The 71,675-nt window shown below is 46.1% G+C and overlaps 1 protein-coding gene and 1 pseudogene across 1 annotated transcript; both read right to left on the bottom strand.

The window, feature by feature from the left end:
• Positions 1-9,316: 9,316 nt before the first annotated feature.
• On the bottom strand, positions 9,317-10,209 carry LOC139179715 (ferritin light chain pseudogene; annotated as a pseudogene).
• A 26,609-nt stretch (positions 10,210-36,818) lies between these two features.
• On the bottom strand, positions 36,819-68,134 carry SCNN1G (sodium channel epithelial 1 subunit gamma). The gene is made up of 13 exons (XM_019988399.2): positions 68,038-68,134; positions 64,240-64,577; positions 62,140-62,449; positions 58,821-59,011; positions 57,728-57,831; positions 54,387-54,550; positions 45,651-45,749; positions 44,006-44,123; positions 42,926-43,004; positions 42,785-42,842; positions 42,534-42,595; positions 38,920-38,995; positions 36,819-38,624 (listed from the first exon to the last, which is right to left on the bottom strand). The coding sequence occupies exons 2-13, from the start codon at positions 64,554-64,556 to the stop codon at positions 38,244-38,246; spliced, it is 1,959 nt and encodes a 652-aa protein (XP_019843958.1). The 5' UTR covers positions 64,557-64,577; positions 68,038-68,134; the 3' UTR covers positions 36,819-38,243.
• Positions 68,135-71,675: the final 3,541 nt, after the last annotated feature.

The raw sequence follows: 71,675 nt of genomic DNA, 5'->3' as shown, positions 1-71,675 counted from the left end.
TTTTCTGGAAGACTACCTAATGAGTCACTTTCTCCAAAATCCTGGTCTCAGGTCCTCAGATTGGCTTCTGGGGAACCCAGCCTAAGACAGAGTTGATGATTCAGTGAACAGAAGAAGAATAATGGATTCAGAAATCAGCAACTATTAATATTTGTTGGTCACCAATTACAGGGAAGAAACAGGAGCAAGAGAGGACCTTCCTCCTGGGATGTATCTTCTTAAGGAGACAAGGTTTACAAGTGTAGGAAAAGAACTAATATGTGAAATGAAATGTGATGAAGAGTAAGCAGATTTAAAGCTCAAGGAAGGACGGATGACTGTGAACACAGGGTTGTCAAGGTGGAAATGAGCCTTGAAGTGAGGATGAGATGAAGCAGGCCAAGGCCCAGTGAGTGCAGCAGTGTGACTAGAGTAAAACCATGCAAGTTTAAGGCCAGGACATGAAGACTTGGAATCCATTCAAATGAGTTTGGACTTTATCTCATAAGGTAATGAGGAGGGGGGTGGTCAACATTAATTTATTCATTCAACAAACATTTATTGAGTGCCTGTAATGTGTGGCACACCCAGACAGGAACAAGATGTACTCTAGGAGGGGTGTTCCTTAACTTAACTGCTTGTTCTGGCCACCAGAATTTGACTATATGTGTTATTTGGATCCACCTATAATTCCTGGATATATATTTTTTTTTCTTATGTAGTTTTATCATGTGTGTATATGTTTTTCTGATCATAAAGTGAAATACTATCCTCATAAAAATTCAAACATTTGGAGAACTGTGCATGGTAGGAAAAGTAATATCTTCTAGTCAACAGAGAAGACTGGAAATCTTTTCTTTTTTTAATAGAAGTTTATTTATTTTAATTGGAGGCTAATTACTTTACAATATTGTATTGGTTTTGCTATACATCAACATGAAGGCTGTAAATCTTGAATGAGGATTGGGCTGTAGGAATTAGAAAATCCCCAGGGGTCGGGTAGAGCTTGTGATTCCCAGGAACAATTACTTGGAGGAGCAGTGTCAGGCAATTTCTGATTTTCCTCAATCACTCAGTCACATCTGGCTCAACACTCTCATCCTTTGAGGGGAGATTAAAGTCAGGGTTAAGTTTAAGTCTGTGTCTCGGATTGGAATGGAACAGGACCCACAAAATAGAGAGTTCAAGATGAGCTACAAAGTCCTGAGTGGCAGCAGTTCACAACAAGGTGAGCTGGTGGAAATGTCACGGAATGGAACTTCTAAGCCTTCCTTGGAGAGCCAAAAATGGGGGTGGGGAAGCTTGCACTTTCTGCTATCTGGGAAAGTGGGGAATTGTAGTCATCACAGGATAAACATTTAAAAAATGCAGCCTTGTTTGGTAGGCATGTGCTGGTGATGTCTGGGAAGCTTCTTGCCTCGTGTATTTTGTATTTTAATAGAGAACGTGAGGAGCCGTCCACAAGACTGTGCCTATTTACAGACCCAGTAGACAGAGTGTTTGTTCCTTTCCATCCTGTCAAAACTCTTATTACCAAATTTTATCCTTTGACAACTGATAAGGTGAAATTGAGTAAAAAATGTTGTTTAACTTGCATATATTTAATCATTAGTACTTAAGGTTGAGCCTCTTTGATTTTTTTTAGTCATTTTTACTCCTTCTGGAATGGTCTCATTTGTTTATACATTTTTCATTGGTTTGTAAGAACTGTTTGAATACAGACAACATTATCTATTTTGTTTAACTTATCCTGTAAGTACCATTCTCAGTTGAATGTAATTTAAAAAATTATCATAAGGATGTTTCTTTCAATGTTCATAACAACTATTGCACTTCATTTCTTGTAGCTATAGTTATTAGGTCCTGACCTTAATTCTCTCTAGATTGAGTTCTTTGATCATGGGGGTGTAGTACTCACCACCAGGGCTTTCTTCCTAGACCTTCTCCATGCATTTGTTTTTGACTTTGGTTCATCTTTCCTTTGGTTGCATTGTATCCTAAAATTATTTTCCCAGAATGAGTAAATAGTGCTCTAATATTTGAGTTCTTTTATATCTGAGAATGTCTTTAGATTCTCTTTACACATGAACAACATCCCAACTGAATATAAAACTCAGCACTCTGTTGACATTGCCCTTGGCATTCCAGGTAGGAATTGTGTGAATCAGAAATGAATGGAAGACAGATTTGAAGACAGAGGCTGTGATCTTGGAGGCCCTTGAAAGCCAGGATACAGGGCATTGAAGGTATCAAATCAGAGGGAGGATATGCAAACAGCTGGATTTTAGGAGGATTAGCCTGACAAATACAATGGGAAGAACAAGAGGGGGAGAGGGAGGACGGTTTTGTTATGTTAGAAATGAAGTTGGCTACAAGTCACAGAAAACAATGAATAAAGATTCACTTATATCATATACAAAAAGTCCAGAGAGCAAAGGAATATGCGTGTGTTTGTGTCTTTTTGTGTGTTTATTTTTTATCTTGGTTTAGCTGCTCATTGATATTGGGCTAAAGTCATTTCAGTTCTCTTGACCTTTCCTTCATAGTTACAAAATGGCTATTGCAGCTCCAAACATCGTATTTGTATTCCAGGCACAAGATGGAGGGTAATGGAAATACAGTCAGAGTTGACTCATTTTATTAGGAAAGCAAAAACTCTCCAGAACTTTCCACTTCCCAGCAGAGTTTTCTTTCTCTCTATCTAATTGACCAGAGCTGTATCATATCGTTACTGAACCAGATTTGTTTGCCAAACATGCAGCAAGCTAAACCCCTGAGGTCTGCAGCAGAGAAAGAGTTTATTCACAAGGGAGCCAAGTGAGGAAATGGGAGAGCAAATCTCACATCTGCCTCCCAGAATGTAACAGGCTTGAGCTACTTATAGAAAAAGAAGTAAGGTGGTCTATTTTTGTTTGTTAATTTATTTTAATTGGAGAATAATTACTTTACACTTTTGTGATGGTTTTTGCCATACATCAACATGAATTGGCCACAGGCATACATGTGTCCACACCATCCTGAACCCCCATCCCACCTCCCTTTCCACCCTGTTCATCTGGATTGTCCCAGAGCACCGACTTTGGGTCCTCTGCTTCATGCATGGAACTTGCACTGGCCATCTATTTTACATATGGTAATATACATGTTTCAGTGATATTCCTGAAGAAAGAAATGGCAACCCACTCCAGTATTCTTGCCTGGAGAATTCCATGGACAGAGGAGCTTGGCAGGCTACAGCCCATGGGGTTGCAAAGAGTCTGACATGACTGAGCAACTATCACTCAGTTCAGTTCAGTCGCTCAGTCGTGTCCGACTCTTTGTGACCCCATGAATCGTAGCATGCCAGGCCTCCCTGTTCATCACCAACTCCCGGAGTTCACTCAGACTCACATTCATCAAGTCAGTGATGCCATCCAGCCATCTCATCCTCTGTCGTCCCCTTCTCCTCCTGCCCCCAATCCCTCCTAGTATCAGAGTCTTTTCCAGTGAGTCAACTCTTCCCATGAGGTGGCCAAAGTACTGGAGTTTCAGCTTTAGCATCATTCCTTCCAAAGAAATCCCAGGGCTGATCTCCTTCAGAATGGACTGGTTGGATCTCCTTGCAGTCCAAGGGACTCTCAAGAGTCTTCTCCAACACCACAGTTCAAAAGCATCAATTTTTCGGCACTCAGCCTTCTTCACAGTCCAACTCTCACATCCATATATGACCACTGGAAAAACCATAGCCTTGACTAGACCGACCTTTGTTGGCAAAGTAATGTCTCTACTTTTGAACATGCTATCTAGGTTGGTCATAACTTTCCTTCCAAGGAGTAAGCGTCTTTTAATTTCGTGGCTGCAGTCACCATCTGCAGTGATTCTGGAGCCCCCAAAAATAAAGTCTGACACTGTTTCCACTGTCTCCCCATCTATTTCCCATGAAGTGATGGGACCGGATGCCATGATCTTCATTTTCTGAATGTTGAGCTTTAAGCCAACTTTTTCACTCTCCACTTTCACTTTCATCAAGAGGCTCTTTAGCTCCTCTTCACTTCCTGTCATAAGGGTGGTGTCATCTGCATGTCTGAGGTTATTGATATTTCTCCCGGCAATCTTGATTCCAGCTTGTGTTTCTTTCAGCCCAGCGTTTCTCATGATGTACTCTGCATGTAAGTTAAATAAACAGGGTGACAATATACAGCCTTGACGAACTCCTTTTCCTATTTGGAACCAGTCTGTTGTTCCATGTCCAGTTCTAACTGTTGCATCCTGACCTGCATACAGATTTCTCAAGAGGCAGGTCAGGTGGTCTGGTATTCCCATCTCTTTCAGAATTTTCCACAGTTTATTGTGATCCACACAGTCAAAGGCTTTGGCATAGTCAATAATGCAGAAGTAGATGTTTTTCTGGAACTCTCTTGCTTTTTCCATGATCCAGCGGATGTTAGCAATTTGATCTCTGGTTCCTCTGCCTTTTCTAAAACCAGCTTGAACATCAGGCAGTTCACGGTTCACGTAACTATCACTCACTCACTCTCAAATCATCCCACCCTCGCTTTCTTCCACTGAGTCCAAAGGTCTGTTCTTTATACATCTGTGTCTCCTGTGCTGCCCTGCATGTAGGATCGTTGGTACCATCTTTCTAAATTTAATATATATGTATTAACATACTGTATTTGTCTTTCTCTTTCTGACTTACTTCACTCTGTATAATAGGCTCCAGGTTCATCCTGTAAAGTGGTCTTAAGGTGTGGGGAAAGGAGTTTGGAAGCAGGGACATGGTGAGGTAATCGATGTTCTGGGCAGGCCCAGTTTTAGAGTCCATGGTCCTCTCCAGTCTTAGCCAGCCTGAATTGGACAGAAGCCTACTCCAAATTTCTGGAAAATAATTTAAACCCCTGTTACTATAGTGACCCATATGTCAGAGGCATTGTCTATAGGGGTGGTTAATAAGCCTGGTGATATATTACCCAAGCTACGTGAAACTTGGAGCTGGGAGAGTATGCGGTTAGAGAACGGAAGAAAAAAAACAAAACCCTAAAGCAGGCTTAATCAGTAAAGGCAGGTTACAAACAGAGGGGTTTCTAACAAGTTGTTTCCTTATCTACTGTTCCGTAAGACACACTCAAGCATTTCTGTTAAGGTTCCAGCTTCTGTTAACCCTATGGGGCATGGTTTCAAAATGGCCATCTCGTCTGCAAGGGAGGCTGGGAAGGCAAATTATTCAGCTAAGCACATTTCAAGGAAAAAGTAGGGAATCTACATTTACAGACGACTGAAAATGTCTGCCAGAACACCAAAAGTACGACCACCTCCACTGCACACAATACACAAAAGATAAACTGGACATATTGAAATGAAGAAGGTCTGTCTGTTCATCAAATTAACTCCATAAAGAGAGCAAAAAGACAAACAGCACTGGGGCGGGGCAGGGGGAAGATGCGAAAAGGAAATAAGTGCAGAATACACAAAAATGTATTCTGAAGACGAGCACCGAAGAATTGATGCTTTCTAACTGTGGTGTTGTAGAAGACTCTTGAGAGTCCCTTGGACTGCAAGGCGATCAAACCAGTCAATCCTAAAGGAAATCGATTCTGAATATTCATTGGAGGGACTGATGCTGAAACTGAAGCTGAAGCTCCAATACTTTGGCCACCTGATGTGAAGAGCTGACTCATTGGAAAAGACCCTGATGCTGGGAAAGATGGAAGGCGGGAGGAGAAGGGGACGGCAGAGGATGAGCTGATTGGATGGCGTCACCGACTCAATACACGTAAATTTGAGCAAGCTCTGGGAGTTGGTGATGGACGTGGAAGCCTGGTGTGCTGCAGTCCATGGGGTCACAAAGAGTCGGACATGACTGAGCAACTGAACTGAACTGACACAAAGATGTACAAATCAATAAGAAAAAGACAGACAAGCCATTAAAGAAGGAAAAGACAATAGAAAAATAGTGGCTTCACAAAAGACAGTATCCAAATGGTCTATAAACACTTAAAAGTGTACTCACCATCATCAGCGGAATATACATTAAAACCACAATGAGTTATCACACACATCGACCTATTAACAGATGGCTAAAATGGAGGATGGAAAAATGGGCAAGTGTTGAGGATATGGAGCAACTGGAACACTCATACTCTACTGGTAGGAGTGAAGAATTGGTACAGTCACTTTAGAAAACACTTTAGCTTCCTAAAGCTGGAATTATCATACTCTGCATGCACTCGTGCTAAGTCGGTTCAGTCATGTCTGACACGTTGTGACCTTATGGACTGTAACCCGCCGGGATCCTCTGTCCATGGGGATTCTCCAGGTAAGAATACTGGAGTGGGTTGCCATGTCCTCCTCCACGGGATCTTCCCAACCCAGGGATCAAACCCGTGCCTCCTGTGGCTCCTGCATTGTAGGCAGATTCCTTACTGCTGAACCACTGGGGAAGCTAGCAATTCCATACTCAGAAGAAATACCCAATAAAGGAAAAATATACATATAAATATACTTGTGTGTGGTTACTTATTTATTTAACAAGGATATGTACTAGAATGAGGCTTCCCTTGTAGCTCAGCTGGTTAAGAATCCGCCTGCAGTGCAGGAGATCCCAGTTCAATTCCTAGGGAGAAGATCCCCTGGAGAAGAGATAGGCTACCCATTCCAGTATTCATGGCTTCTCTGGTGGCTCAAACAGCAAAGAATCTCCTGCAATGTGGGAGACCTGGGTTCTATCCCTGGGTTGGGAAGATTCTCTGGAGGAGGGCATGGCAACCCACTCCAGTGTTCTGGCCTGGAGAATCCCCATGGACAGAGGAGCCAGGCGGGATCAAAAAGAGTCGACATGACTAAGTGACTAAGCACAGCACAGCACAGAGCATGTACTAGAATATTCACAGCAGCATTATTTGTCATAACTCCAACTGAAAGCTACCAAGTTCCTATCAACAGTAAAATGGACAAATAAATTGTGGTATATTCATCCACGAGAACCCTGTCAACAATGATAATGAACTCCCTAAAAATATATGCAAGAATGTATATAAATTTTAAACCTAATGTTGAGCAAAAGAAACCATGCGGCATACACTGCATGTTTACATTTAAATAAAATACAGAAATGGGAGAAACCAGTCTATGTTGTTAAAAGCCAGGATAGTGGTTGCTCTTTGTGGGGGAAGTGTGAGGAGGAGGCGGTGTTCCTGGCTGAATGGGGACATGAAGCAGACATCTGGGGAGCACTGGTTGTGTTCCCTTTCTTATTTCTTTACATTTATTACTTAATGTCTCATGATTACGTAGAATACAATAGTCATTGTAAAGTTTAAATTCTAAATAAAGGTGTGTGATACAAAACACTGAGTTTAGTTGCCTGTGCTATGCAGTAGGTCTTGTTGGTTATCTAGTTTATATGTAGTGGTGTGTAACTGCTAATCCCAAGCTCCTAATTAGTCTCTCCCCTTACCTCTTTTTCCCCTTTGGTAACCATAAATTTGTTTTCTATGTCTGTGAGTCTCTTCCTGTTTTGTAAATAAGTTTACTTGTACCTTTTTTTTTTTTAGATTTCACAATCAGCGATGTCATATGATTGATATTCTCTTTCTTGGAGGTCACACAGTTGTGTGTGGCCTGTGGCAAGCTGTCACGCTATGTATTTATGTTTTGTGTGCTTTTTCTTTGTCTGTAGGTTGCACCTCAGTGAGGAAAACTACAATTTTTCAAAAGTGACTGCCACACCAGATATGAGATAACGGTGAGAGGCTCTGCCCACTATACAGGGACTATTCAGGTATATGGTTCAGCTGCAGGACACAGCAGAACCACTCACCCCAAGTCACCAAACTGGCTCCTAGATCAACTGAAAGAACAGATGTACATGGCAGTTACCCAATAATTACTATTTCTTGCTGAGGTCCCGCAGTCAAATGCCTCCAGGAGCCCGGTGGGTACATGAATGAGACGCTGGGTTATCACAGTAAGAATGATGGGGGGCTTCCCCAGTGGCTCAGTGGTAAAGAATCTGTCTGCCAATGCAGGAGACATGTGTTCCAGCAGTACGGGAGATCCCACATGCAGCAGAGCAATTAAGCTCCTGTGCCACAACTACTGAGCCTGTGCTCTGGAGCCTGGGAATGCCTGTGAGCTCGTGCTTTGCAACAAGAGAAGTCACCGTTTTGAAAAGCCTGCACACTGCAACTAGAGAGTACCCCCACTTGCTGCAACCAGAAAGCCCACACACAGCAAGGAAAACACAGTGCAGCTGAAAATAAATACACAAAATAAAAAAGACATAAATGAAAGGTGTGTTGTCTGTAGCTCCAGCTAATGAATGCTGGAGAATGTCAGAGAACGCAGGCCAGTGAAGTTTCCAAAATTTTGAAAAAGAAGATGAGAATCCAGTTTACTCCATGAAGCCTCTCAGTTTTCAGATTTTGGTAATTCTTTCAAATGAAATGGGCGCATCAAAACATACCCTGGGGCCAGATTTGGCCAATGGACATCCTATTTGCAACCTCTGGTTTAATGGTTGGTTGAATGAATCACTCTGGAAGTCTAGCAGAGCTACAATAATACAAACAGTATCTATTCTTTATTGGGAACTTAATGGGACGTTTACCTCCCAACACATTTCCTTGCTTCTAAGATGCCTCACACACCAATTATATAGCAATAGCTTTCCAGGAAATGAAGAATTAAAAAAAAAAAAACATAAAAAGGAAACAGTACCATATTAAACTTATTATTAAAAGACACACCTAGATTTCAGAAACATTGCAATGTAAAACAAAAGTATGCTTGAAAAATGAGTGAATATGAGACATTTTCTCATTTTATTCTTACAAAAACTTTATGTGGTGTGTGTGGTTGTTACCCACAGTATGAGGCTCAGTGAGATTAACTAACTGTCCCAAGTTTATGCGTCTAGTAAGCGGCAGGGCCAGAATTTAAATCTAGATTTATTTCACGTCCAACACCATATCCCTGATCATTGCCATACATTGCTTCCTTTTGTGGAATAAGTGTCAGTAAGAGCAAAAGTTGTAGGTTTGGGGGAGTGTTACAATAGTCTAAGTGGCTGTAACAAATGCCCAAACATGTTATGCATTCATGAAATAAAAATGCATTTCATGGGACTTCCCTGGTGGTCCTGGTGGCTAAGACTCCAGGCTCCCAATTCAGGGGAGCTGGGTTTGAGCCCTGATTGGGGAACGAGATCCCATACATTGCAACTAAGAGTTCACATACTGCAACTAAAATATTCCGTGTGATGCAACTAAGACCAGGCACAGCCAAATAAATAATAAAGGAAATAAAAATAAATATTTAAAAATTGCATTCCTGACTCATTTAATAGCCTTTGGTACTCTTTTTTTTTTTTTTTTGCTGCAAAAAGCTTTATTGTTTCCATATGGTCCAAGGCTTGAGAGAGGGCTCCAGGGTGTTAAAAAAGCTGCCTAGTAGCTGCAGAGAGGGGCTTCAGGCAGCCCTGATGTTAGGTGGGTTCTTCAATGGCCACTGGTCTCCAGAAGCTCCTAGTCGTGCTTGAGGGTGAGCCTTTCGAAGAGATACTCGCCCAACCCAGCCTGGGGACCAGCCAGCCTGCGGAGGTTGGTCAGGTGGTCACCCATATTCTTGATGAGTTTCACTTCCTCATCTAGGAAGTGGTTCTCCAGGAAGTCACAGATGTGGGGGTCTCCGCGGGCAGAAGCCAGGCCATGCAGATCCAACAGGGCTTGATTCAGGTTCTTCTCTACGACCAGGGCGGCCTCCATAGCGTCCTGGGTTTTACCCCACTCATCTTGAGATGGCTTCTGCACGTCCAGGAAGAGCGCGCGGCCGCCACGCTGGTTTTGCAGTTTCAAGAGACGCTCCGCGCCCTCGCGCTTCTCCTTGGCCAATTTGCAAAAAAAGTGACCCACACCCTCCAGGGCCACATTGTCGCGGTCGAAATAGAAGCCCAGAGAGAGGTAGGTGTAGGAGGCCCGCAGCTGCATGTTACCCAGGCGGTTGACGGCGGCCTCCACCTCGGTAGAATAATTCTGACGAATCTGGGAGCTCATGATTGGTCGGTAATAATAAGGAGTTAAAAAATGGTGGCTGGTCCCGGTGATCACGGACAGCTGAGTGGCTGACTCCGAAGGTTGCGACTAGAAAAAAGGTTGGAGGGTGGTCGGAGGCTGGAGCAAGGGGCGTCCCTGGGTCTGTTCCGTCCAAGCACTGTTGAAGCAAGAGACAGATCCGCGGGGCCGCCGAGCGCACTTCCCCTTTGGTACTCTTGCATGCAGTCCTCCCCATGGTGACTAGTTCAGTGAACTGGGAGGAGAAAGAACACAGACAAGGCCCCTGCAGTCTTGTTGTTGTTCAGTTGTTAAGTCATGTCCACCTCTTTGTAACCCCATGGACTGCAGCATGCCAGGCTTCCCTGTCCTTCACCATCTCCCAGAGCTTGTTCAAACTCATGACCATTGAGTTGGTGTGCCATCCAACCATCTAATCCTCTGCCATCCCCTTCTCCTTTTGCCTTCAATCTTTCCCTGCAGCAGGGTCTTTTCCAGTGAGTTGGCTCTTCACACCAGGTGACCAAAGTATTGGAGCTTCAGCTTTAGCATCAGTCCTTCCAATGAAATTGCAGGATTGATTTCCTTTAGGATTGACTAATTTGATTTCCCTGCTGTCCAAGGGACTCTCAAGAGTCTTTTCTAGCACAATTAGAAAGCATCAATTCTCTGGTGCTCATTCTTTTTTGCCCAACTCTCACATTCGTACATGACTCATGGGAAAACCATAGCTTTGACTATATGGACCTTTGTCAGCAAAGTGATGTCTCTTGCTTTTTAATATGCTGTCTAGGTTTGTCATAGCTTTTCTTCCTAGGAGCAAGCTTCTTTTAATTTCATGGCTGCAGTCACTGTTCACAGTGATTTTGGAGCCCAAGAAAAGAAAATCTGTCACTGTTTCCATTTTTTTCCCCATCCATTTGCCATGAAGTGATGGGACCAGATACCATGATATTTGTTTTTTGAATGTTGAGTTTTAAGCCAGTTTATTCACTCTCATTTTTCACCTTCATCAAAAGGCTCTTTAGTTCCACTTCACTTTCTGCCTTTTGGGTGGTGTCATCTACATATCTGAGGTTATTGATATTTCTCCTAGCAATCTTGATTCCAGCTTGTGATTCATCCAGCCCAGCATTTTGCATGATGTACTCTGCATATAAGGTAAATAAGCAGAGTGACAATATACAGCCTTGATGCACTACTTTCTCAATTTTGATCCAGTTTTTCCATGTCTGGTTCTAACTGTTGCTTCTTGACCTGCATATAGGTTTCTCAGGAAGCAGGTAAGGTGGTCTGGTATTCCCATCTCTTTAAGAGTTTTCCACAGTTTGTTGTGCTCCACACAGTCAAAGGCTTTAGTATAGTCATTGAGGCAGAAGATGCTTTTCTGGAATTCCCTTGCTTTTTCTATGACCCAGTTGATGTTAGCAATTTGATCTCTGGTTCCTCTGTCTTGGTAGCTAGAGTAGGATGATTCAGGATGAGGAAAGATAAACACTGCCTGAGGCCTGGGCTGGTCCTCAGGGCCTATGAGAACAGCCCGGTTATGAGCCAAATCCGGGCCATGGCCCTGTTCCTGGGCCCCCACTGGCTAGGTCCTCAGGGATAAGCAGGGCTGTGTAGACTCAGCATGGTGCCTGAAGCTCCGGCAGGTAACTTACTGATGTCTGCTTCCCCCATCTTCCCCTTTGCTCCATTGGGCCACCCTCCAGAGGGCAGAATTCTTGGGTGTTTTTTATGGAAGACTCTATACCCTGGCTCACAGCCTGGTTGGCTGCTGCCCCTTCCCGTAGGGGAAGATAGTGGGTAGAGTTGGCTCCCAGGCCTGGAACGGGGTAAGTCCTGACCCCAGTCTGCAGCCTGCATCCTCCCTAGGAATGGCTGGTTGGCTGAGGTGTTTTTAGGTATTTCATCAGGCAGGGGATGGATGACCATGGGAAATTCCTTGGGAAATGAACGTCCACTGGAGTATTCAAACGAGCAGTGTGTTCAGTGTCCCCAAGGACTCTGGCCCCAGGTATATTTCCTGAGTTCCGGAAGAGGGTGGCCAGATAGCAGGAGGCCCTGAGTGGGCGTGGTCATATGTCATCAGGGAAGTGAAGATTAGAACAATGAGAGTCTTGTCACTTCTCAGAGTGACAGCATTAATGACACTGGGCACTTGGGGGTAGGAGAGGAAGTGGTCCTCAAACTCTGCAAGTGGAAGATCATCGAGGGATATTTACTCTGGAGAACAAATTGGCACTCTCCAGAAGAATTTTAGAGTTGGTTGTCTTTCTACAAGGAAGCATGTACAAGTACAAGACCATACTCATCACAGTACGGTTTGTAAGAAAACAACAACAGAAAACAGGGAATTCCCTGGGACCCAGTGGTTAGGACTTTGGGCTTCCATGGCAGGGGACATACGTTCAATCCCTGGTTGGAGAACTGAGATACCACAAGCCGTGGAAAGGCCAGAAAATATCCCCAAACCAAAAGCAACAAACAAACCAGAAACAACTTAAAAAGCTTAGCAATAAGGAAATGGATGGATGCAATGTGGTTGCAGCAACCAAAATAAATAATCTACATGCATCCATGCCTCTAGAGCTAAAAACACAATATTGAATGAACGCATGCTGCACAATGATATGAATGTTAGCTCTCTTTTGTCATAGAACAAGTTATTCCCAAGCTCACTGGCTTTAAACAGCAACACATGCTTATTATCTTCCGAGTTTGTGTGAGTCATGAATTCAAGTGTGGTTTAGCTGGAAGGTTCTAGAGTTTCTCATGATGTTAATGGTCAAGATGTCAGCTGGGACAACAGTCATCTGAAGACGTGGTTAGGGCCTGGAGGATTCATTTCGAAGGCGACTCACTCATATGGCTGTCAAATTTGTGCTGCTTGTTTGTGAGAGGTCTGAGGTCCTCCTCCATTTGGATGTCTCGACAGGACTGCTTGAGGATCCTTACAGCATGACTGACCTCCTCCAGAGCAAGCAGCCCAAGAGAGTGCAAGGTGAAAGGAGCAGTGTCTTTCATAATCTAGGCTTGGCAGTCACATATCATCACTTCTGCCACATTCTATTCATTAAGAAAAAGTCACTAAGTTTGGTCCACATTTAAGGGAAGAATTAAATTGCCCCTTTCAAAGGAAAGAATGTCAAATAACTTGTGAATATATTTTAAGATTAGCTTACATATGATTGACATCATTTACTTAGTTTACACTGATATATTACTCAAATAGTCCTGGCCAGTTGGAGCTCCCTACTACTCTGGCTATAATGATTGCTTCCTGGATGAGTATGTGACACAATGTAGGCCAATCAGAATTTTCCCCAGCACTTGTGTACTAAAAATCTCTCTTCTGGAGTTGCTAAACTTTTAGGATATGAGTCTTGGGCTGCTTGATCCCACTTTGTCCACCAGAATTGAGAGAGTCTTTCTAAAGAACTGAGAGTGAGAGAGAGAGAGAGAGGTCCAAATGAGATCACTTGAGTCCCTGGATCAAGACATGCCTGAAGCCTTCATGATTATCTCTGTCTTTTCACTTATGTAAAACAATAAATTCCCCCTTTCGCTTATGCTGACTTGAATGGGTTTCTGTTCCTTGCCACCACCACACTTTGATGAATATAGTAGCTATGGTGTTTCTGTAACTAGTCAGAGTTCTCCAGAGAAACAGAATGCATGAATATATATTTATGGCTCCCTGATGGCTCAGCGGGTAAAGAATCTGCTTGCCATGTAGGAGATTTGAGAGATGTAGGCTTGATCCCTGGGTCAGGAAGATCCCCTGGAGAAGGAAATGGCAACACACTCCAGTATTCTTGCTTGGAAAAGCCCCATGAACAGAGGATCCTGGTGGGCTACCATTCAAAGAGTTGCAAAGAGCTGGACATGACTGAGTGACTAAGCACATATATAGCCTATAAGAATTGGCTCATGTGACTTTGGAGGCTGAAATGTCCCACCATCTGCTGTCTGCAAGCCAGTGACCTAGGAAAATTAGTAGGGTAGTTCCCATTTGAGTTCAAAGGCCTGAGAACTGGGCAGAACTGATGATGTAGGTTCTAGTTCAAGTCCAAAGGCCCAAGGACCAGAGAGTCAGTGATGTATGTCCCAGTCCAACAGTGAGAGAGGGACAATGTCTCAGCTCAGTCAGGCAGAGAGAACAAATTTTCCCTTCCTCCACCCTTTGTTCTTTGCAGGTCCTCACTGGATTAGATGAGGCCCACCCACACTGGGGAGGTCACTCTGCTTTACTCAGTCTAGTGATTCAAATACTAGCAAGCCACTTGTTTTAAGGTAATTTGTTAAGTGGCAATAGATAATTAATAAAGCTTAGAATCATTATTGGTATTCTCAAAGTGAACTGAGATGTTTAGATCCAAATTGCTTACCTGTCTTTTACTAGGGCTTTTGTTTTTTGCCATTCCTGTCCCTGGGATCTTTACCTGAAATTGTTTCCTAGGCGAGAGAAATTCTTTGAACTTTGTTTTGGAAAATTATATAGGTGGTATCTTTTCTGAACTCTTGCATGCCAGACTTTTTTCTGTTTCACTTGCATGTAAGTAGAGCACAATCTTTCCCACTAAAAATCATACTTGATTCTCTAGTGTTACTGTATTATCTAAATCTTAGAAATCTGCTGCCATAACTAGTTTTTCTGCCTGGGTTTTTGTAGGACTTTTCCTGGATGTTTGACATTTTAAAATGTCAGGGAGTTTTGAGTTTTCATATTAATTTTTGCCAGATTATCAGGGAATTGTTTTACTTCATGAAATTGTTTTACTTCTGTTCAGGGATAATTTCTTCTGTTATTCCTTGGAACCTTTCTTATCTTTTGTTATTCCTTTGTTCTTTTCTTCTGGGAATCTGATTACATTCATGTTTATTCCTTGAATCTTTTCTCCAATTGGCTTATCTCTTTCTTGCTCAGTCCTTTCTCTCTGAGTTTTTAGAACCTTTTAATCTATTCTTCAGATTCACTGACTTGATCAGCTGCAACATATAATCTTCTGTTAACTGCCTCTGTGACTTTTCAAAAGTCAGTAATACAGTTTTCATCTTCAGAATAGATTTACATTCTATGATTATTTTCTTAGCAAGAATCGGTTTAGAAATTCAGTAGCCTCTAAGATTGGTAAGCCTACAAATTAGCAACTTTTCCCCTTAAGTTTTGCCCTTAGGGCCATAAAGGTGATTTATGCATCAACATTTGTTCTAATTCCTCATCTCAGTATCCTTTTGACCTGCTAAATCTTTGTATATGTCCAGTCACCATTCTGTGTTTTCTCATTCTTACAGAAGGATACCTGTGTTTGTTCAACACTGACCATTAACATGAATTAAACAGTCTGTTTAAATATTTTTGGTCCATTCAAAGAGAGGAGGGAAAAGTTTATGTTGACTGTACCTTTTCTTTGTCCTGTTAAAGAGTTAGCAATCTGTGGAGATTTCCTGGGCTTCCCTGTCTTCCCTGGTGGCTCAGACAGTAAAGAATCTATCTGCCTGCAGTGCAGAAGACCTGGGTTTGATCCTGGAGTTGGGAAGACCCCCTGGAGAAGGGAACAGCTACCCACTCCAGTATTCTGAGCTGAAGAGTTCCATGGACAGAGGAGCCTGGTGGGCTACAGTCCAGGGTGTCTCAAAGAGTTGGACATGACTGAACTACCTCACGCTTTTCACTTTTACTTTGTCCTACTAAAGAGTCAGCAATCTGTGAAGATACAGAGGCAGCTTCAGCCCAGAGCAGAAGCCCGAGGGGGTTTTGCCTCTGTTGGGGGTGCCCCTCTTTAATTGAGCGTATCTCCTGGTTTGGGAGACATTGGCAGACAGCTCAGAAGAACCAGGTTTTGCTCCTCTCCATCCCCTTAGCTGCACCCTGTCTACTGTTGTCCCAAGTCCCTGTGTGCTCAGAGCCAGCAAGGGTCATGGGCTTTTTTGTCCCTTCTAACTTCCCCCCTTGAATGGGCTTTTCTTTTGCCTGGTGCCTCAATCTGGCACTTAAGCCCAGTGTATTTTGCAGAAATCCCTGATGTTTCAGCTGTAAGGTACACCCTTCCCTGTTTTTCCTTCTGTGGGTAGAGATTTTCCTCTTATTCTCCCTTTGGCTTGTCCTCCTTCACTTGGCTAACCAAATCATGCCTCCAGCCTCAGCTTAAGCCCTACTTCCTGTAGGAAATGCATCTGGAAGTTGTCTCAAGGAGATGCCCTATGCTGTGCTCTTAGAAATTCTCATATTCTGCCTGTCATAGAACCCACACCTAGAATTCTACTTCTGTTATATTTACTGATCTGTCTTCCCCTGTAGACTGTAGGCCACAGAGCACTGGGAAGTGCCTATTCATTCATTTAAAAATCATTTATGGAAATGAACAAACATTGTAAATCAACTATACTCCAATAAAAAATTTTTAAAATCATTAAAAAAACATTTTTTTAAAATCATTGTGTCAAGTGGAAATGTGCTAGGCACTATTTTTGTCTCCTGCTCAGCTGTTCTTGTTCAGTTGCTCAGTCATGTCTGACTATTTGTGACCCCATGGACTGCAGCATGCCAGGCTTCCCTGTCCTTCACTATCTCTCATAGTTTGTGCAGACTCATGTCTGTTGAATTGGTGATGCTATCCAAACATCTCATCCTGTCACTTCCTTCTCTTCTTGCCCTCAATCTTTCCCAGCATCAAGGTCTTTCTCAAAGAGTCAGCTGCTTGCATCAGGTGGCCAAAGTATTAAAGCTTCAACATCAGTGTTTCCAATGAGTAGTCAGGGTTGATTTCCTTTAGGATTGACTGATTTGATCTCCTTCCTGTCCAACGGACTCCCAAGAGTCTTCTCTAGCACAGTGCCTGCCACAAATTATATATTCCAGGAACTGGGCCTGAGATGGTAGCTGGTGATCAGAAAGAATGTTGGCAGGTTGGTGGGTGGAGTCTTGCCACAGCTCCAGGGAGCAAGATAAGTCCAGGGTAGAGGGAATGGAGCTCTCCTAACCTGGGCTGATGCCCTGAGGTCAGCCTGAAGCACAAACCACCTGACGGCAGCCAACAGGAATTTATTCTACAGGGCTCAGGTGAGGAGTCAGTGGGGCTGGGAACCGGGCAGGCCCTCCAATGTTGTGCTAAGCCATCATGAGTGTCTGTGGCTAATTCCTCCTTGGCTAGAGTTCTGTGCCAACAAGCTACTATGCTGGAGCCTAGTGAAGTCTGTAAATCTAGGGTCTTTGCATCAGAGAAAGTTACTTAAGCTCTCAGAGCCTGTTTCCTTTTCTGTAAAATGGGAATAAGACTGGTATCTATTTTGTAGGCCCTTGCAAGGATTAAATGAGATCATGTGTATAACACATCAGGCTAGGGTCTGGCAAATATTAAAACATGTAACCAGTATTACAGTTATAATCAATGTTACAATGCATTGTTGTCTAGGCTTCCTTTTTAAATTTTATTTTTAAAAACTTAATTTTGTATTGGGGTATGCTGCTAAGTCACTTCAGTCGTGTCCAACTCTGTGCGACCCCATAGACGGCTACCCACCAGGCTCCCCCGTCCCTGGGATTCCCCAGGCAAGAACACTGGAGTGGGTTGCCATTTCCTTCTCCAATGCATGAAAGTGAAAAATGAAAGTGAAGTCGTTCAGTCGTGTCCGACTCAGCGACCCCATGGACTGCAGCCTACCAGGCTCCTCCATCCATGGGATTTTCCAGGCAAGAGTACTGGAGTGGGGTGCCATTGCCTTCTCCAATATTGGGGTATATCTGATTAACAATGTTGTGATAATTTCAGGTGAACAGAAAGGAGACTTGGCTTACATATATATGTATTATACAGTCTCCCCCAAACTGCCCTCCCATCCAAGCTGTCACATAACATTGTAGGCTTACTTTTTAAATTTGCAGTATGTCTAGTGGGGAAATAGGAGGAGCAGGACTTTTGTCCCAGTTTGAAAGTATATTTTTAGCTGTCTCTTAGAGCCATGGGTATATAGCAGCCACAGCAGATGAAAGGCCTCTGCATGGACCGGTGCCTCCCCAGACTTCCCTGTGCCTGGGATATAGCACAGAACAGCTGGGTCTTCCCCTACATGCTGAACCTGCAGATGAGGCCTAAGGCCAGCTCAACAAGGTAAAAAGTCTCAACACGCATTAACCATACCTAACCATGGGGAAAAGTCCAACGATAAAAGGAGTTACTTTGATATCATTGAAAAATCTAGATTTAGCAATAAAACAGCTATCACGGATCAAGCGGAGAAGAATGTAGGCCAAAGGCAGTTTGAAAAGGCCGTACATAGATAAAGTCCTCTGTTTCAAAATGTAGATGTTTAAATTATGGCTCTAGTTCAATGTATTAAGCCTGTCCAACATCTAGGGCTAGTTGGATTCTTTTTAAGCCTGTCCAACATCTAGGGCTAGTTGGATTGACGGTGAAGGCAAAATAACTTCCAACTTTTTTGCCTGACTAACTGCATAGATGGAGATACCACTAGTTGACATTTGGAGAAGATGAACATATTTGGAGAGGGAAGGGGCCAAGTCCAGTTTTGAACAGAGAGACTCTGGAGGTGTTTGAAGGGTAATGAGGTAGATACGTCTAGAAGGCAATTGAAAATGTGGCTCTGGAGGTCACAGAGAGTTATATAAAGATGGAAAATGAAGGAATTCCCTAGTGGTCCATTGATTAAGACACCATGATTTCACTGCTGAGGGCCCAAGTTCAATCCTTGGTCAGGGAACTAAGATTCCACAAGCCACATGGGACAACCAAAAAAAAAAGAAAGATGGAAAATAAGAATTGTAAATAAGGAGATAATGTCCACTGTGGGCAAGAACAAGATATCCCAGAGTATAAAGTAGACCAAGAAAAGGACTAAGGAGAACACCATAGAGAATTGCCATTTGGACAGGAAAAATGGAGGAAAGAAGGCCATCAAAGAAAATGGAGAAGGAAAAAGAAATTGGAGAGTAAGAGGAGAGGTTTATTGACTATGTCAAAGCCTTTGACTATGTGGATCACAATAAACTGTGGAAAATTCTGAAAGAGATGGGAATACCAGACCACCTGACCTGCCTCTTGAGAAATCTGTATGCAGGTCAGGAAGCAACAGTTAGAACTGGACATGGAACAACAGACTGGTTCCAAATAGGAAAAGGAGTAGGTCAAGACTGTATATTGTCACCCTGCTTATTTAACTTATATGCAGAGTACATCATGAGAAATGCTGTACTGAAAGCACAAGCTGGAATCAAGATTGCCAGGAGAAATATCAATAACCTCAGATATGCAGATGACACCACCCTTATGGCAGAAAGTGAAGAGAAACTCAGAAGCCTCTTGATGAAAGTGAAAGTGGAGAGTGAAAAAGTTGGCTTAAAGCTCAACATTCAGAAAACGAAGATCATGGCATCCAGTCCCATCACTTCATGGGAAATAGATGGGGAAACAGTGGAAACAGTGTCAGACTTTATTTTTGGGGGGGCTCCAAAATCACTGCAGATGGTGACTGCAGCCATGAAATTAAAAGACGCTTACTCCTTGGAAGGAAAGTTATGACCAACCTAGATAGCATATTCAAAAGCAGAGACATTACTGTGCCAACAAAGGTCCGTCTAGTCAAGGCTATGGTTTTTCCTGTGGTCATGTATGGATGTGAGAGTTGGACTGTGAAGAAGGCTGAGTGCCGAAAAACTGATGCTTTTGAACTGTGGTGTTGGAGAAGACTCTTGAGAGTCCCTTGGACTGCAAGGAGATCCAACCAGTCCATTCTAAAGGAGATCAGCCCTGGGATTTCTTTGGAAGGAATGATGCTAAAGCTGAAACTCCAGTACTTTGGCCACCTCATGCGAAGAGTTGACTCATTGGAAAAGACTCTGATGCTGGGAGGGATTGGGGGCAGGAGGAGAAGGGGACAACAGAGGATGAGATGGCTGGATGGCATCACTGACTCGATGGACGTGAGTCTAAGTGAACTCTGGGAGTTGGTGATGGACAGGGAGGCCTGGCGTGCTGCGATTCATGGGGTCGCAAAGAGTTGGACATGACTAAGCGACTGAACTGAACTGAACTGAACTCAGGGCCCAGATGTGAGACCACCACACATTTTAAGGAGACTTTGGAATCACAAGAAATGAAGTTGAATTTTAAAGGCATGAAAACACACTCATCTTCACTCATAATGAAAAAGTGCACCATAAAACAGTGGAGAGTGGACTTCCCTGGTGGTCCTGTGGTTAAGAATCCACCTTCCAAAGCAGGGGACGAAACTTCAATCCCTGGTTGGGGAAATAAGATACCATGTGCTGCAGGGCAACTAAGCTGGCATGCCACAACCACCAAGCCCAACTGCTGAGCCCACGAGCCTCAGCTGGAGAGCGGTCCACGTGCCACAATGAAAGATCACATATGCTGCAACAAAGAAGCTGCATGCTGCAATGAAGACCTGGTACAGCCAAAAATAAATAAATAAATAAATATAAAAACTAAATAAAACAATGAAGAGGTAGCACTAAAAAAAAAAAAAAAAAAAATCTACCAGACTGGCAAGAATGGAAAAGTTTAACAACATATTGGAGAGGACGTGGGGATATAGACACTCTAAAATAGTAAAGACGTACACATTTTGGCCCAGTAATTCCATTTCTAGGAATCCACTGGATGGATATGCTTATTTATATGTACGGAGAGGTTTGTACAAGGATATTCACTGCAGCATGATTTGTTGTAGCAAAGGCTTGCAAACAACCTCAATATCCATCAATAGAGGACTTGCAAAATTAATAAGGACACATCGTTTAGTGGAATATATGCATTTCAGTGGAATATATGGGGTTATTAAACACGGAAGATCAATAAGTACTCATTTGGAAGAATATCTAAGATATTTGATGTGAAAAGGTCAGAAGCAGAATAGAACAGGATGTGATATCATTTATGTAAAAGTGGGTAAGGGTGGCTTTGGAGCCAGATGGCCTTGGTATAATTCCCAGCCCCACCCTTGTCTAGCTATGTACCTGAGGGAAGGCGACCTGCGCTTGTTTCCTCACCTGTCTCCACAGCATTATCAGAAATGTAAAGGGGATTGACTTTTCCCTTTTGCACTTTTTGAATTATTTTAAAACCACGGGCATTTGTTACCCTAATTTTCATTTAATTAAAAAATTTTAAGAAAGTACATGAGTAGCAAATGAGCAGGTGGAAAAGAGGCTCCATTCATTAGGGAAATACAATTTAAACCACAATGAGATACGACCTTGAGTCTATGCATACAGCTAGAATTATAAAGACTGAAAATACCAAGCATACCGCCCCAAGCCCACATTGCTTTGGTGTCTCATTTATGTCAAAGAAAATGAGATCCTCCCTATACCAAACTCACTGAGGGATTCTAATTGATCCTGCCTGGGTCACATGTTCAGCTCTGAACCAATCACTGTGGGGCTGTGAATCACCCTAAGTGCTGGTAAAGATGTGTCCAACTGACGTTTTCTTACGCTGCTGGTGGGAATGTAGAATGGGATAGCCACTGGGAAAACAGCAGGGCAGTTTCTTATAAAGATTAAAATACGTCTCACAGTAACTCCGAATTCCACTCAGGGATTTACCGAAGAAACTTTATGTTCACAGAAAGATTTGTACTTGAATAATCTTAGCAACTTGAATCAAAATAGCCCCAAACTGGAAACACCCCAAAAGTCTATCAACTTGGGAATGAATAAACAAACTGTGGTTTATCCATACAGGGAAGTAAAAAGGAAAGAACTAATACTTGCAGAAGTACTGGTGAATCTTAATGGCACTGTGCTAAGTAAAAGAATCCAGAAACAAAACCTCCAGTACCGTATGATTCGGTTTATTTAAGATTCAAGGAAAGGCAAAACTACAGGGATGAAAAGCAGATCAGTGGATGCCAGGGATTGGGGTTGGAGAGGGGTTAACTATATATAAAGAAGCAGAGAGGAATTTTTTGGCCTGATGGAAACATTCTATGGTATGTTCTTGGTGCTGTTTACATGACTGTATATGTTTGTCAAAACTCAAACTAGAGGGCTTCCTTGGGGCTCATTGGTTAAGAATCTGCCTGACAATGCAGGAGACATGGGTTTGACCCCAAATCTGGAAGGATCCCACATGCCTCGGAGCAATTAAGCCTGTGCACCATAACCATTGAGCCTGCACTAGAGAACCCGTGCTCCACAGCAAGAGAAGCCACTGCGATGAGAAGCCCACTTACAACTAGAGTAGCCCTCGCTTGCCGCAACTAGAGAAAAGCCCGTGCCGCAGTGAAGACCTAGTACAGTCAAAAATAAATAAACAAAACTTTAGAAGCTCAAATTAGATACATAAGATTGTGACTTCTATAAACAAAGCTGGATTAAAAAAAAAAAAGACTTAGTCTAACAGCCCTGATTTTTTTTTTTTTTAAGATAGCCTCTTCTGTAATGTTCAGTAACAGAGGGAAATTAAATGGGATGAGGATGGGAAGGGACTGATTGGATGCTTATGTGCCATGCTGTGCTGGAGAATCTTGGTGGGTGGGGGGATGAAGTTGGACCCCAGATTGGCAGGAGTCAATGGGGAAGGAAGAAGTGGGAGTGTTAGCTATCTGAGGACATCTTCCAAGAAATTCATCTGTACACAGATACCAAATAAACATGACTCAACCTTTCTATTTACAAAAGAGATACAGATTAAACCAGCATCACTATGGCCCATCTGATTGGTGTAGTCTGATAGCCTGTGTGAGCGTAGGTGTAGGAAGTGGTGCATAGTCTTTCTAAAAAGCCATTTGAAATCAAAAGGCCCTTCCTCTCTCCCCACAAGTGTCAACTCATTGACCTGGCCACTCCACTAACAATTCACCCAAAGGGGATAATTGGATAGCTGGACAAGGGAGGTAGCAAAAGCTGTTAAATCAAAGTATCTTTATAATGTAAATCAGTGGATTAAGTGTACATTATTACACTTATGTATCTGCTTTTGAATATGCTATCTAGGTTGGTCATAACTTTCCTTCCAAGGAGTAAGCGTCTTTTAATTTCATGGCTGCAGTCACCATCTGCAGTGATTTTGGAGCCCAAAAAAATAAATTCTGACACTGTTTCCACTGTTTCCCCACCTATTTCCCATGAAGTGATGGGACCAGATGCCATGATCTTCGTTTTCTGAATGTTGAGCTTTAAGCCAACTTTTTCACTCTTCACTTTCACTTTCATCAAGAGGCTTTTTAGTTCCTCTTCACTTTCTGCCATAGGGGTGTTGTCATCTGCATATCTGAGGTTATTGATATTTCTCCCGGAAATCTTGATTCCAGCTTGTGTTTCTTCCAGTCCAGCGTTTCTCATGATGTACTCTGCATATAAGTTAAATAAGCAGGGTGACAATATACAACCTTGACGAACTCCTTTTCCTATTTGGAACCAGTCTGTTGTTTCATGTCCAGTTCTAACTGTTACTTCCTGATCTGTATACAGATTTCTCAAGAAGCAGGTCAGGAGGTCTGGTATTCCCATCTCTTTCAGAATTTTCCACAGTTTATTGTGATCCACACAGTCAAAGGCTTTGGCATAGTCAATAAAGCAGAAATAGATGTTTTTCTGGAACTCTCTTGCTTTTTCCATGATCCAGCGGATGTTGGCAATTTGATCTCTGGTTCCTCTGCCTTTTCTAAAACCAGCTTGAACATCAGGAAGTTCACGGTTCATGTATTGCTGAAGCCTGGCTTGGAGAATTTTGAGCATTACTTTACTAGCATGTGAGATGAGTGCAACTGTGTGGTAGTTTGAGCATTCTTTGGCATTGCCTTTCTTTGGGATTGGAATGAAAACTGACCTTTTCCAGTCCTGTGGCCACTGCTGAGTTTTCCAAATTTTCTGGCATAAGTTTAGTTATCTAAAAATGTCACTTTTTCAGGACTTCCCTTATGGTCAGTGGTTAAGAATCACCTGCCAACGCAGGGGACATGGGTTCAATCCCTGGTCTGGGAAGATTCTATATGCCCAGGACCTGTGCTCTGCAACGAAAGAAGCCAGTGCAATGAGCAGCCCGTACACCACAACTAGAGAGAAGCCCCTGCTCTCCACACCTAGAGAAAGCCTGGGAATAGCAACAGAGACCCAAGGCAGTCAAAAAAAAATAAATATATTAAAAAATTAAAATATTATTTTTTCTACTATGATCACATTGTAGAATGTAGACATGACCAAAAAACAAAGCTTGGTGATGAAGGGAGGAGAAAGGTAGAGTATTACAGGAGTGGAATTTTAGGATAGGAGAGTTTTCACAGGCAGAGGAGGGCCCAGGAGACTGCAGAGGTTGAAGATGAGCGTGAAGAGAGCTGTAATTGAACAAGGGGGTCTGAGGAAGGCAGGTGGGACCTTAGGACGAGGTGCCTCTTTCTCCAAGACTGAAGTGAAGTGAAGTGAAAGTCACTCAGTTGTGTCCGACTCTGCGAACCCGTGGGCTATACAGTCCATGGAATTCTCCAGGCCAGAGTACTGGTACGGGTAGCCTTTCCTTTATCCAGGGGATCTTCCCAACCCAGGGATCGAACCCAGGTCTCCCGTATTGCAGGCGGATTCTTTACCAGCTGAGTCACAAGGGCAGCCCAAGAATGCTGAAGTGGGTTTCTTTGGGAGGCAGGGGCCAGCTCACCTGAGGAGGGGTGGGGAAAATGTGAAGCTTGAGGATGACAGAGAAGGTCTGGAAGCCAAAGTGCGTCATGCGACCAAGCAACCATGAGATAGCAGTATTTCCCAAGCATCCTGGGAGATAAGGGTCACTTGGAACGTGCTAGAATCCAAGTCTCTGTGCCTCCAACCCAAACCAGGAAAGAGACTTGAAAACCTTTTCGTTTAACAAGTGACCCCAGGTGGCTCTTCCCTGAAGGGAAGTTGGAGGAACATCGAAGTAAAAGATGACTAAGCTCTGGCTGCTTAAAATATGCTGTGATGACTGGCAGCATCAGCCTCAACTGGGAGCTGGTTAGTACAGCACACCTCACTCCAGACCTAAGAAATTAGCATCTGCATTTTAAATTTGATCCCCAAGTGAATCATTGGCATGTCAGAATTTGAGAAGCATTGTGTTAAGTAACCACTGTTACCATCTGTTCAGTTCAGTTCAGTGGCTCAGTCGTGCCCGACTCTGCAACCCCATGGACTACAGCACATCAGGCTTCCCTGTCCATCACCAACTCCCAGAGCTTACTCAAACTCATGTCCATTGAGTCAGTGATGCCATCCAACCATCTCATCCTCTGTCATCCCCTCCTGCCTTCAATATTTCCCAGCATCGGGGTCTTTTCCAATGAGTCAGTTCTTCACATCAACTTTGCTCAAGGTGCTTGTTCGCTCAGACACCATCCTTTGGGATCCATGTGAGTTTGATGGAACTCGTGCTTTCTGGGGGTGGGTATGTGCACAAATGTGGCCAACTGGAGTGTACCATCCTGTAGCCACAGTGACTGGTTCAGAGGTGGGAATGTTGACCAAAAAAAGCCAATTCTGGCTCCATGTTGGGACCGTTTCTTTGACTTGCTTTTCATTGCTTTTGTTATTATAATCATACAGAATGGCCGGCCTTAGAGAATCCTGCCCCTCTATCGGACTGTTAAAATGCCTTTGTTCAGAACCCTGTCCACCTGTAGATAGCAGGAAGGAAGAGATTATTAACACATCCCTTGCCTGAGGCTTGCCATTCTAGGAGATGTTTGCAAGATTAATGGCCTTTTTACTTTGCTTCAGGGCTTCCCAGGTGGTGCTAGTGGTAAAAAACCTGCTTCCCATTGCAGGGGATGTGAGAGACTCAGGTTCTATCCCTGGGCCAGGAAGATCCCTTGGAGAAGGAAATGGCAACCCGCTCCAGTAGTCTTGCTTGGGAAATCTCATGGACAGAGGAGCCTGGTGGGCTACAGTCCATGGTGTCACAAAGAGTCAGTTTACCTTGCTCTCTCACCTCCCCTCATCCATCTCTCTATAAAAAGAATCTGGCATCCAGACCCTGATAAGATGGTTATTTTGAGGTGCTAACTTGACATCTTCTTGGTCAGCCAGCTCCCTGAATAAAGATGCATTCTCTGCCTCAAACCCTCGTCTCTCAGTTTCATTGGCCTCTCATGTGGCGAGCAGAATGAGCTTGGACTTGGTAATAGGCATGTGGCCCAAGTGGGACCAGAGTCCTTTGGTGAGTTTGGCATATGTATAGCTGGGGAAGGAGGATCTCATTTTCTTTGACATGAATGAGCTGTCAAAGCAATATAGGCTTGGGGTGGTGAGGGTGAGTGTCAGAGGCCATCTTCCCACTGTGTGGAGAGAGGTGGTCTTGACAAGCAGCAAGTTGCTCAGGGAAGTGGGGATGGATGAAGTGGAGAGGGGTGGATGAAGTCCCAAGACTGTTCATGCCCAAAGCTAGATGCATCTGCACGTTTCATTTAAATGAGTCAAGATAGTCCCCCACCCTCTTCTTTGTGGAAGCCTACGTAGCTCTTTGAGCTGGGGTATCTGTCACAAGTGAGAGAGCACAGATTCAAGAAGAAAATGAGGCAGGACTTCCCTGGTGATCCTGTGGCTAAGACTCCATGCTCCCAACACAGGGGGCCCAGGTTCAATTCCTGGTCAGGGAACTAGATCCCATATGCAGCAACTAAAGATCCTGCATGTCTCAACCAAGATCCAGCGCAGCTAAATAAATACATTGAGATAAATACTTTAAAAAAAAAAAAAAGAGGAATAAAACAGGGCATCAGGGGCTGAAGTCTCCTGGGGGATGTGAACAAGAGCTCTGGATGATGGGTGATGGTGTATATCAGGTGCAAGAGCGTCACAGGAAGAAGGCTAGAAGGAGGGTTAGGGAAGTGGCAGAGAGGGTTCAGGGAAAGGTGAGCCCACCTTGAGAAGTGCCTGCAGGCAACGCCTCCATTTAAGCCTGAGAGCAAAGTGAGGTCAGCCGGACCAGGGACCTAGTCGTGGACTGGGCCTGGCCCTCAGCTGATCTGAGCACAGATTGACTCCTGATCCCGACTGTGTGCTGGGCCCTTCTGGGGCCATAGGTTAACTCAATCCTAAGTCCTGATCTTGTTCTTTCTTCTTTTTCTTGGACTCAGTGCAAAAACTCTGGGGCAAGCTGACTCAGGGCAACCAGTCTCCCCTTAGTCTCTGAACTACACCCATCACTCAAGAGGGACTAGATTATTCCAAGATCTCAAACTCTGACCCAGAAATCCAAATCCACTTTTCCACCTGGAGAACCAGCTAGTGATCTCCCCAGTCATCCTCTTTCCTGACATCTCTGCCATGGGGAGAAAGAGTGATGAGGACACCCCCCTGGCTCTGGTTGTGCTCTGGAAGTCTGTGCATTTCCAAAAACTGTTCATCAGGGTTATGAAGGGTGGGTCCCCCAGTTTGCTTGCTCAGTCACTCAGTCATATCTGACTCTTTTCAAGCCCATGGACTGCAGCCTAATGGGCTTCTCTGTCCATGGGAATCTCCAGGCAAGAGTACTGGAGTGGGTTGCCATTTCCTTCTCCAGGCCCCTGCCCCCCGCCCCAAGACCTGCATCTAAATGGAGGTGCCCCAGTGGTCCAGTATAGTGATTTCTCAGGAGCCCAGTCTGATTTCAGAGCTTGAAAGATAATTAGCAGCTAAGTGGATGACGATAAATAGATGGATATATGAGCAGATGGATAACTGGATGAACGAATTGGTGATGGGTGGATAGGTGAGTGGCATTATTGAAGGAGGCAGAAGTTTGTTCCAAGGTTGGTGAGGACCTGGGTATGTACTGGTCATTGGAGGCTGACAGGACCATGGATAACCAACTTCATGGTCTTGCCAAAGCTCCCTTCGCTATTCTTCTCTTTCTCACGTTCTTACTTGGATCAGTGTTATGTTGCTGGGTTGAGGCATCATCCTCAGCTCGACTGAGTTCCCTCTCACATGAAGTGATAACCTGGAGGATCTATGGAGGAAGATTGTCCCATGGTGGGTTAATGGCTGCTCTCTGCTTGCTGTCTGTGCTTTCCTGAAATGATCCAATTTTCCACAGTGTATGAACCAGTGAAGTTGCTCAGTTGTGTCGGACTCTTTGAGATCCCACGGACTGTAGCCTACCAGGCTCCTCCATCCATGGAATTTTCCAGGCAAGAGTACTGGAGTGGGTTGCAATTTCCTTCTCCAGGGGATCTTCCTGATCCGGGGATCGAACCCAGGTCTCCTGCATTGCAGGCAGATGCTTTACCATCTGAGCTACCAGGGAAGCCCTCCACAGTGTATAGCAGGTTTTTATTGCTTGTGCTGAACCAGTATACACTCTTCCTTCTTGTGATAACAGCACCCTAGTGGTTCTTGAGCAACCCCACTCCTTACTCCACTCTCTTTCAATACAGTTTTTGAAGGGAGGCTGCTCCTCTAATATAGAAGTAACACAATCCGGGCCTGGACAGTCATAGTGTTTCATGTCTTTGGTTACAGCGATTGGTTTGAGAAAAGACCCAAGACTCAAGTATGTCCAATGCAAGACCATTAACTAATTTGGGTTGTTTGTTTTTTTTTTTAGAGTTGTAAGAAAGAAGCTTTCTTCCTTTTGCGGGTGTGAGAGATGGAGCATATATTTGGGGCTTCCACTCTGTAGGGGGAGTATGTCTGAGAATGAAGGAAAGGACAAAGAGGCAGGAAGTGAGGATTCTGATCTTATCACTTGAGTTTCTGGATCCACCTGTACCTGAAGCCAGAAACACATTTCCAGTTAGGTGAGCCAAAATTTTCTCAACCCAATGTGAGTTAGGTTTTTAGAACTTGCACCAAATTCCTTACACAATCTTTATTACTTTTGTACAAATACAAATCTGTATTTTTGCTAATGTTATTTTAGAGGAACAAAAGACAACTGTCAGATTCCTGAGTATGTGTAGTTGGTCAACAAGCAGAGCTGTTAAATAGAATTTGTCAAACAAACACCTACAGATCTGGCCAGAGATGTGAGTGGATTTGGCTGGGAAGATTGTTCCGGGAGTTTTCCTGGAGGAAGGGAAGGCCCAGTAACAACTGGCTTCCATTCCACCTCCTCCTCCGGCTCCTTCCAGCTCCAGCTGGGTGTGCGATGAATGAGGCTCCTTCAGCCCTCAGCCTGCAATTAGAGCACCCAGGAATCCTGCTGATAACGCCCTTTTTCCACCCTGGGTTGGTCCTGTCCCTGGAAAGAAGGAGCTGGAACAATTTCCTTGTTTCCTGGGAGGTAGGAGGTAGGCCAGAGCGTGGGCCAGAGCTGGGCCTGGCGGGGGTGCCATTTCAGCACACCCACCCTGGAGGAAGGCTTCCCAGGTGGCACTAGTGGTAAAGAACATGCCTGCCAATGCAGGAGACATAAGAAACCCTGGTTTGATCCCTGGGTATGGAAAATCCCCTGGAGAAGGGCATGGCAACCCACTCCAGTATTCTTGCCTGGAGAATCCCATAGGCAGAGAAACCCCCCGGGTGGGCTACTGTCCATACGGTCGCAAAGAGTTGTACAAGACTGAAGTCACTTAACACACACGACACGCACCTTGGGGATGCCTCGCTGGCAATCTCCCGAGCTGTCTCAGTGGAGGAGGGAGGGGACAGAGACAGATAATTGCCCTTGGGGGCATTTCGTGGAACACCACATAGCGTTGTTACTATTGTTCAATTGCTAAGTCGTGTCCGACTCTGAGTGACCCCATGGACTGCGGCGTGCCAGACAACTCTGTCCTTCACTGTGTCCCGGAGTTTGCTCAAATTCACCTTCATTGAGTTGCTGAGGATATCTAACCATCTCGTCCTCTGCCACCCTCTTCTTTTCCCTTCCATCTTTCCCAGCATTGGGGTCTTTTTTTAATGAGTCAGCTCTTCGCATCAGGTGGCCAAAACATGGGTGCTTCAGCTTCACCATCAGTCCTTCCAATGAATATTCAGAGTTGATTGAGGATGCTATTAACATCCATGTACTACCTTTGCGAGCTGCTGCTGCTGCTGCTGTTAAGTCGCTTCAGTCGTGTCCGACTCTGTGCGACCCCATAGACGGCAGCCCACCAGGCTCCCCCGTCCCTGGGATTCTCCAGGCAAGAACACTGGAGTGGGTTCCCATTTCCTTCTCCAATGCATGAAAGTGAAAAGTGAAAGTGAAGTCGCTCAGTCGTGTCCGACCCTCAGCGACCCCATGGACTGCAGCCTTCCAGACTCCTCGGTCCATGGGATTTTCCAGGCAAGAGTACTGGAGTGGGGTGCCATTGTCTTCTCCGTACCCACTCACTATTTTGTTTTCTGAGATTTTAAAAAATGTGCAGAATCCTGCACTATAATATGCATAGAACACCTATGCGGTTTTTAAAAATAGGAGAGCAAACACCAATTCTGAGCACCCGCTGAAGAGGGGACCACCACCAGCCAGTTCTCCACATGCCCTTAGACCTCTGATCACCTCCACTCCTGCCACCCCCTCCCCAGAAGTTTCTGTTATCCTGATTTCTGTGGCCAGTGCCTCCTGCTTTTCTTTATAGTCTCTCTTACTATTTTCCTTTAAGTCAACTCTTTTATTTGTTTTGGCTGAGTCTTTGTGGCTGAGCTTGGGCTTTCTAGTTGCATCGAGCAGGGACTACGCTTTGTTGCAGTGTGTGGGCTTCTCATTGCAGTGACTTCTCTTGTTTCAGAAGACAGGCTCTAGGGCACACGGGCTCAGCAGTTGCAGCTCAGTATTTGTGGCACACGGGCTTAGTTGCCACGTGGCCTGTGGGATCTTCCTGAACCAGGGATTGAACCTGCCTGCATTGGCAGGTGGATTCTTTACCACTGAGCCACCAGGGAAGCCCCAACTCACTCTTTTAATTCAACTAAATTTTTTTGACTTTTTTTTTTTTTTGAGTTAAATTCACGTAACATGGCATTCAGCATTTTAAAGTGTACCGTTCCGTAGCACTCAACATATTCACTCCTGTCTATCTCCAGACATTTTCTTCACCCCCGAAAGGAGATCCTGGACCCACTGAGCAATCACCTCTCACCCCCCACCTCCCCCCAGCAACCTACTTTGTCTCCATGGATTTACTTATTCTGAGTACTTCACGTAAATGGAATTACACAATGCATGGCTGGCCTCCTTGGATTTCCGTGGTGGTCCAGTGGTTAAGAATCTGCCTTCCAATGCAAGAGACATAGGTTTGATCCCTGGTCATGGAACTAAAATCCCGCATGTCTCAGGGCAATTAAGCCCGCATGCCACAAGGAGAATCCCAAGTGCTGCAAGTAGAGAAGGCCCCATGCACTACAACTAGAAAAGAGCCCGAGCACTGTGACAAAGACCCAGCACAGCCAAAAAGAAACCAAAATCTAGATATTAACTAAATAAACTAAAAGAAAACTGTTCCATCACCTCTGGCTTTTCCCTCTGCCTGAAATGTTTTCTCAGATATGAATGACTCCCCCAAGCTGTTCAGATAATACCCTTGCCCAGAGGTCTCCCCTGAGCACATAACTCCCAGGCTGGCCCCTCTGCCTGCCCCTGGACTCCCAGACCCTCTCTACCCTGCAGTACATTTTCCTCTTTCCGTAGCACTTCTCACCCTCTGACGCACTATCCACTGTACTCACTGCTTACACAGATTGTTTCTGGGTCTGCTCTCCCTCAGGAGGGGGTGAGGTCCACATGGGCAGGGAGCTTTATCTGCTTGCCCCACACATGTGTCCCCAGTTCCTACAGTGCTGCTTGGCAGAGTAAGCAGTTGAGGGAGGCTGAGTAACAGAGCCCCAAGAGGCCCAGGTCCTACTCCTTGGATGTCACCTCTTTGGCACACAGAGCTTTTGCAGATATGATTAAGTTAGGAATCTTGAGATGGGGAGACTATCTTGGGGTCTCCAGGTGATCTGAAATGTAATCACAAGTATCCCTATTAAAAAAAATACAAGGGAAGATTTGGCAGCAACAGAAGAAGATAATGTGATGGGCTTCCCTGTTGGTCCAGTGCTTAAGAATACACCTTGCGATGCAGGGGACCAGCGTTCGTTCCATTCCCGGTCCATGAAGATCCTGCCGCTGCGAGACAACTAAGCCCGTGCACCACAACTACTGAACTCTGGAGCCCTGGAGCAGCAGCTGCTGAAGCCCGCGTGCCCTAGAACCTGTGCTCTGCAAGAAGAGAAGCCACCACAATGAGAAGCCGGTGCACGGCAACTGGAGAGTAGCCCCGACTCACTGTAACTGGAGAAAGCCCTTGCTCTGCAATGAAGAGCCAGCAGAGTCAAAAGTAAATAAGTGAATATTTTAAAAATAAAAGAAAACAAAGTGATAATTAAAGCAGGACACTACTCTGCTGGCTCTGAAGATGGACGAAGGGGCCAGGCATCAAGGAATGCAGTTTCAGAAGCCAGAAAAGGCAAAAGGACAGATTCCCACCTGGAGCCCCTGTGGTGTGCATGGTCCTGCCACGCCTTGATCTTAGCCCTGTAAGACTCTTTTCATAGCCCTGGCCTCCAGAACTGTCAGGGAATACATTTCTGTGGTCGTAAGCCCCTCAGTTTGTGGCGATTTGGTATAGCAACCACAGGAAACTAACACAGCGCTCAGTAAACAGCTGTTAATGAATACACTGCCCAATCAGTAACTAAAGGAAACTCCGGTATTAAGTACAACAAGCAGAAGGTAACTGAGAAAACAAAGGCATTGTAAACAGAATGAGGCAGTTAAATTGGGCTGGACAGCCAGAAATCTGTGGGTTCTGATTTGGCTTTCTCTTTGTTAAAAGAAAGACCTGAGCACCCATCAGAAAGCGTTAGAAATCAATGAGCCCCAAACTCAGACTTGATGTCTCTGCGTGTTGAAGAATGAAATGGCCTTCCACATTCTGTCCATGGTACTTAATGCTCCAGTTTGCTGGGGTAGGGGAGGAGGTCAAGGCAGACTTCACAGAGATGGTGACCTCCGTTCCTGGTCTTGGAGGGTGAGTAGAGAGAGAGTCTCTCTCTCTCTGCACTGTAGAGAGTCTACAGTGCAGAGTTTGGCATTGTAGCTAAGTTTGGGGGCCACCACAAGTCACCACTCTAGGGTAGGTCCTCTGACTTGAGGAATGTAGCTGAGGTAAGGGGGAGTCGCCAGGGGCATGTCAGCAGGACGTCTGTGAGGGGCTTGCCCTGCGGAGACATCCCCCCGGGGCAGAGCCTGGAGACTGGATGGGAGATAGGAGAGCTGGGGGATTCATGAGGAGGGGAGCCTTGTGCCCCTTTTTGTCTGGGCTCCGTCTCAGGCTCCAGCTGCATCTTTAGTGTACAGGTCTGAGTCCATCACTGACTCTCTTCCTGTTTGATCTGCTTTTCTTCCATGGTGACCTCATCCCCTCCCCTGTTGACCCCCACAAGTCTCTGTCTGGCCCAGACCTCTTGCCTGAGTCTTCAACCCCAGGAGAGGCTGGAGTCTATCTGATACCACCCCATGGGGTGCAGGCTTAGGGGGGACATGTTGAGTCTGAGGCAGCTCTGTCATCAGGGAGACATTCTACGGGCCATGGGATGCTTGAGGCTGGGACTCAGGGGCCTGGAAGGGAGGTCAGAAGAGCAGTGAGGTCAGGAGCTCAGTTTGAGAAGAACAAGGGTGCATCAAGAACAAACATTTCCACGACCTGCTTGTAGAGCCATTGCCCCTTGGAGTTGGTAATGTTGCATCCTGCCCACAGGCCATAGGTGTGAGGCCTTGCACCGAGGCCACAGCAGCGGAGCCCAGAACCAAGGTCACCTCCGAAGCTAATTGAGCCCCTTAGTAACCATTGCCAAAAGCCCCCGATCATCACTAACAAGCTTCCTGACTCCCAATTAGGCAAAGATGCCCACTCCAATAAACACCCTATGGCACCCCAACCAATCACCTAATGCCAACCTTTCAGCAGGAATTTTGTCTTGAGACTATAAAACTTGTCTATTAACTCAGTGAAAACTGTTGACTTGCCCTGGTCTGTCAGGATTTGTCGGTCTGCTGCACTTGCAGTGCCTACTTTAGCTCTGCTCTTTGTTCTTAATAAACTCACTCCTCTCTGCAATACTCTGTGTCTGAAAATTCTGCTCCAACCTGCGCTCAACTCCTGGTACGTGGCTGCTCATCCGAGGGGTCTGGGAATGAAGCAGTCCTCCCCCATCCCCACCTCTGTCTTTGCACAGGAGGGCCCTTCAGCTGAGCAGGCTGGACCTGAAGCCAGAGGATATCGGAGGGGAAATCCTCAGGGGCAGATGGACTTGAAAGGCAGGGTGCACAGTGGTTAAACACACGAGCTCTGAGACAAGCCAGGGTCCACCCATCACTAGGGATTGGGGTCACAAGAATGGGGCCCATAGAGATGGTGTCCTGGGCCTCTGTTTCCTTATCTACACCTGTACTGTGAGAATCCCACAAACCGGTGTGTGTGGAGTGCTCAGCAGATTCCCTGGCCAACAATAAATGCTTAATGAATATTAGCCATTGTTATGGTTGTTATTGTTTTTATTAGCTCCATAAACTTTTCCTAAACACCATCACTATTCTCAGTCTTACTCCAGTTTGGGGACAAAGAGATAAGACACAATTCCTGCCCTCAAAGCATCCACTGTTTAATGAGAAAGGAAAGGAAAGTGAAGTCGTTCAGTTGTGTCTGACTCTTTGAGACCCCATGGACTGTAGCCTGCCAAGCTCCTCTGTCCATGGGATTTTCTGGACAAGAATACTGGAGTGGGATGCCATTTCCTTCTCCAGGGGATCTTCCCAACCCGGGGATTGAATCTGGGGCTCCCACATTGTGGCAGACTCTTTACCATCTGAGCCACCAGGGAATTGTTTAATGAGAGAGACAGACAAATGGATAAGAAATTGTATGAAGGAATGGAAACTAAAGGGCTTCCCAGGTGGTGCTAGTAGTGAAGAACCCGCCTGCTGTTACAGGAGACACAGGAGATGCTGGTTGGATCCCTGGGTCGGGAAGATCCCCTGGAGGAGGGCATGGCAACCCACTCCAGTATTCTTGCCTGGAGAATCCCATGGACAGAGGAGCCTGGTGGGCTACAGTCCATAGGTTTGCAAAGTCAGACATGACTGAAATGACTTAGCATGCTCACTTGGAAACTCTCTTATAGAGGAAGCTAGAAAGGGAAGGGATGGGAAGACTCTGCTGAAGTGGTGATATCTGTACCTAGGAGGATGAGTGGAGGAGGAGAGAGGGCAGCATTTGGCACCATAGGTTGGCTAAGGCTGGGAGCCGGGCAGGAAGGAGGTGACTGAGCCATGGGGTGTCACCTGTGTGCTGGGGGAGATGTGGGTGGCTATGCCTCCAGATGCTCTTGACCTCCCCTTTGACAAAGCCAGGCTTCCCTGGTGGCTCAGACGGTAAAGAATTGGCCTGCAATGCAAGAGACCAAGGTTCAATCCCTGGGTTGGGAAGATCCCTTGGAGAAGGGAATGGCGACCCACTCCAGTATTCTTGTCTGGAGAATCCATGGACGGAGGAGCCTGGTGGGCTACAGTCCATGGGGTCGCAAAGAGTCAACACGACTGAATGACTAACACTCACTTTGACAAATCCAGCAAATCCTGAGCCTTGCTGCGAACGTTCTGCTTGTGACATCATGCTGAGGCAGGTTGGTTCCACAAATCTGAGGCCGGGCCCCCACCCCTCCTACTTCAGGGGAGGAGGAGGAAGCTCCCTCTGTGCAATGCCCAGGCAGGCATCCGTGGCAAGTTCCCTGTCGGCACTGGCTGCAGCCACCCCAGCCCAGCATGGACAGGAGCCAGGCTCTCGCCTTCTGTAACCTGATGCCTGCCTGCATCAGCCCTGACTTCTGAGCCCACTCCTCAGGCAGCTCCTGCCAGAGGTCACGGTGACCTTCTCCCTGTGTGCTGCCATGCCTCCTAGCAGTGTCCCACCTGCAAGGACCAGGGGAACCACTGCACGAGGCAGAGACGGCTGTGGCTGCCACAAGTCTGAGGTGGGGTTGGACCAGGCAAGGTTCCCCGTGCCTTCCTCTTTGTTTTTTTGACTGAGCTGGGCCTTAGCTGCTTTGTGCGGGCTTTTTCTGGTTGTGGTGAGCGGGGTCTATTGCTGTGCACTGGCTTCTCATTTTGGTGGTTTGTCTTGTTGCAGAGCACAGGCTCTAGGGCACACGGGCTTCAGGGATTGTGGCACGTGGACTCTAGAGCTAGGTCTCAGTAGTTGCGGTGCTTGGGATCAGTGGCTCACAGCTTGTGGAATCTTCCCAGACCAGGGATCGAACCCATGTCCCCCACATTGGCAGGAAGTTCTTATCCTCTGCGCCACCAGGGAAGTCCCCCCTTGCTCTTTCACTGAGTCTCCTGCCTCCATCTAGCAGCCATCCTTGGGCAGAAGGCAGTCCTGAAATGCAGGCCTGTCCACATTCACAGATGAGGGACTTCCTTCTGCCCTACAGCTGGGTGTGGAGCCTTTCCCTCTTCCCACCTGGACTGACAGGAGCCTCATCCTTAAAAGGCACAGACACTGATTGGATGCAAAAATGGTACTGATAAAGTGCATGGGCTCTGGAGTCACGCTGCCTAGGTTGGAAACCCAGCTCTGCAACTTCCTAGCTGGATCACCCTGGGCTAGTCACTCAACCTTTCTTTGTCTCAGTTTCTTCATCCACACAGTGGGATAACCATACCTACTTACTGTGCTAATCCCAGGGTTGGTAGATTTCTTTTTCTGTACAAGGCCAGGGAATAAATACTGTAGTCTTCCGGGGGGCTGCAACAGCAGCTACTCACCTCTGCCTGCTGTGGTAATCCAGCCATACACAATTAGTGAACAAAGGGGCATGACCGTGTTCCAATAAAACTTTATTATGGACACTGAAATTTGAATTGCATATAGTTTTCATGTCACAAACGGTCCTTCTTTTGATATTTTTAACAGTATTAAAAAAAAAAAAAAAAAACACCAAAATCACTCTTAGGTCACAGGCAAAAACAGGATTTGGCTTGTGGGTTGAAGAGTGCAGTCCCCTATGCCAATCTTTGGAAGTGCTGAGTGCAGCAGCCAGCACATGGTTCTTGAGCTGATAGTAGGCACCTACTGTGTGCTTAATACACGTCAGCTTCTATCATCATGGAAGGTGTGGATATGGCAGGAGGCAGCTGTCCACGTGGCTGACTTGCTGCTTAGGGGCAGGCCGTCAGTGGGGGAAGGTGGTCTGCCTTGGAGAAAAAGCAGCTGAGATGGGTTATCAGGAAGTCATGCCTTGGGCTACCACCGGACAGGAGTGGCCAACAGAGTCCTTTAACTGGCCCTTCTCTGCTAAGGGCCCAGAGTATTGGCTTAGCTGTCCAGAATGTGTCCCCCTCCCTGCCCCAGCTCAGAGTGAGGGCCTCCTGTCACACCCCTAGGTGCCCCCATAGAGCCCCCTTCCCCTCTAACACTCCAAGGACCCTGTGCCAGCTCCCTTCTGAGGGCTCAGAGCAGACCTTGCCCCCATGTCAGCGACTGTTGCTGCTGCTAAGTCACGTCAGTCGTGTTTGACTCTCTGCGACCCCATAGACGGCAGCCCACCAGGCTCCGCCGTCCCTGGGATTCTCCAGGCAAAAATACTGGAGTGGGTTGCCATTTCCTTCTCCAATACATGAAAGTGAAAAGTGAAAGTGAAATTGCTCAGTCCTGTCTGACTCTTCGCGACCCCATGGACTGCAACCTACCAGGCTCCTCCATCCATGGGATTTTCCAGGCAAGAGTACTGGAGTGGGTTGCCATTGCCTTCTCTGAAGTCAGTGACTAGGAATGGTTTATTCACAAACAGCTCCAGCTCCAGGCCCAGAGCTTCCTCCTATCTTTGGCACCAGGCAGTGAATGTCAGGCCTCAACACGTAAAGTCACATCCTTGGGTCCCAGCCCAGGCTGGAGGAGTGGCTGAAACCCCCAACTTGGGGCTTTGGAGGAATCTCTTGCTCTCTCTTTCTCTCAAGATCTGGCCAAGAACTCTGTCAGGCTTCACTCCTGGCCTTTGTCCAGGCCGGCCCCATCTCCTTGGCCCCATCTCTCTCTGTAGCAGGTGTGCTAAGGGGTTTGGCCTGCAGGATCTAGCTTGTCCTAGGCGGCCGTGAGTACGGCTGGGAGGGGTCCGACGGTCCCCTGCACATGCCCAGGCCCACCTTGTTCAAAGCAGACTCGTAGTCAATGTCTCTGAAAAGCCCAGCGAGGGGAGGACACCCCCTGTGTGCTGGAGACTCTAAGTTCTCAACCGTGGCTGGTGGTCTTGGCTCCATCTTTCTTCCCCGCCCTGCCTCAGGACTCAGCAGGCACCTGAGTGTCTGTGAGCTGACTGGAGAAGGCCCTCTCCAAGCGCAGGGTGTTGTATCTGGGGGGTGGTGTGCCAGGCACCTGGGACCCTGGGGCTGGAGGCAGACTCAAGGCAGAGGTGAAAGTGGGCAGGTCATCGTCTATGTCAAGGCTGGGGTTATCCCGGCCCTGCGGGGCACGGGGAGCCTCAGGGCAGGCGGGTGCTCGTCTCCGGGCCCACCACCCCTTGGCTTTGTGCCACTGGTGGCGGGCAATGATGGAGAGGGAGTCAATGAAGAAGACCTCGATGATCTCAATGACGCAGACGACGGAGCAGCTCATCCACAGGCCCAGCTGGCCACCGATGTTGGACAGAAGCTGTTCGATCTGCAAGGGAGGCCAAAGCACACGATCAAGGGGGAATCCCCACCAAGCTGGCTTCATGCAAAGACCCTGAGGCCCAAGGGAGCCACTGGTTAGCCCTGGCCCTGAACAGGTTTGGGGAAGACAAGGGCAGGCTGTCTGTCCCCTCCTACCCTGCCCATTCTGATCTGAGGCCTGGTTGGCCTTTGGTGGCCCTACTAGCTTGGGCTGGACCCCCCACAGTCTGACTCTGCTCCCTGAGGCCAGGCAGATGGGCAAAGTCGCAGACCCAGGACAGTCTCAGAAGGGAGCCACTCACGCTGTTGGCAGGGTTCTCCATGATGGATCTCTGGTTCAGGTCTTTGTAGAATATCAAGAGTTTGGCCAAGTCTGTCCTGTAAGAATTCCAATAGGCAGGGCCAAGGTGAGTTGGAGGCTTTTGTGCTCTAGCAAATAGCCAGCCCCTCAGCATGGCTGTGTATCTCCGGCCCAGCCCCCAGCAAGGCCCAGGCTCTGAGCTCCATAGGGTGTCTTAGAACCTGGTTTATGGGGTTCCTTGTGCACCACAGAGCACATCTCCAGCCGGGACCTAGTCACTCAAGCCATCCCTTCACTCAAAAACCATTTCTCCAGCTCTAGACTAAGTCAGTCCCCACAGCTGCCCTCCCACAACTAAACCCTGCAATCGTGATTGTCTGATGGCAATCTAAAACACGTCTGGGAGACAGGTAAGTGATGTAAACGAACCAGAGGGGAAAAATGATAATAACCATAATAATAGCTAGCACTTATTGACCACTTCCTGTGTTGCCAAGCATTCTTCCAAGAACCTTGTGTGAATTAACTCATTTAATTCGCACAACAGTCCTATAAGGCAGGTATCTCCATTTTACAGACATGGAAACTGAGACACAGATTGGTTGAGTAACTTGCCCAAGACTACACAGCTCATGACTGGTAGAGTTGATATTCAAACCTAGCTACATCTGACTTTAAAGTTCGTGCTCTTAACCACTCACTGGACTAAATTCCCTCCTGTTAGGACTGTGGCAAGCTAGAAAATTCATGCTTATCCCAGAAAGGTAGCCAGTACTCAGTACTCTTCAGTGCTTTGCAAAAATGGAAGTTGAATGTTGCCAGAATTTTTGATCTCTCAGGAAAAGTTGGAAATAACAGGTTATATTGGTGGAATCATATTTGGCTCAGGGGTCATCACTTTGCAATACTTGGTTTAACAGTTTTCAATGATTTCATCAAAGTCTATCTTTATTATTAGACTCTAAGGAGAGATAAGAAAGCCTTCCTCAGAGATCAATGCAAAGAAATAGAGGAAAACAACAGAACGGGAAAGACTAGAGATCTCTTTAAGAAAATCAGAGATACCAAGGAAACATTTCAGGCAAAGATGGGCTCGATAAAGGACAGAAATGGTATGGACCTAACAGAAGCAGAAGATATTAAGACAAGGTGGCAAGAATACACAGAAGAACTGTACAAAAAAGATCTTCATGACCAAGATAATCACGATGGTGTGATCACTCACCTAGAGCCAGACATCCTGGAATGTGAAGTCAAGTGGGCCTTAGAAAGCATCACTACGAACAAAGCTAGTGGAGGTGATGGAATTCCAGTGGAGCTATTTCAAATCCTGAAAGATGATACTGTGAAAGTGCTACACTCAATATGCCAGCAAATTTGGAAAACTCAGCAGTGGCCACAGGACTGGAAAAGGTCAGTTTTCATTCCACTTTCAAAGAAAGGCAATGCCAAAGAATGCTCAAACTACCACACAATTGCACTCATCTCACATGCTAGTGAAGTAACACTAAAAATTCTCCAGTCCAGGCTTCAGCAATATGTGAACTGTGAACTTCCAGATGTTCAAGCTGGTTTTAGAAAAGGCAGAGGAACCAGAGATCAAATTGTCAACATCCGCTGGATCATGGAAAAAGCAAGAGAGTTCCAGAAAAACATCTATTTCTGCTTTATTGACTATGCCAAAGCCTTTGACTGTGTGGATCACAATAAACTGTGGAAAATTCTGGAAGAGATGAGAATACCAGACCACCTGACCTGTCTCTTGAGAAATCTGAGGTCAGGAAGTAACAGTTAGAACTGGACATGAAACAACAGACTGGTTCCAAATAGGAAAAGGAGTACGTCAAGGGTATATATTTAACTTGGCTTATTTAAACAAGGCTGCTTATTTAACTGAGTACAGATGCAGAAACGCTGGGCTGGAAGAAGCACAGGCTGGAATCAAGATTGCCGGGAGAAATATCAATAACCTCATATATGCAGATGACACCACCCTTATGGCAGAAAGTGACGAAGAACTAAAAAGCCTCTTGATGACAGTGAAAGTGGAGAGTGAAAAAGTTGGCTTAAAGCTCAACATTCAGAAAACTAAGATTGTGGCATCTGGTCCCATCGCTTCATGGCAAATATATGGGGAAACAGTGGAAACAGTGTCAGACTTTATTTTTCTGGGCTCCAAAATCACTGCACATGGTGATTGCAGCCATGAAATTAAAAGACGCTTGCTCCTTGGAAGGAAAGTTATGACCAACCTAGATGGCATTTTTCAAAAGCAGGGACATTACTTTACCAACAAAGGTCCGTCTAGTCAAGGCTATGGTTTTTCCTGTGGTCATGTATGGATGTGAGAGTTGGACTATGAAGAAAGCTGAGCGCTGAAGAATTGATGCTTTTGAACTGTGGTGTTGGAGAAGACTCTTGAGAGTCCCTTGGACTGCAAGGAGATCCAACCAGTCCATGCTAAAGGAGATCAGTCCTGGGTGTTCTTTGGAAGGACTGATGCTGAAGCTGAAACTCCAATACTTTGGCCACCTCACTCGAAGAGTTGACTCATTGGAAAAGACTCTGATGCTGGGAGGGACTGGGGGCAGGAGGAGAAGGGGACGACAGAGGATGAGATGGCTGGATGGCATCACCGACTCGATGGACGTGAGTCTGAGTGAACTCTGGGAGTTGGTGATGGACAGGGAGGCCTGGCGTGCTGCGATTCATGGGGTCGCAAAGAGTTGGACACGACTGAGCGATTGAACTGAACTGAACTGAAGTACCTTGGAGGCAAGGATCATGTCTGCTTGGTCATCATGGCACCCCCCAGCACCTCACACCTTGCCTAGTGGACATTAAATAAGATGCTGGAGACCAAACTGGGGTAGGGAACCGTGTAAACAGTAATGACCCAGAGAAATGTGAGTTTACATGGCAATCCCCCACCCACCCTCTCCACCTTTGTCTCCATCTGTTGAGATCCTTGAACTCTGGCCTGGCTGATTTTTGCTAAAAGTCTCTTGGAAGTGAATTTTGATAAGGAAAATCAAGTGCGATTAGAAGCTGCAAGGTTTAAAAGAGTATTTTTCCAAGTGGGTCAAGATACATTAGGAAATCATGAAATAAATGTACTGAGCTTACTAGTACCTTTTACAAAGTGAAATATAAAAGATCAGGTTGCATGCACAGAGAGATTCGAAATCTTTATCAACTGATATAGGCACTAAGCATTTGGAACTATGCTGTGACCCGTCAGACGGTTGTAAACAATTGGTACACAAGTCGGATGGTTTGGTACACAAGTGTGCAACATCTGACAAGCAGCCTGAATGCCCTGTACATCATAAAAGAGTACTGTTTCATGATAGTTTTATTCTGGCGGTGTATTCAATGCACCACAATAGGATAAGTATCAATATTTTCATGCTGTGCGTTGTGGTCAACAGTTGAGAGCCCTTAGCCTAGAGCAGGGCCTACCTCATGATAAGACTCAAGAAATAACTGTTGAATAAAGGAATGAGTGAAGGGATGAACAAATGAAAAGGAGAGGGTTTAGCACAGAGGAATCAAGTAAGGAGGCTGGAACCAGGGTGGGCAGGAGCAGAGGGAGCAGGGCGGAGATCAGCTTACTTGTTGAGTTTCTTCTTTATTTGCTGGCTTTGGTCCCAGGTGAGAATAGACAGCAACCATTTCTGTGGTGGAGAAAGAAGTGGCCTAGGGATGCCTGGAGAGGCCAGAGCCAGCCTGTCTGCTCTCTCCTCTCAGCCCCAGCTCCTGACATGGACCTCCCATGTGGATCACCTCTGAGGCCAGAGGACTCAGCCAGGACCTCAGGCTACAGGCTGAAGGTTCCAGGGGGGAAGAGTGGGCAGAGTACTTACCTCGGAGACCTCCGATGGCCACTGTGCCAGGCTGGTGGTCAGTGTCCACTCCTTAAAGCTAAGCGGAGAAGGGCATGGAGTGAGTGTGGGTGGCCTGGCCCAGCCCAGCCGTGTTCGTCCCACCCCTTTGGGTCCACTCACCTGCAGGCTTCCTTGCACACCGACTGGCAGCCCAGCTCTTCCCGGACGAAAGCCTGGTGCAGCTGGTAGTAGCAGTACACTGAGGAACGGGGTGCAGGGAGATATGAACTTTGGGGCCACAGGGCCCTTTCTAGGGTTTCCCAGTGATGCCCCCATGCATGCATGCTTAGTTGCTTCAGTCGTGTCTGCCTCTTTGTGACCCCATGGCCCATAGCCCGCCAGGCTCCTCTGTCCGTGGGATTCTCCAGGCAAGAAGACTGGAGTGGGTTTCCACGCCTTCCTCTAGGGGATCTTCCTGACCCAGGGATCGAACCTGCATCTGCCTGCATCTCTTGCATTGCAGGCGTATTCTTTACCCAGGCTACTTGGGAAGCCTGATAACCCCACAGTCTCCTTTTAGTGATTTCACCTTCCACTTTCTACAAATACTAGTTCTCTGGAAACAATTGCTACCTTGTGATTTTGAGAGACAGAAAATTGCCACAGTTAAGAACATTAGCTGGAGGTGGGATGGGTTGGCAGTCCTTGCCTTGGGTCTAGCTTTGTTAGACCCTGGCTGTGTGACCTTGGGCAAGTTGCTTAACCTTTCTGAGCCTCAGTTACCTGTTCTGTGAAAGGACACTATCAATAGTCCCTACCTCCTCAAGCTGACAGAGGGGGTTAGGGACTTCGCAGAAGCTGGGTTGTAGCATTTGGTCATTAATCAGAAAGTGGAATTCAACCCAGGCTTCACAACAAGAGTGAAACTGGTTAATATCTCTCTGTCTCCCTCAGGTCAAAAGCCATCAGGGCAGGGTCCTGGGAGGGCCTTAGCTATTGCCAGGATGGGGCTGATGCTGCTCCTGGGGTGTGCAAGGTGGGGGGTGTGCAAGGTGGGGGTGTGCAAGGTGGGGAGTGTGCAAGGTGGGGGTGTGCAAGGTGGGGTGTGCAAGGTGGGGAGTGTGCAAGGTCGGGGTGTGCAACGTGGGGGTGTGCAAGGTGGGGGTGTGCAAGGTGGGGGAGTGTGCAAGGTGGGGTGTGCAAGGTGGGGGTGTGCAAGGTGGGGGTGTGCAAGGTGGGGGGTGTTGGTGTCTCACTCACTCCAGTTGGGGTGCTGCTGGTAGTTGCAGTAGTCAGCTCCCCGAGGTAGAGGCTGACTGTACTGGGCACATCCGCAGTTCTCTACCATCTTTGCCTGGAAGCACGAGTGAAGGCAGATCTGAAAGACAAGACCCAGGAGTTCCCTTAACCTCCTTGCTTGCGGCTGCCAGAGATCTCCCCTCCCTACATCCCCCAGTCAGAGAGGGTCAGCCTCCCACAGCCTCGGCAGACAGCATAAATGTACCCCTCATGTCCTGGCTGATAGGGTCAAAGGGACAAAGCTAGAAAACGTATTGGGAATTTGAGCTGTGGAGGCCAGGATGAGCTAGAGAGGGGCTGGGGTGGTCATTTGCCACCATGTGAGTGCTGACCCAGAGGTTAGTGGGGAACTTGGAGCAGGTGCCAAGAAACAGAGAAACAAACACAGTCTCCAACTTTCCAGTTTTCAGCTGCACGCACTCCACGCAGGATCCCTGGGGATCTTAAGGTACCATGATATCCACAAAGCTTAGAGCCATAAAAGCTAACAATGGGGGCTTGGAACTCAGGCTACTTGAGTTCATATACCAGCTTTGCCACCTCCCAGTTGTGTGACCTCAGGTGAGTTACTTAAACTCTCTGATGCTTTGTTGTCTTCATTTGTGAAATCAGTATAACAGCACCTACTTCATGAGGTTGTTGTGATATGAATAGAAAGATGTAAAGTGTTTGTAAATGCTAGCTTCTCACTAAATATTGTCCCGAGTGTCTTTCCACTGAGCTGACTTTTCTTCTGTCTTAATGTCAGTGTGATTGCATCTCTATTTCTTACAAGCAGACCTTGTCTGACCACTAGTCTCTTTTCATTCAGTGTCTCCACCACCTCTCAGCTCAGCTCTAATAGAAGCTAGAGGATTCAGGGCAGAGGGCGCCTGGTTCTTTTGCTCTGCTGGGTGATTCTCATTTGACTCTCTAGGTGTCCTGGTGGGAGGCAAAGGGCAGACTCGCAAAACAGAAGACAAGGTGTAACAGGTGATCGCACCCAAGGGTCAATGTAGGTAGTAACTAATGGGTGGTGGAGAATGCAGGGAACCAAAGAACGTGTCTCATTTGATAAGGCCACTCTACCCACTGTTTATCCTGTAGGAATACGGGCCCATTGTTACCAGATCTTGTTTTTCAAGAGAAGCTAGAAATCTGGGTTTTCTTATGAAATTCCCCGACTTTTAAACCGGGTGAAAAACCAGGTGGGCAGGTTGGTAGAGGCCTTGGAAACCACCGATTAGCAGTTCCTGATCCAATGCAAACTCCCCTGGTGGCTACTGAGGAGCACACAACTTGTCTAAGGCTGTCAGTGGATAAAAGGCACCCCTTAGCCAGCCCCTCCCAGACTGCCTCCTCCTCCTGTCTCTCATTCCCCAAGGCTGATTTGGAAGCAGGTTTGCCGAGCTGTACGTTCTGTTCCACGCAAACCTCGACTAAGCTCTGGTTACAGGTGGGTTGAAGAGGACTGGAACCAGCCGGCATCATTTGTTCTTGAGATCTTTGGATGAACCCCAGGATTCTCACCACAGTTCCTGGTCCCAGACACACCCCAACCTATGTATAATTCTGTCTCCTGGGTCCAGACCACAGCCTGGGGCTGGGTGCTGTCTCCAGCCTGTACCTGGAGGGAATACGTGGCATTGTAGATGTTCGTGATCTGCACGTCACTCCAGTCCTCCGTGCACTGGCTGTAGGGATCACTCAGCTTGAAGGACTCCGTCTGTAATCACAGCAGCACATATTCAGCCCTGCACCTCTCCAGGACCCAGACAAGGGGCATTGCTAGCAGCTTCTAGGAGCTGAGCAACCACCTACTCATTCATTTAACCAATTTATTTATTGAGCACCTACTAGGAGCTTGATGCTATTCTAGGCACTATGTCACTCAGTTGCTTAGTCATGTCCAACTCTTTGCATCCCCATGGACTAGCCTGCCAGGCTCCTCTGTCCATGGGATTTCCCAGGCAAGAATACTGGGGTGGATTGCCAGGCCCTTCTCCAGGGGATCTTCCCGACCCAGGGATTGAACCTGAGTCTCCCACATATCCTACATTGGCAGTTGGATTCTTTACCACTGAGCCACCAGGGAAGCCCTCTTGTGAGCACTATGGAATCCACAATGATCGAAATAAGTTCCCTGCTTTCCTGGAGCTCACATTCTAATGCAGTAGACAGATGACCAAAAAGCAAATAAATCATTTTGAATAATTTTTTATAGTGATTAATGGAACTAGGTAGAAACTGGAAGGGTTGGGAGGAGGGGACAACCTTTCCAAAGTGATTAGTAAAGACATCTTTGAGAAAAGAACATGTTGGTTGGACATGGAATGGCAGGAAAGAGCTGGACTTGTCAAGAAACATAGGAAGAGGAGTAGGCAGAAGGAGCAGCCAGAGTGGAGGCGGGAGAGGGCCAGGGTGGCTGGACCATGGTAAAAGGGAGAGCTGTTGCTGGAGATGACGTCTGAGAGGGATTTAAGGACAAATTGTGGCAGTCTCCTACACTGCTGAGAAACATGGGTTTGGATTTGATTTTCTGAAGAGTAGTGAGCCACTGAAGAATCCACGGGGATGGGGCAGGAGGGATTAGATGAGCAGTGACTGTGCTGCATGGTATTCTTGTCTCAGCGAAGGACTCATTTCCTACCTTCTTGCCTTTTGGTCCCAGAAGGTGATTTGGAAAAATGGACTTTCTTATAGAGGACCAAAGAATGCCCAGCAGTATAGAATGATACCCTGATCAGAGGAGGTAAGAACATTGCAACTCACTATTTGAAAGCCTTATTAAATTATGTTTTTTATTATGGCTTACACATTTGATTCTAGCTTAATATTTGTCACTATAAAGGAACAATCCAGACAAGACAATTAGGGGAAAAGAAGGATAATGTCTCCCAAGGGGGAGCAAATATAGAATATAAATTGTGACCAACTCACAGCTAGGATTTGGTGTGTGTGTGTATGTGTGTGTACAAAGTTGTTTTTTTTTTTTTTTGAGATGGGGAGGGTAAAGGGCAAATGGATGTCAGATTTATGGGAGGGAAGAAAACTCCTGAAAAGTGGCTGAATAGAGAGAAAGATAGTTGGGGGTGGGTGGGGTGAGGGGGAAAGAAATCAAGAAGTTTGGTGCAGATAGAAACTGTAGCCATCTCAAAGGGCTACGATCTCTTTCTGTTTGTATTGTAATTCATCTGTTGATCCATTAGTCTTCCTCAATTAACTGCAAGAACCTCCAGGGCAAAAGACAGGGCTCATTTTAAAACATTTAAACAGAAGAAGCAAAGAGGAAAGTAATCATCTGATTTCCTCCCTTCCCCTGGGCACCTACTTCAACAGGTCAGATTTCCATCCTGAGACCCAGACAAAAAGATTCACATGTTCCCTTGCCCTACGATATCCTTTTCTCATTCATAATAAAGAGTGTGTCTTTCCGTGTCAGTATAGAATAAACAGACTTACTTCATTCCTCTAAGAGCTGGGGAACAAAGAGATTCGGAGCTTCTAGTACATGCCAGGGCTAGGCTGGGAAATGGGCACAAGATGCCAAGCAGTGGCTTCCCTCAGGGCACTTTCACCCAATGCTACCCTCTAAGCTTCTCCAAGCTGCACACTCCCAATCAGGTGTCCCTTGGAGCCCCCAGGTCCTGCTAAACTGGCCACAGAGCCTCGAGTGTCAGCCCTGGGCTCTATTTGCCTGCAGGGAGCGTTCAGTACCCTGAAATCTAGAGGAGAGGGTCTGTCCACACAGGTAAGCCCTATGCAGTTGGCAAAGGCAGCTGTGGCTCCTTCTACTTTGAGAACCAGCCTGAAGACCACTTCCAGGAAACTGATTGTGAGAAAATCATTAACATCGTGATTTTTATGCTTTTTGAGTATTCAATGGCCCTTTACTCTGAATGATGCTTATCAAACTCAGAGCTCCTGGATTATTCAGGCTGTTTCCTAAAACACCTGGGCTGGGGCAGGTAGGGCAAGCAGCCTTTTTAGAGTGGAATAGATGTCTTCAGCTTCTCGGAGCCTCAGTCAGAGGAACCTGGACAGAGCCCTGGCTTTCTCTCACTCTCTCTCCCCCTTACTCCCTCATGTTTCATTTCCGCTTTTCCCTGTCAGCTTTCCAGAACTGCTGACATGGGCAGGGTGGGGAAACATTTTGGCTTCTGTCCTGATCCCTAGGGACCCCAAAATGAAAATGAATATATGTGTGTGTGTGAGAGAGCGAGAGTGTGTGAAGTTTAAACAGATGGATAGATAGGTGTGTGGTATGCATGCACACACAGGTGTGTGTGGGTGTGATTAGGCGTATGTGTGCACATGTGTTGTATGTGGGTGTATGGGGAAACAGACTCATTTTTCTCAAACCAGGTCCTATCTGCTTCCTTCTGAAAATTCTGGGGGAGGAGGGAAGTCAGACAGGAATCCTTAGCTCACCCCTGTAAAGTCTGAACTGTGTCAGAGAAACACCCAAGGGCAACAGGAAACCCTAGATGGAGTTATGGGTGCTTTGACTCTCTTTTCTTTTGTTTTGTTTTTATATTGTAATAAGTTATGAAATAATTCCTAGATGCTAATAAATTATAAGAATTTGTGTTCCTAATCAGTGGAGGAAAAAGAACTATTCAACATATGAAGTTAGGACTACTTGTTAAGAATTTGGAGGAAGTAATAAATCCTATCTCAATTTCAAATCCTTCAGAGATAGAAATTCTAGTGGGTTAAACTTTTAAATGAAATAATGAAATATTAGCTGAATAAATATGCACCAGGGAAAAATAAATGTATCAAAAACAATAAAATTCAAGGTAAAAAGAAAAAATAAAGAAAAGAAATAATGAAATAACTGGAAGGAAATTCAGCTCAGTATCTGATCTCAAGGAGGAAAAATACTCAGTAAACATAATGACTTAAGAAGAAACCGAAGACTTTGACTATGTAAACATCTGATGTTTTGCATGTGAAAAAGGTAGCATAATGAAAACTAAAATGAAAGCACAAACTGGGAAAGATATTTGTAACACATACGGCAAATCATTAGTACTCCTTCTAAATACTATATGGAAGAGAACAATATCTCACTCATAAAGAATGGGGGTGTCAGGAAGGACAAGAAAAATCTCCCCTAATGCTTATTTTTCCATCCTTTCATATCTCTTTTCTTTAAAAAAAAAAAAAAGGTGTATAGTAACAGCCAATATTTTTGGAGCACTCAACACACACCAAGCAGCATGAATCAGCTCAGTGAATTCTCACCAGCCTGTACAGTAATTTACTATCAGCCCTATTTCACAGTGAGGTAACTGAGACACAGAGATCACACGACCAAAGTGCAAAGTTGGGGTTTGGATCCTAGTTGTCTGGCTCCAGAGTCTGAGCCCTTAATTCCTGTTACCAACATGCCTGTGAAAAGAAGAGGGTGCTTTAAGATAGGAATGCACAGTAGGGTTTGCAGTGGCAGTGAAGTCTCGCCCCTCTTCAGGGCCTGGTCCGCAGCCCCCTAGGTGAACTTGTCTTTGCCCACTTCCTCATCTCCCATTCATGATCCAACCTATTGTGCTTTGGTTTCTGTTCCACTCCTTCCACTGAAAACTGTTCTGGCAAAGAACCAGTGACCTCTTGGTTGCAAAACCCAGAAAACAGCTTTTACCCTTAATCTTGCCAGACTGCTCAACTGTGTTTGGCACTCTAGCTAACACCTTCCTTGAAACGATCTTCATTTCTTTGACACCAAGCCTTTCCAGCTTCTGCTGCTACTTTGGTGCCTCTATTTCTCCATTTCCTCTCTGCTCAGCCCTTAAACATCTGTGTTCTGTCTCAGGTCTTGAGTGATGGCATTTATTTCTAAGTCTAGAACTATGTTAGATGCAGCCCACACCCCGCCATTGCCTCTGGATTTTTCTCCTGAGCTCCAGGCTTAGAGCATCTAATCACTGGACGTTTTCAGCCTGATTTCCCAAAGCTACACCTTGGGTATGTGCCAAACTGAAGTGGTCATTTTCTCCCTGAACCCTACTCTTCTTGTATTCCCTAATTCAGAACCTGTACTCCCATTCAACACAATACCCAAGTCAGAACCTAAATATGGATCTAACTTCCCCTGGCCTTTACCCGATGACCTTGGTTGTCAAGCAGTGTTGCTTCCACACTGTAAGATCTCTCAAATCCAGTCACTTCTGCTCATCCCCACAGCCATTGCCTCAGGGAGGGAGTCATAATTTCTTTCTAGTATTACTGTAAATACTTGGCTGCTACTGTAAATACTTGAGCCCCAACTTGCTCAAACTGTGATTTGAATACTCTAGTATTTTGAGTGCGCTTCAAAGTGGTTTTTCGAAATGATTCACTACATTATGAATCATTTTGAAATGAGACTTCAAATCCTTTCTGCAACCCCCTTTGTAATTGCTCTGCCCTTTGTCTGGAGTGGCCCTTCCTGATTCTATTTGCCTGACATTTGTCCTTAAGAAATCATCATCTAGAAAGCCTAGACCAACAGCTTTTGTCCTGGCTCCGGTTCATCCAGCCATCCAAAAATATTTACGGAGGATCTACTATGCTCTAAGAACTGAGCCTGGGAACAGACAGAAATGGTCCCTCTTCCCACAGAGCTTGGACCTGTATTGCAAAGCTGTGTTATCTTCTCTTAAAGGTGAATTTTGAAGGTAGGTACTCTGTTATACCCATCTCTGAATAGCCAGTGCTTTGGACACACAGTCCCTCAATGAATGAAAGAAGATTTGTTAACCAGCTGCCTAACCAACTGATTCCACCAGTTTAACATGCTTCTCAAAAGTAAATAAATAACTACCTAAAAAATAAAGAAGGAAGGACGTCTAGTGTGTTTGGATTTATTCTTAATGACCCTCTGGTGACCTCTCAGTAATCTTTGTTTTTTTCTGTTGTTGTCTTAAATGCTCATAAATCAGAACCAGAGCTGCCTGCCCCTGCTCTGTGGCTTTGATTTTGTACACCTCAAGTTAGGTGTAGCAGAAAACCCACCCATGTCTTTGTTTACCCATCACTGCTAAAGGGAGCATTTGCTTAACAATGTGATGGGCATTCTTAAGCTCAGAGAAGAAAACCAGAGGGCAATTCCCTTGGTTCTCAAACTTTCCCAAGCTCTAAGTTTGCAGACACTGTAACAGGCAGGAGGGAAGAAGAGCACGTGCTGTAAGAATGTGCTGTAAATTCCAGGTGCTTCTTCAAGTACAAAATTGCCAGGGGAACATTGGATCAAAATGCTCACTGTTCTGATCAGGGAGTTTTGTAATCTGCTGGTAAAGAGAGGAATCAGAGACCTAGTTCCTTAAGTAGGAACCTAAAGTCTTTCAAATCACAGTTTGAGCAAGTTGGGGCTCAAGATTTTTTTCCTGGGCCATCAGCATCCACACAGGCCAAGTTGGTACACAACACTTCTCATGTGGAACAAACTGCCCACATTGAACAAAGCCCCTAAGTGACATGGCTCCTTTGAGCGCCGGGGCTCCCAGATGACCATCCCCATGGTTTCTCTTGTCCAAGGTTGCTCTTGAATGGGACATGGCCAGGCATCGAAGCCACAGATCCCAGTTCAGCAACTCTGCTTTCCCAACTTAAATACTACTTCCTCAGGAAAGCGCCCCTTGAACTCTCCACTACCCCCCCCATAAAAGCCCTATTTCAGGCATCTCTGTGGTATGCTCTCATGCATCCTGTATTTATCCTTCTTAGCACCTATGATGATTACAGTTAATCACCTATGTGATTTTTGGTTTGTTATTATAAATTCTCTCTGCTAGACCCAAAGTCTAAAAGGACAGGGACAGTTCTGGGGACACTGATGTAGTTCCAGGATCTAGCACACATGAAGTGCTCAGAAAATGCTTGTTGGATGAATAGATAATGGATAGATATATGCACTCCAGTGCCCGTGATGTGACTTTGTAACACTTCGGAGACAGCATTTACGGCTGTGCTAAAGCTCTGGTGTCATCCTAGCTCTACTTTCTCTGAGGAAGACACACTTTTCTTCTTCTTTCATTCTAAACTACTCAGGTTTCTAAAGCTGAGGTTCCTGAGTTTGCTCTCTCTTGGAATGACCGCTGGGGTCCAGTAAAAATACAGATCCTTGGGCTCATCTCTCAGAGAGATTGATTCAGTAGACCTGATTCTAATGACCAATCTAGTTTGGAGACCACTTCTCTGGAGGAAAAAATTGTGAGGGATGAAGGGTAAGAGGTTTAATTTGGGGCGTTAGTGAAGTGAAAGTTGCTCAGTCTGTCCAGCTCTTTGTGACCCCATGGACTATACAGTCCATGGAATTCTCCAGGCCAGAATACTAGAGAGGGTAATGTTTCCCTTCTCCAGGGGATCTTTCCAACCCAGGGATCAAACCCAGGTCTCCCACATTTCACGCAGATTCCTTACGAGCTGAGTCACAAGGGAAGCCCTTGGAATGTTAAGGTTCGCTATAAACAAAGGCATGAACAAAGGGTCCATAAGGAGAGATTTTTTCCCCTCCATAAATAGGTGAAAAAAATACCACTAAGAATGACTGTCAATTAAACTTATAATAGATGCCATTTTTTCTTAAATTAGCAAAGATTAAACATTGCAAGGAGATCCAACCAGTCCATTTTAAAAGAGATCAGTCCTGGATGTTCTTTGGAAGGACTGATGCTAAAGCTGAAACTCCAGTACTTTGGCCACCTCATGCGAAGAGTTGACTCACTGGAAAAGACTCTGATGCTGGGAGGGATTGGGGGCAGGAGGAGAAGGGGACGACAGAGGATGAGATGGCTGGATGGCATCACTGACTCGATGGACGTGAGTTTGAGTGAACTCCAGGAGTTGGTGATGGACAGGGAGGCCTGGCGTGCTGCAATTCATGGGGTCGCAAAGAGTCAGACGTGACTGAGTGACTGAACTGAACTGAAACGTTGCTTGATATCTGTTTTGGTACAACATCATTGGAGGGCAATTTGGCTAATCTACGTCTTGAATGATATACTTCTAGGAGGTAATTGGATGACTACACATCCCACTGCACTGTTGTTTTTAGTCATACCTGGAAACAAGCTCAAGTGTATCAACAGAGAATTGCTTCAATAACTTACCCACACAATGGGATATTATGTCTTTAAGAAGAATGAGGCAGAATCTATGTGTATTGCTATGGAACTATTTCCAAGCTATACTATCAAGTGAAAAGTGGGGCAGAACAGTATTTTGCATTTGCATAAAAGAAGAAATGATTATAGGACTTCCCTGGTGGATCAGATGGTAAAGCGTCTGCCTACAATGCAGGAGACCCGGGTTCCATCCCTGGGTCAGGAAGCTCCCCTGGAGAAGGAAACGGCAACCCACTCCAGTATTCTTGCCTGGAGAATCCCATGGATGGAGGAGCCTGGTGGGCTACAGCCCATGGGGTTGCAAAGAGTCGGACACGACTGAGCGACTTCACTTTCACTTTCACTTTCACTTTCATACACAGGCTTGAAGAAGACTGTAACACCCTTCTGAGTCATGGAAGCAACAGCCATAGCTGCATGTGAAGGAAGGAGGAGACCAGCAGTTAGGGATAGAGGAGGTGTGTCTGCACAGTAGGATCCTTGTACTGACTTTGTACATATACTCCTTTGAAATAAGTACTTAATAGTTATTGTGGTAGGTAGAATGAGAGACAGAGTCACAGAGTGAGAGAGAGACTGGCATAAAAAAACCCAGGCCTAGAAACAGGAGACTATACAAGCAGTGACGTGACCAGGGGTGTCCTTGGACACCCCTCACCTTGCCCTTCTACTTCCACTGGGCATGGCCAACCCAAGGATTGGAGTCTGCAGCCCAGATGTGCTCCTGGTGACAGGTATGAGTGTTCTCAGCACCCAGTGAGCTCAGAGAAGGTCAAAGACTTGAGAGAAGAGGGGTTCTTGGTACATGAGCTGAAACTGACGGAAGCAGGAGGGACTAAATAGACCTGTGAAGGCCCAGTGACTTTCCAATAGTGGTTTACATGCTCCATTGGCCTGTAGGTGGCCCAGGAAGGTGTAAATCCGCTCCATTTATATCACTGACAAATACATCATTAGTATCTGATGCCTTGCTTCCAGCACAGGTTTCATAAATGTGGATGTCTGTCTCTTGAACAAGGAAGGTTCCTTCAATTCTTATCCTAAATGGTGTCCTGTCATTGTTCATCCATACAGAAGACATAAAGACAGCCCTTAGTGTAACTTAGAGAGTGACCATTTGAGTAATCATTGAAAAACATGAGACTATGCTTCCTCTTAAAACCAATACCCTTTTCTGTAAGTCCCACCTCACTGATTGTCCTTCAATGAAAGCTGTCCTCCTTGCCAAGCAGATGGAAGTCAGAGCGTGCTCTTACCAGGTGCATTCCTATGGAGGTGGCCATGGCCGTCTCAATCTCCGTTCCCACGTCCTCAACGAAGGGGTATTCGTCCTGCCGATGGATAATCACCTTAGCCCCAGTGGAGGACACCAGGAAGGGGTTGTACTCTTCTTCATTTATGTACAGGATGACCTGCAGCCCTGGAAGGACAAGGCAGCCCATTGTGGTCAAAACCCAGGAGAAGATTCCCTGCTCATAGCTTACCTCTCCCACCACTCTGGGAGCCTCAAAACCAAGACCCAGGCATTTCCTACAAGTGAAAAGTGGACAGGAGCAAAATGGGAAGCTCTGTGAGGGGAGCCTGACTTTTCACTGCTCTGTTTCCAGAGCTTAGCTCAAATAGGGTTCAGGAATAGTATCGTTACTGCAGTGTTGCCAAGCACAAGTTTTGCTACCTGGCCTAAGACGTGAACCTCCTTGGGGCTCTTTGAGATGGGAAGTTCTGCTGGGCACCCAAAGGGATGTGCAGGACTGCGGTTGAGATTCCAGTAGTGCATCTGACCACTGCCCTAAATCCTCTCCCTGATCCTACTGTTACACCTGTGTCTAATCTGAGCCGAGCAGCCAGAGGGACCTTTTAAAATCAGGTCACTCCCTTGTCTGAAACTCTTCAGAGGCATCTCATTGCATACACGGGGACACCATAAAATACTGTCCAGAAACCTGCTGCTGCTGCTAAGTCACTTCAGTCATGTCCGAGTCTGTGCGACCCCATAAGACAGCAGCCCATCAGGCTCCCCAGTCCCTGGGATTCTCCAGGCAAGAACACTGGAGTGGGCTGCCATTTCCTTCTCCAATGCATGAAAGTGAAAAGTGAAAGTGACGTCGCTCAGTCGTGTCCGACTCTTAGCGACCCCATGGACTACAGCCCATGAGGCTCCTCCATCCATGGGATTTTCTAGGCAAGAGTACTGGAGTGGGGTGCCATTGCCTTCTCCATCCAGAAACCTGACTAGCTCTCATATGGTGATGCCTTCCTCTTCATCCCACTCTCCCCCTCCATCAGGAAGCTCCAAGCACACTGGTCATCTTTCTGTTTCCAGAGCACACCAAATCCATTTCCTCATTGAGGTCCTCGGACCTGCTAGTGCTCAAATGCTCCTCAATGGACCGTATCATACATCTTCTCCTCTTCAAATAACCCTCATCCCAGAGGCCTTTCTGGACCTCCTTATCTGAAATAAAATTCCCATCTCAACTCAGCCCTTGTGCGGGGTAATTCTTGAGGTATAAACCTAGGATTGATAACCAGATAATGTCTATGTGCTTGTTCATCCATTTATCTGTTTCTCTCCAACAAAATACGAGCTCCTTGAAAGCAGGGATGATATCTGTGTTATTCACCACTGGGTCCCTAAGACTTGGAAGAGAGCCTGAAGTATAGAAGATACTCAAAAATATTTGGTAAACAAATGAGCAAATGAACAGGGCCTATGTGAGTTGAAAGAAGAGAATTTTTAAAATTATTCTGACTTCTTTTTGTTGTTGTTTAGTTGTGTTTGTGGAGAAGGCAATGGCACCCCACTCCAGTACTCTTACCTGGAAAATCCCATGGACTGAGGAGCCTGGTAGGCTGCAGTCCATGAGGTCGCTAAGAGTCGGGCATGACTGAGCGACTTCACTCTCACTTTTCACTTTCATGCACTGGAGAAGGAAATGGCAACCCACTCCATGTTCTTGCCTGGAGAATCCCAGGGATGGGGGAGCCTGGTGGGCTGCCGTCTATGGGGTCACACAGAGTCGGACACGACTGAAGTGACTTAGCAGCAGCAGCAGTTGTGTTTGACTCTTTTCAATCCCATGAACTGTATGTAGCTCACCAGTTTCCTCTGTACTTTACTATCTCCTGGAGTATGCTCAGATTCCTGTCCACTGAGTCAGTGATGCTATCTAACCATCTCATCCTCTGCCGTCCCCTTCTGCCTTTGCCTTTACTCTATCTGTAAGTGAAGGAATCAAAGCCCAGAGTGGGGAAGTGATTTGCTCAAGGTCACACAGCTCAAATGCAGCAGAGACAGGATTGTGCAACAGTTCCCAGACAACTTCTTCCCACTGACGTATGTGCTCTGAGTTATGGTTTCTTGCAGGTGTGGTAAGAACACAGACTGTGCAGTAACAAAGAGGAGGAGTCCAACTGGGTTTTCCTCCATAAGACCTTACCTATCCTTATAGGAGCATATCTATGTATAAAATCGTGTTCAGTTTGCTTAGAATCTTTCAAGATAGACCAATCGGTTGAGTTCCTGTCTTCTCTACAAAAGTCACGATAGTAGAGTAGCAATAATAATAATATTAGAGGTAGTAATTTTTGGTGGTAATAGTAGCAGCAGCAGCAATGGTAGTAACGGCAGTAACAGTAGTAATGACAACCACAACTAGCATTTATTGGGTGCTTAGTATGTGTTATGGACTGAATTGCGTGTCTTTCTGCAGACCACCCTCCACCCTATTTATATGTTGAAGTCTTAATCCCCACTGTGATTGAATTTGGAGAATCAGCCTTAGGCAGGTGATTAAGGTTAAATGAGGTCAGAAGGGTGGACCCTAATCCCATAGGATTGGTGTTCTCATAAGAAGAGGAAGAGACAACACAGCTTTCTCTCTGCATGCCACCAAAGAGAGGCCATGTGAGGACAGAGACAGGTGGCCAACTGCAAGCCAGCAAGAGAGTCCTCACCAGGACCAAATTTGCCAGCAGCTTGACCATGAGTTTCTAAATGTCCATTGTTTAAGCCACCCATCTATAATATTTTGCTAAGGCAGCCCAACCAAATGAATACAGCGTGTGTCAGGTCTTATTAACTGCTTTTCATGTTTTGACTTCTCAATTACCTTGTATTATCAGTACCATTGTTATTCCCACTTTATAAATGAAGGGGAGTAAACTTTCACTGGGCTTCACAGTGAGTGACAGAGTGGGTTTTGGCTCCAAAATCTGTCATCTTAATCAGGATAAAGGTGTGTTGGCCTCTCTAATCTCCTGCTCAGCACGTCTGGATTTAAGTCCATTCTGAAGCTGCCTGCTCGGCATTATTCACTCCAGCTACAATTTTAAACCTGAGTGGTTTCCCCAGGTGAAGAAACACCAGGGTTGTCCCTGCTGCTCTCTCAAAAGCAAAGAGGAGATGTCAAAAAAGAAAACAGATTCTGATAGAGAAGGAAAGAACCGACATGGATGAGAAAAAGTTGTATCCCCAGTTTCTGGCCAGGTTAGGGAGAGCCTGTATCTCTGGAAGGCTTCAAGCACCCCAACTGCCTGCTGTCAGCAAGCTTGTCATTAGAGCACCCCAGGATCCCCTTGATGCAGGTTTTCTTACCAAATTCACTGCCTCCCATGGAGGTGCTGAGGATAGTCTCATTTTGTCTATTGTTGAATGTGTAGCAATTCCCATACATTGGATGGTGGAAAAGCGTGAAGTTCCTACGGTGAAAGAATACAGGTCAGAAAGGGCTGTGCTGGGAACTCCCGTCACGCACCTGAGCTGACATCTCAGTGGGCAGTGCTAACGGGCCAGCTCTCTTCTGTGGACAATGGATGATAGACACAACTTATGTTCCCCATCTTTCCTCCGACAGATGACAAACAAGGCCCCTCGTCCAGTTGACACATGTCGATGTAGAACCACCCTCTGCTTTCCCTTCATCCTCTTAATCCACTCACCTCCTTCTCCATCCTGACTTGGCAGGCTTTGTGCCAATAAATCTGTCCTCACTTCCTCTTCGCTTGAATATCTCAGCCAACACTTGACTTTTTTTTTCCCATTCCGATTCCTAGCAAATGATTCCCAGAAAAGGAATCACATCATGCATATCCTTATACTGACTTTAGAATCCAACCTTCAGGAGACATGATTCTAATCACTCAGTTTTCACAAGGATCAATATACCAACTAACATATAGAAACATTTAGTATTTTAAAAGAATGAAGAAAGCCTTTACAATAAACAGGAACACTTTAGAATGCCCCATGACTTCCTAGTGTCCACCAGGAATCTGGGTGTTATCTTAATGGTAGAAAGGTATGAAAGCTCACGTCTGTCCACAGACCTTCCTGCCCTCCCTTCTTCTCTTCCTGCCTCCTTCCATCTCTCCTTCCTTACTTCCTCTTGACTAGATTGATGGTTCTCACTGGTATGCATGATGGTAATATACAAAGTTATATGTCCACCATCAACTACTCTGTTTTAATAATTTAATGAGTTTAAGGATGTTTTGACGCTAAGTCATCTTCATCTTCCTCACAGACTCTAGAGCTGAGCTCCTGTATAAGTCATTTTCCAAAAGGCAGGGTCAGTGAGAAGAGCACCTGTCACTCCCAAGACTCTAGCTGAGCTGCAGGTGCGTGCAAGGAGCCCAGCACTTAGAGCCCCTGGTCCCTGGAGCTGAGAGAGCAGCCTTCCACTACTGACCTGGCATCGCAGGACACCCCGTCAAAGAAGCAAGTGACCAGCAGCTCGTCAGCAGAGTAGCTCATGTTGATTTTCTTCTCCTGAGACACCTGGGCCATGATGTTCATGTAGTGCAGCTTGTACCACTCCTGGATAGCATTGACCCCTGAGCTGAAGGTGTAGACCGCACAGTCCGATGTGTCATTAGAACACTGTGAAGAGGAGGAGACACCAAGATAAAGCTATGGGCCCTGCCAGGGGCCCTTAGAAGGACTGTGAGCCTAAGGAACTGGACTCTAGATACTCAGGGGAACAGGAGAGATACCTGGGCAAGGATGGGCTTCTTCTCACTTCTGAGACCAGGGACTCAACATCCTCAAGCCTCAAGGACCAAGAAGGGGCTAAGTGAGGAAGGACACAGAGCCTCACTCTCATGAGTCTCTCAGTGAGAACCAAGACCAGCTTCCTCAGAGTCCCCAGATAGCCAGGCTTTTACCAATCATGGCTACTGAGTTCCACCCAACCCTCACCATTTCTTATCAGATCAACAGTCTAAAAATTGAGATTCTAGCCCAGACACTGCCATGACCTCTCTGCAAGACCCTGGGCAAGGCACTCAGTTGAGTCGCTCAGTCGTGTATGACTCTTTGCGACCCCATGGACAGCAGCACACCAGGTTTCCCTGTCCATCACCAGCTCCTGGAGCTTACTCAAACTCATGTCCGTCCAGTTGGTGATGCCATTCAACCATCTCATCCTCTGTCGTCCCCTTCTCCTCCCCACCTCAATCTTTCCCAGCATCAGGGTCTTTTCAAACGAGTCAGTTCTTTGCATTAGGTGGCCAAAGTATTGGGAGTTTCAACTTCAATATCAGTTCTTCCAATGAATATTCAGGACTGATTTCCTTTAGGATTGGCTGGTTTGATTGTTTTGCAGTCCAAGGGACTCTCAAGAGTCTTCTCCAACACCACAGTTTAAAAGCATCAATTTTTCAGTGCTCAGCTTTCTTTATAGTCCAACTCTTATATACATACATGACTACTGGAAAAACCATAGCTTTGACTAGATGGACCTTTTTTGACAAAGTAATGTCTCTGCTTTTTAATATGCCATCTAGTTTGGTCATAACTTTTCCTCCAAGGAGCAAGCATCATTTAATTTCATGGCTGCAGTCACCACCTGCAGTGATTTTGGAGCCCACCAAAATAAAGTCTGTCACTGTTTCCATTGTTTCCCTATCTATTTGCCATAAAGTGATGGGACTGGATGCCATGATCTTAGCTTTCTGAATGTTGAGCTTTAAGCCAACTTTTTCACTCTCCTCTTTCACTTTCATCAAGAGGCTCTTTAGTTTTTCTCCACTTTCTGCCATATAAGGGTAGCGTCATCTGCATACCTATCCTTATTTCACCTGCAAAATGTGATCAAAATACCATACTTCCCCACCTCATATGCTGGTTAGGAAGACCAGCATTCAAAATATATAATAATGGGAGTTCTATAGGTAAACTGTGATATGGCCCAGATGTTCTCATCATACTTATGTGTGTGTGTGCTCAGTCACTCAGTCATGTTCAACTCTGTGACCCCATGGACTGTGGCCTGCCAGGCTCCTCTGTCCATGGAATTCTCCAGGCAAGAACACTGGAGTGGGTTGCCATTCCATTCTCAGGGGATCTTCCCAACCCAGGGATCGAACCCATTTCTCCTGAATTGCAGGCAGATTCTTTACCACTGCATGACCTGAGAAGCCCCTCTCATTTCATCAACAGGGCTTGAAAACTCTCCTAAAAGACAGACACCAAAAGATGAATTTGAGTATCAAGGAGAACTTTATCTTGTGTAAGGACCCAGGAAAACTTCACAAAGGTTCAGTGATTTAGAAAAAGTGCCACTTTCCCCTCAGGATTGGCAAATGGAGCCATCAGGTCTCACAATCAGCAACCAAGACTATGAAGACTGAGTAGCTCTCATCCTGCAGAAACAGCTGGGGCACAGAGAGGAGGGTGATGGTTGAGTGTGGCCAGGAAGGCAATGGAATTCATTTTTGGTAAATGGCTGCTTCTTCAGAGCCCCTTAAATGGGACCAAGAAGGAGAGATGAGAAGTCAGGCTATAGCACCTCATGAAGGCAAGTATTGCTGGGAACACTGTGTGTTTCTGCTGCTCATTTTCTATTTTCTTCCTTCTGGTATCTGCACTCCAATTTTATTTGGTAGAATTTCCTTTCCCTCTTTGGATATAGTCAGCCAAGACTGTCCATCAAGATGCCCTACCCTACATGAGCCATCAGGTGACCCAAACTTGGTCAATCAGATAGTCCCCAGTGGAATTTGAATCAACAATTGAAGCTTATTTAATCCAGCAGCAATATCTGAAATGACTCTTCATCATTTCTTGCCACCAGGATCCCTGAATCTTCCCTAATTTCTGTCCTTTGAGAGGACTCCATGAGCTACTGGTCACCTTCTAAGACAGAGGTCCTCAACCTTTTTGGCACAGGGACTGGTTTCGTGGAAGACAGTTTTTCCACAGATGTTGCCAGTGGGAGTGATGATTCAAGTGATGGGGAGCAGCAGGGAAGCTTTGCTGGCTCACCCACCACTCACCTCCTACTCTGTGGCCGGTTCCTAACAGGCCACCCACCTGATACCAGTTCTAATGGCATTTTTATCTGTTTAAGATCGCCTGGGGGCTTCCCAGGTGGCTCAGTGGTAAAGAATCTGCCTGCCAATGCAGGAGACACAGGGGACGCAGGTTCGATCCCTGGATCAGGAATATCCCTTGAAGGAGGAAATGGCAACCCACTCCAGTATTCTTGCCTGGTAAATCCCATGGAAAGGAGCCTGGCGGGCTATAGTCCACAGGGTTGCAAAGAGTTGAACATGACTGGGCACAGCACACATAATAACGATTGCCTGGATCAGTTTCAGTTGCTTGCAGCTGATTCACCCTGAATGTGTTTCTTTCTGAGGGACTATAGGACTAACAGCAAAGAAGAAACCTCCCTGGACAGGACCCCGCCTCCCCAGACTCATGACCCCGCCTCCCCGGACCCATGACCCCGCCTCCCCATCCCATGACCCCACCTCCCCAGACCCATGATCCCACCTCCCTGGACTCAAGACCCTGCCTCCCCAACCCGTGACCCCGCCTCCCCAGACCCATGACCCCACCTCCCCGGACCCATGATCCCACCTCCCTGGACCTATGACCCCACCCCCCTGGACCCATGACCCCACCTCCCTGGACCCATGACATGCCTCCCCGACCCATGACCTCACCTCCCCGGACCCATAATCCCACCCCAGGCCCGGAAACCGAGAGGATGTGCATCTTACCAGCTGGAATCCCACCACCTCCTTGGAATTGTGGATATGCATGACATCTGATGCCTTGTGAATGATTCTTGCGTTGACTTTCCGCTTCCGTCCCGTGAAGAAGTCCCTGGCCTTGCCTGTATCACCCTTCTCAAAGGCCATCAGTGGGGCTAGGTTGAGGAATTTGGGATCAGTGCCCTTCCTGACTGAACTCCAGGACTGTGCCTCTCGGCGTTTCCGAGACGTAATCTCTGAAAAGCCATACAGGGTCTTCAAGGCTGCTCTGGTCTCCTGTTCCAAGTCAGCTAGGAGGTGGCGCACAGCACTGTACCTGCCAAGGTGGGAAGGAGGAATTGGGATGGGGAAACCCCTCTGGCCCTTTACCATGCTGCTTCCCATTGATGTGCCCATCGCCCCAGCGCCCTTGGCCAAGAAGACCAGGCCATTTAAAAATTTTCTCCTCCAACGTGACCACTGGCTCAAATAAATGGAGACAGGCTCCTGTATGACCCTTGTGTAACTGCCTGTGGCTTCACCTTTGCCATCACTGTCTGCTTGCTCTCGGGGTGTGTTGATGAGTTTGCCCCAACCAGCATTTCTGGAGTGGTGACTGTCAGCTGCCTCCCATAAACCAGCCACAGTGAAGACAAGTAAATAACTGCTAACCAGGAGTCTCCCCAGCAGCAGGCTCTGTTTCCACCTGGCATACTTGCCCCTGCCCACAGGTTCTCCTCAAATCAGTGCTGGGAGGGAGAGGTATTACTGTTACCTTGAAAACCCCCAAGAACACAGAATGATTCAGGAGTTGACTACATGAAGCATAACAACACCATCTTTTCATTTTCACAATACTGAATGGTCCTGACCTCCCTCTTAACTCTCCTTACTCTCTCGCCCCCTTGCTTTACACACAGACCACACAGCATAGTGACTGAACATAGAAACTTCAGAGCCAAACTGCCTGGGTTCCAGTTCCCCATCCTGGTTCTGGATGTGGGACTCTGGACAAGCCATTTAGCCTTTTCATGTCTCAGTTTTCCCATCTGTAAAATGTGATTATTGGCAAGAGTTAACCAGTTTATTCTATCTATCCATCCATTCACATATCTCTATGTGTATGTATGTAAATAATAAATATTATTAATTTTATTAGTGTAATTTTATTTGTTAATATTTCAATCCTCTACCAACATCAGCTGCACGAGGACAAAGACTGTGTCTGAGTTATTCACTTCCAAGCCCCAGAAGGAGGCATAGTGAATGACAACTTGTAGAGGCTGAGTAAGAGATTACGGAACAATTGATGGAGGGAAGAAAGGGTGTGGGGAGGAAGGAAGAAAGGAAGGAAGGAAAGAAAGACTTTGAGGGGGAGGATAAGTTTAGACCTGATTTTGATTTTGAGCTTTGCCATCAACTCATCGAGGACTCTACAAGTTAGTTCCCTTTGAAGGTCTTCTTCCCTTGCTCTTCCCTTCTCCCAGCCCCCACCCCTGCTCTGCCAAATTCTGATCTGCCTCACAGATCAGTTTTCAATAATCCTGAGAAGGATTCCGATGACCCATTTAGAACAGGTCAGGCAACAGACAATTAGGCAGGACGAAGGGATGGTCCTGCCCAGAGCCCAGTGATCTCAATTAGTGGGGCTGGGTTGACTCAGGTGAGGGTTTTGGGCAGCGGAGGTGCTTCTGGAAGTCATCTAGGTGTCACGTCTGAGTCAGCCTCCAGCTCACGCTCAGGGGAGAGTGAGGGTGTGAGCTTGGCGAGCTCAGGGCAAATGGCTAAGCTGGACTCTGTGTGTGTGTGTGTGTGTGTGTGTGTGTGTGTGTGTCTAAGACAGGAGGGATGCTTGTCTATTCCAGACCCAGCTGCCAAGCAGAAGAGTTCCTTGCAGCCTCTCTCACCCTCCTCCCTTCCTTGAGCCAGTCCATCCTCAGAAGTTGCTGATGGATTGAAAATTTGGTACAGATTTTAAACCAGGGAGAGGGCAGTTTACCAACACTGGCAAGAAATTCAAGTTTCTAAACAGTGTGTCTGCAGGCTGGAGTGCGTCACCTTTGGGAGGGGCACTGGCATCTGGAGGGGGCATGACCCCTCCTCCACGTGCCTGCTCTTGCCTCTTACTTGTAAGGGTTGATGTTGCAGATGGTGACCGCAGGAAAATCCAGCTTTTGGAAGTGGACTTTGATGGAGACAGAGACGGTGTAGAAGGATGAGATGAGGAGGGCACACTGCCAGAAAATGAGGGCCACGGCCGTCAGCGTGAAGAGAATCCAGAGCAGGCGCCGGAGGCGGCCACGCGACACCACGATGCGGCGGCAGCCGTGGGTGTTGGTGTTCAGACAGTACCACTGCATCAGCTCTTTGATGTTAGGTGCCTGAGGTCCCGTCACGGGCAGATTCTTCTTGATTTTGGCTTTGATCTTCTCTCCAGGAGCCATGGTGAGGATGGGACAGACAAGCTGGAGGGGCAGAGAAAAAAGGCAAGTGAGTGGGTACAGCCCAGAGGCTGGGCGCTGGGAAACACCAGCTCATGTGTCCCCAAAGGCTGTCTTCCTCTTTCCCTTTGGGCTAGACAGTCTGCTTTCTGAGGCCTTGGCCCTTGCTCCAGGATATTTGCTTTGGGGCCACCACAGCTGCCTCCCTCTCTGCCTGCTTCCCAGGGCAGCCCCCAGGCCAAGCCGTGTGGATGCCGGGGCTGGGTAAGGCTTAACATGAAAATGACTCCATGAGTTTGAAAGACCTTTCTCCTGGGTGCTTGGAACAACCCCACCCCATCAGACTCCACTTCCCTCTTATCAAGCTCCATCGTGAGCTTAGCAGCCGAGGCCTGATTTTATCACCTCCATTAGCCTGCCTTCCTTGAGGGCATCATTCCTACCTCCTCCTGCCCCCCTGGTGCTGACCTCAGCGTCTGGCACAGAGCAAGTGCCTTATGAATCGATTCTAACAGATAAAATCTGCCAAGAGAATTTCCAGGCAGCCACACTAGATCATGTTCAGTCCCTTGCCAGACCAGCCGTAGCTTCCTGAGCTTTTCTCAGCTGATTTACTGCAAGTGGAGTGTTTCTGTTTCACTTCTGTTTCACTTTTTCTCTTTATACTCAATCTCTTAGTGTTTCTAGAGCACCTGATACAATAATACAACAATAGCCTATAAATATTGGCCACTTAATATTTGCCAGGCATTGTGCCAGATTTCCTTTATTCTAACATACCACTGATTTGGAGAATACATTTTGATTTTATAATAGCTTTGTCTGGGGAAGAATGTTGAAAAGCAAATTACCACATTCATCAATATGCACGATGTATATGAATTACAGAAGCTTTACAATGTACAATAACAATCTTTTAAGATATGAACTAAAATAATATATAGTCTCACTCATCTCATAAATGCGTACAGTCTCATTCTTCATATAGAACATACATAATAAATCTCGATCCAAATCTATCTATCTATGTATACTTCAGTTCATGTTTCAACAATGCCATAAGGTAGGCATACTATTATTATCTCCAGGTTACTGAGGAGGAAAATGAGCTCAGAGAGATTGGAGTAACTTGTGCAAAATCACATAGTGGAGGCACTTGGTTGGAATCTTGCAACCTTTATCATCATGGTATATGCCTTGAGGGGACTGGTATTGTGCTGGGTGCTGCCCACTCCTCATGAGTTAATTAGCAGTTCCTGGAACTAAGGATGGGATCCTGAGCTATCTACTTTTCAAATTCTGGGTAGTTAGTACAATCGCTTCCTAACATTGGTATTAGTAAACATGGGCATTGAGGAGGGGTATATGGAAACTCTGTCTCCTGTGCCTACCATAGGTGACAGAGACAAATTAGGATATACTATAATTTGGAGTAGGATATACGGTGTAATCCCCATGCTCCCCCGCACCCCCACCCCACCCCACCCCACCAGAAGGCTTGGGCCTGGGACAAAGACTATAGTTTACCCCATCTTGTTCTTCAGGATTCTGGACTTGAGCACTCACTTTTTCTCTACCCTAAACCCATGGGATATTGTCCAAAATTGGGAGCTTGGGCCAAGCTGGTAAGCCTTCAAGTTTATGGTGTCAGTGAGTTTCAGGTTTATGACAGCAAGGATGCAGAGTGTTGCAAGGGAGATAAGACGTCCAGAGGCAGCCAGCCACTCTAAGCCTTCACAGATGTATATGATCTTGCTGTGGTCTCTGACCTTCAAAATTATGCTATAAACCTCTTGGCAAGAGGAAAGTGATTTATTGTGTTTTATCATTTTAAATGCTGTCCATCCCGACCTCCTCTCTCCCTACAATTCAAAAACAAAAATTTGCAAGAGTTTGTTTTAGAAACCTAGGTCCAGGTACAATTTTGTATCAAATAAAACTGCAATCCAGGGAAGATTTTCTCCTCTGTGAATGTTCCACAGAAACTGTGATTCTGGAAGTTTCTGTCATCAAACCTTCTTGTCCTCTCACTAAATACAACTCCTAGGGTCCCTCTAGCCCATCAGCCCCTTCCCCAGGACTGCTTTGACCCCAGTGGGTCAGCCACCAATGTCAGTGAAACCGCAGGTGAAAGAAGGGAACCCACCTTGCTCATCATAAAACATATACATCTTCACACAAATAATATAATATTTCAACTTCTGAGCAAAGTAAGGTTTGCTACAGAGCAAGGATGTAGCTACATTTAGGTTATATTGCTTGATTAAACATGATGCCCTTGTGGTAGAGTTAGTAACTGACACCCAGCACTCATTCTTCTAAGCACTTTACAAGTATTAGCTGATTTAATTTCTACAACTATTTTCGGCAATAGGCAGCACAATTTTCTCCATGATACAAATGAAACAGAGATGCTGAGCAGTTAAGCAACTTGCCCAAGGTCACACTAGAAAATGGTGGAGTTGCAACTGAAACCAGGAGCCTTGAACTACAAACTACTCCCCAAATAATAATAACAACAGCAACAGCAGCAAGAACAACAAAAATAATACCAGCTTTCATTTATTGATCCTTTACTCTCAAGCTTTTTCCTCAGAGTCTTTTCACGCATTACCTTATTTAATCCTCACTGAGGAGGAAATGGCAACCCACTCCAGTATTCTTGCCTTGGGAAATCCCATGGACAGAGGAGCCTGGCGGGCTACAGTTCATGGGGTCACAAAGAGTTAGACACAACTGAGCTCGAGCAGGCACAGAGAAGAAAACTGAGGTGCAGAGTTTAGGCAACTTGTCCAGTGCCACACAGGTAGAAGGATTAAAATAATTCTCTGGAATTCCGGGGTCCCTCGTGATTCTCTTCTGCACCCCTCTCGCCCATTCCCGACCTCGACTGTCCTCAAAATCTCAGTGATGGAAGCCGAACCTCAGGCTCTGGGCGCCAGATCCGCGCTTCTCACCAGCAACTCTGCAGCCCCTGCCCTCCCCGCGCAGAGAGACCCGGTGCTGTGCCCGAAGCCACGTCTGCTTGAGGGCAGCCAGGGCTGAAGCTGCAGCAGAGAACCCAATCAACTCGCTTCAAGTGTTTGCTGTTTTCTGCAACCACAGTCACCCTAAAGAAAACATTCCAGGGGGTGGAAGGAAAGACCGCGGTCAGGTCCACGCGTCTCACTGAGGCCAGGAAAGGAATGAGCAAGTGCTGGGTGGAGAGACTGGGCGGGGCGCAGCCCCGAACCCCTGGACCCAGTTTCTGAATAAATCAGAAACGCCTCCGGCTCTAGCTCTGCCTCCCCGGCCACCGTGTGGGCAGACAGCAGAGCGCTAGACCGAATGGATGTATTTGGGAAAGAGTCCGAGCATCCCCGGTACCCGAAGGCAGCCCCGGGCTGATGATGCACACTCCGCGTCTACCGCCCGACCAAAGTCCGGAAGCTCACCGCGGCCGCTCCGGGGCCTGAAACTCCCGACCCAACTCGGCTGGGCTCACCTCACTCGGGTCGGAAGTGTCTGCGGTTAGCGTGTGCGCGATCCGAGTACGCTCCGTTCCGCTCCTCTTACAGCGAGAGCATCCCGCAGCCGCAGCAGCCAAGGCTCTTGTGGGCTGGGCCCCGCCCCCATAGGGCCCCGCCCCCATAGGGCCCCGCCCCCCACCTGCCCAGGTGTATTTCCCCAGCGGCCGGGGGGACTTGCGGCATCCCAGAGTCGGCAACGATTCTGCAGCGCCCCCTGCCATCCCGAGGGCGCTCTGCGTCCCAGCCCGTCCCGCTCCGTGCTTCCAGGCGGTACGGCGCTGTGCCTGCTGCCGCCCTGAGGCCACACTGGATCCTGTTCCTCACGTTCTCGCAGCGCCTCCTGCCGCCCTGTTACTGCCCAGCGCCTTCCATCCTGGTTCAGCTGGGCACCCTCCCGGCCCCAGCATCAAGAGAAATCCCAAGTAGCCTCCTGTCCCCGACTTCCTCCTGACCTGGATGGAGTCCGAGGGCGCTTCAGTGCCCACCTGGGCAGCAGGGATGTTAGGGCAGGTCGCTCATTTTTCGGTCTCTTCAGCTGTCATTTTCTTTCTTTTTATTTTAGGAACTCACGCTGAAAACTACAATAAATGAGCTTGGAAAATTACAACTGGGAGGGACCGTGGGACACCTCTGTTACAGCCCCATTGACTAGAGAAGGAACAGGTGCAGAGAGGAGAAGCGGTCTGCACTTTTTTCACTTCCTGATATAGTATATGTAACTTGCCTTGCCAATAACTACATTTACCTAAGTATTCCACTCACACATCATTTAATTGATCTTTTGATTTATTTCAAGATCATGTCCAATTTTTTACTAATATAAATTATTCTGTAAAATATCATGTTCATTTCTAATTATTTTGGGGAGATCAAATCCTATTAGTGTATTTTTTTCTGACAATGTATTTACCCAGTTTAATTGGCACAATAAAAAGGACAGTTAAGAGAAAAAAGCAGGCTACAAAACAATACAGAGAATATATATCAAAATATTTAAAAAGAAGTTATCTCTTGGGGTAGGCTTACAAGTGAATTTCATTTGTTTTTTCTTGTTTATATATATATATATATATATATATATATATATATATATATATATTCTGTTGTTCAGTCACCAATTTGTTTCCAACTCTTTGTGATCCCATGAACTGCAGGACATAAGGCTTCCCTGTTCTCCATTACCTTCTGAAGTTTGCTCAGGCTCATGTCCATTGACTTGGTGATATTATCCAACAATCTCATCCTCTGCTGCCCTCTTCTTTTGCCTTCAGTTTTTCCCAGCACCAGGGTCTTTTCCAATCAGTCTGCTCTTCACATCAGGTAGCCAAAGTACTGAAACTTCAGCTTTAGCATCACTCCTTCCAATGAATATTCGGGTTTGATTTCCTTTAGGACTGACTGGTTTGATCTCCTTGCAGTCCACAGGACTCTCAAAAGTCTTCTCCACAGTTTGAAAGCATCGATTATTCAATGCTTAGCCATATAAATATAGGTATATATACATAAATATATAAACCTGTGTCATAAAAATAAAAAATGTTTTTACAAGATTTGGAGCTAGTTGAAATCAGGAATACCACTTAACATCAGATCTATGTCACTATCAGTTCAGTTCAGTTCAGTCGCTCAGTCATGTCCGACTCTTTGCGACCCCATGAATTGCAGCACACCAGGCCTCCCTGTCCATCATTCCCGGAGTTCACTCAAACTCACGTCCATCGAGTCGGTGATGCCATCCAGCCGTCTCATCCTCTGTCGTCCCCTTCTCCTCCTGCCTCCAATCCCTCCCCGCATCAGAGTCTTTTCCAATGAGTCAACTCTTCACATGAGGTGGCCAAAGTATTGGAGTTTCAGCTTTAGCATCAGTCCTTCCAAAGAACACCCAGGACTGATCTCCTTTAGCATGGACTGGTTAGATCTCCTTGCAGTCCAAGGAACTCTCAAGAGTCTTCTCCAACACCACAGTTCAAAAGCATCAATTCTTCAACGCTCAACTTTCTTCACAGTCCAACTCTCACATCCATACATGACCACTGGAAAAACCATAGCCTTGACTAGACGAACCTTTGTTGGCAAAGTAATGTCTCTGCTTTTCAATATGCTATCTAGGTTGCTCATAACTTTCCTTCCAAGGCGTAAGTGTCTTTTACTTACTGCAATCATGGCTGCAATCACCATCTGCAGTGATTTTGGAGCCCAGAAAAATAAAGTCTGACACTGTTTCCATTGTTTCCCCATCTATTTCCCATGAAGTGATGGAACCAGATGCCATAATCTTCGTTTTCTGAATGTTGAGCTTTAAGCCAACTTTTTCACTCTCCACTTTCACTTTCATCAAGAGGTTTTTGAGTTCCTCTTCACTTTCTGCCATAAGGGTGGTGTCATCTGCATATCTGAGGTTATTGATATTTCTCCTGGCAATCTTGATTCCAGCTTGTGCTTCTTCCAGTCCAGCGTTCCTCATGATGTACTCTGCATATAAGTTAAATAAGCAGGGTGACAATATACAGCCTTGACGTACTCCTTTTCCTATTTGGAACCAGTCTGCTCTTCCATGTCCAGTTCTAACTGTTGCTTCCTGACCTGCATATAGGTTTCTCAAGAGGCAGGTCAGGTGGTCTGGTATGCCCATTTCTTTCAGAATTTTCCACAGTTTATTGTGATCCACACAGTCAAAGGCTTTGGCATAGTCAATAATGCAGAAGTAGATGTTTTTCTGGAACTCTCTTGCTTTTTCCATGATCCAGCGGATGTTGGCAATTTGATCTCTGGTTCCTCTGCCTTTTCTAAAACCAGCTTGAACATCTGGAAGTTCACGGTTCACGTATTGCTTAAGCCTGGCTTGGAGAATTTTGAGCATTACGTTACTAGCGTGTGAGATAAATGCAATTGTGGATATAGTTAATTTAGGCTAGATTGCCTTCTTTTTAAAAATCCAGTTGAATGTATATACAATGAAATGCACAGATTTTATGGTTGCCATGAATTTTGGTAAGTTATATGCACTATGTAAGCTTCACTCAAATCAACATATAGTGCATTGCCCCAGAGAGTTCCCTCAGCCCATTTTTACTCGCTTACCACAGACAGCCAGCATTTCTTAGGGCAAATAATAGATTCACTTTTTTGGTTCTTAAACTTCATGTAAATAGAGTCACACAGTACGTGTGTCTTTTTGTGTCTGGTTTTCCCCCTGAATTCAGTTGTGACTTCTGTTTTTCTACTATGCTATCGCTGCCTCTGCTTATGGAATTATTATTACCCCAGTTTTACAGATGAAGGAACTGAGACTCGGAAAGCTGAAGTTTACCATTTGTAAGTGGCGGAGCCAATATCTGCATACAAGTCTGCTTTATAGAATACAAAACCTACACACTTACCCCCAAGTCTGCATAAGAATCTTGCTGTGAGTAGGACCAAGCTTCATCCTTCCAGGTTCCACGTGAAGGATGATAAAACATCCTTGGAACGGCTGAGATGGAGAGAAGCCCCTCACTTCCTAGGCCATGGGACTGCAAGCCTTCTGTCAAGGTGCTTGCATAAGGTGGCATGGTTAATCAAAGTTATAAAAACTGAAACAACTCTATCATCATTAGACCATGCATGCATGTGT

Source organism: Bos indicus, chromosome 25, assembly GCF_029378745.1.
Source record: "Bos indicus isolate NIAB-ARS_2022 breed Sahiwal x Tharparkar chromosome 25, NIAB-ARS_B.indTharparkar_mat_pri_1.0, whole genome shotgun sequence".
NCBI lineage: Eukaryota > Metazoa > Chordata > Mammalia > Artiodactyla > Bovidae > Bos > Bos indicus.
This window is presented reverse-complemented; position numbering and strand designations above follow the sequence as displayed.

Excerpts from the sequence above, each read along its gene's own strand:
- SCNN1G (XM_019988399.2), bottom strand. The coding sequence starts at position 64,556 with ATGGCTCCTGGAGAGAAGATCAAAGCCAAAATCAAGAAGAATCTGCCC. Across the intron at positions 62,450-64,239 it reads TGCAACATCAACCCTTACAA|GTACAGTGCTGTGCGCCACC; the intron begins GTAAGAGGCAAG and ends CCACCTTGGCAG. Across the intron at positions 59,012-62,139 it reads AGGTGGTGGGATTCCAGCTG|TGTTCTAATGACACATCGGA; the intron begins GTAAGATGCACA and ends TCCTCTTCACAG.